This window comes from Onychostoma macrolepis, chromosome 25, assembly GCF_012432095.1.
Source record: "Onychostoma macrolepis isolate SWU-2019 chromosome 25, ASM1243209v1, whole genome shotgun sequence".
In the NCBI taxonomy this organism is placed as follows: Eukaryota; Metazoa; Chordata; class Actinopteri; order Cypriniformes; family Cyprinidae; genus Onychostoma; species Onychostoma macrolepis.
In genome coordinates, this window is record NC_081179.1 from 16,384,214 (window position 1) to 16,456,302 (window position 72,089).

The 72,089-nt window shown below is 35.3% G+C and overlaps 3 protein-coding genes across 7 annotated transcripts; 2 read left to right on the forward strand and 1 right to left on the reverse strand.

Moving 5' to 3' along the window:
• Window positions 1-6,026: 6,026 nt before the first annotated feature.
• LOC131533912 (beta-1,3-galactosyl-O-glycosyl-glycoprotein beta-1,6-N-acetylglucosaminyltransferase 3-like) lies at window positions 6,027-8,044 on the forward strand. 2 transcript variants are annotated; one of them, XM_058766399.1, is made up of 2 exons: window positions 6,027-6,230; window positions 6,338-8,044. In XM_058766399.1, exon 2 carries the CDS (start codon window positions 6,442-6,444, stop codon window positions 7,552-7,554), a length of 1,113 nt encoding a protein of 370 aa, XP_058622382.1. In that variant the 5' UTR covers window positions 6,027-6,230; window positions 6,338-6,441; the 3' UTR covers window positions 7,555-8,044. The 2 variants fall into 2 exon arrangements, with proteins under 2 accessions (XP_058622382.1, XP_058622381.1); XM_058766398.1 differs by having other exon boundaries at window positions 6,027-8,044.
• A 7,817-nt stretch (window positions 8,045-15,861) lies between these two features.
• On the forward strand, window positions 15,862-20,715 carry LOC131534231 (beta-1,3-galactosyl-O-glycosyl-glycoprotein beta-1,6-N-acetylglucosaminyltransferase 3-like). Its single transcript, XM_058766980.1, has one exon. It carries the CDS (start codon window positions 19,172-19,174, stop codon window positions 20,468-20,470), a length of 1,299 nt encoding a protein of 432 aa, XP_058622963.1. The 5' UTR covers window positions 15,862-19,171; the 3' UTR covers window positions 20,471-20,715.
• Window positions 20,716-20,911: 196 nt separating this feature from the next.
• Window positions 20,912-39,278, reverse strand: bnip2 (BCL2 interacting protein 2). Of its 4 annotated transcripts, none has more exons than XM_058766977.1 (12): window positions 39,136-39,278; window positions 38,382-39,051; window positions 34,706-34,801; window positions 33,645-33,712; window positions 33,364-33,549; window positions 31,010-31,192; window positions 30,404-30,506; window positions 28,840-28,971; window positions 23,911-23,997; window positions 23,711-23,809; window positions 23,395-23,430; window positions 20,914-21,861 (listed from the first exon to the last, which is right to left on the reverse strand). In XM_058766977.1, exons 2-12 carry the CDS (start codon window positions 38,738-38,740, stop codon window positions 21,804-21,806), a joined length of 1,407 nt encoding a protein of 468 aa, XP_058622960.1. In that variant the 5' UTR covers window positions 38,741-39,051; window positions 39,136-39,278; the 3' UTR covers window positions 20,914-21,803. The 4 variants fall into 4 exon arrangements, 3 of the variants coding, with proteins under 3 accessions (XP_058622960.1, XP_058622962.1, XP_058622961.1); XM_058766979.1 differs by adding an exon at window positions 22,431-22,482 and having other exon boundaries at window positions 38,382-39,263; XR_009269323.1 differs by having other exon boundaries at window positions 20,912-21,861; window positions 22,431-23,430; window positions 38,382-39,263.
• Between the last annotated feature and the right edge of the window lie 32,811 nt (window positions 39,279-72,089).

Genomic DNA, 72,089 nt, shown 5'->3' on the forward strand with positions numbered 1-72,089 from the left:
ACCAATGGCTTGACACAAACCGTGCGAGGCAGAACCTTTCAGTCCTCTGGCACACCGCCTGTTTTATTATATAGCCACCTATCAAAATTTGTGTGGCAAAGCCGCGCGACGCACTGCAGCGCGGGAAAATGTATTGTAGTGAAGCGCAGACCAGTATCAATGTATGTGAACGTACACAGAGTCATAACTTTTGTTTTAGACAATACGCTACGTTTTGGACAATGGAGGAACCTAAATAATATGACAGATATGACAAGATATGACTTTGTGTAATTTACCTTCACATCACATCTATTAGCTATTTTTCTATTTTGAGTTTTATTCACAGAGCACTTTATAGCAAATCATATTGTTATCCCACTGGCATGGGACTATTTGTTCCTCCATGGTGCTGTTTTAGTGAAATGTGAATTTGACGTCATGATTTGAAGGTGAACTCGGTGCTCACACCTCATGTTTGCGGCTAAATGCAAATTATCATAATTGACGGACAGCTATGCCCTGAAAAGACATCAGCACTCCGGCTGTTGATGTTAATAACGTGTTTTAATGTCGGTAATAATTTCACCACCATCAACGCATCTAATATTCTCTCTGAGTTTCCATGTTCCCTTACTAAAATTAGCCATGGTTTTAACACGAATAAATACATTTATAGTGGTCTGCGCTAATACAATCTCCGCGCTGCAGTGCGTTGTATGGGAAGCCAAACAACCAAAAAATTGAATTTGAAAATCTGGAATCTGATGGTGCAAAAAAAAAAAAAAAAAAAATCTAAATATTGAGAAAATCGCTTTTGTCCAAATGAAGTTCTTAGCATATATTACTAATCAAAATTAAGTTTTGATTTATTTGGGGATTTACAAAATATCTTCATGGATGATCTTTACTTACAGTAATATCCTAATGATTTTTGGAATAAAAGAAAAATTGACAATTTTGACCCATACAATGTTGGCTATTGCTGCAAACATACCCTTGCTTTTTGTGGTCCAGGAATTTTTTATTTTATTTTATTTTATTTTTTGGTCTCTAAAGACCAGGGAACATCCAAGGTAATGTTCTTTAACTTTAACAGTGCAATTTTATATAATGGCTACGTTTGTCAGGCTTTTCTACGCTACATATTAAATAAATAAATAAATAAAATTTAATTAATTGATTTAAAACAAACTCTTTTCAAAATTGTAAATTGTATGTAAATTCAATATGATGTATTTTGAATTTTGCACTGCATTTATTTTAGGGTTATTAACTTAATACTGATCTTCATTATGTTAACGTGCAGGGAAAATACGAACTTCTTATGTTCGCGCTGCGCTGTCAGTTCGGTGGCGCTTAGCAAACACGTCCTCCCTGCGCTGTAGAGTCGGTCGTGCCGCCGGTCCATTGAGCCTATGACAGGACAGCGCGGCGCAAACTCTTTAATATCGCACTGTTTCTCCCACTTTTGGGTTGTTTGGCTTCCCATACGTTGCGCAGTTTTGCCACACAGATTTTAATAGGTGCCCTACTAAAAAAACAAAAACAATAGAAGCCCATTAGAAACCATCACAGAAATTCCAGTGGTTTACATTAAAATACCATTATGAACCATTAGCTTTTTCCAGTAAAACCATTACAAAATTCCTTTTTGTAGTGTGTTTTGGGCATTTTCAATAGGATTTAACATCCCACCAATAGAATCTATCACATACCAGTAGACACCACTATAGTTTCCATTAACACCAATACAATTCCCATCATAACCATTAAATCCATTACATTTTCTATTGTGTTTTGGGCAGGGTTCTATTGTTTTTTCAGCAGGGTGGTTAGCTATAATAAATCAGGCGGCCGTGCCAAAGATGTAGGCTAGTAGGTAGTTGTGTGTGCAGGTACGAATTAAATTAATATTTATGAGATTTCAGGGTAGGTTGCAGAATTTAAGCCTACACAAAAGAAATCTCTGTCTAGGCTCTGCCTCGGTATTGTTTGTGTCAAGCCATTCCTTAATCTGGCTGTTTGTTGAAGAGAAAGAGATCAAATGTAGTAGAAATTAACACATTAAGCAATCTCTACTAAACATTATCACTGCATGCAATATTTCGTCTGATTACTTCAAATAACTAATTATATTTAGTAATGGCGACGTGTTTTACAAAAACAAGAAAGAATAATTAAAGACAGCTAAAAGCGTTTATTTAAAACAAAATCCGGGTGTAGATAAATGTGCGCTGCATCCAATAGTTTGTGCAGAGAGCTAAAGCGCGGGACATGGAGGCACCAGGGCAATCAATTGCATTTGTTTTCCAATGGAAACACCTTACGCCGTAATTTTTGCTCATAAAGGTAAGCGTAATACATCATTCGGAACTGTAAAAGGTCTACTTTTATTTGTGTGCACTCACAACAATGATGCGCTTTCTGCCGTATCTTCTTGAACAGAAGCGCTTCACAAAAATGAACCAATACATTTTTGTGAAGCGCTCCTGTTCAAGACCAGACGGCAGAAAGCGCATCATTGTTTTCTTAAAAGCACGACGTTTTGTTGATATTGTGAGTGCACACAAATAAAACCCTTTTAGACCTTTTACAGTTCCGAATGATGCATTACTCTTACCTTTATGAGCAAAAAATTACGGCGTAAATTGTTTCCATTGAAAAAAATGCAATTAATTGCCCTGGTGCCTCCATGTCCTGCGCTTTAGCTTCCACTCTCCACACAAACTATTGGATATAGCGCACATTTATCTAGGTTTAACGTTTAAACATTGTTGTATGCTTGAACTGTTTCAGTATGCTATCTATAGATTTTATTTTAGGCAAGTCGTGATGATTTGAGAAGGCTAAATTGATCCAACATAGGCTATGATCAGCCTGCCGGTCTGCCGCTTAGTCGTTACTTTAAGAAAGAAACAAAAAATATTTAACGAAAAAAAAAAAAAATGCTCCAAACGTTTTTCTAAATTAATTTAGCCTAATAAAAAAACGAAACGAAATATAATCACTTTGCCATTACATACAAAACTGAACTATTTTAATAGCTGAAACAGTATTATAATCTGATTTGGGAGAAGGGGGAAAAAAGACAACGATTTCAGATTTTCAAATGATTTCAGAAGCACCCTCAGTGATTTGATTCAGGAACCAGGCCTGCCTGTATCTGGAGATGATTATAACTTTATATATTTCTATATTTACCCCATATATTAAACCGTGTGTAGCGTTCTAACACGATATAGCCTACTGTACTTTGAGCAACCATGCATGGTCCTCTCCGATACCGTGATGGGTCTAGTTCTCAACTGAACGTGTAGGAGAAGCATTACTAAATTTAGCCAAAGAAAAACTGTTAAAATCTAAATTTTCTATATTAATTTGTGCATTTTTCAAATGTTTATTAAAAGTGCAAAAATTAATAAAAAATAAAAAAATCTGAAAAGAAGTCAATATTTTACTTTTTCGGGTAACATTTTGTGTGTACGGTTCTAATTTCAGTTTTGGTTTTCAGCATAGCATTTAAAAATACAATAACCGTTCTTTTTTCATTTTTTTGGTCCGGGTTAAAAAACGAAAAACGAATGGACGCGAAAGTACACGGACCATTTACAATGCAAAATTTCGAACGCATAAAGTATTTTCTAGAATTAATATTTGAAATATTTTTAAATATACAAATAAGAAATGTTGTGGAAAATGCAATGATAGTTTTAAATATGAAACTAAACCAGTAGGTGGTATCAAATGACTGTTTGAATGAGTGAGTCTTTTAGTCCTTCATCCAACAGATTCGTTCAAACGGCTGAATCATTCAGAAACGAGGCCAGTGATTACGGTCTTTATGAATGGGTTACTGAATCATTGACTCACTTGATTCGTTCAAAAATGTGGATTCATTCAGTAATGAAACAACGCTGTGTTGCTCGGAGACACAAAACAGTTCTGCTGTGGCTTTAATTGGAACTATTTTCATCAGTGAAATTGAGCAAAAACAGTCAATATTGTGCCTAAACTATAAGTCACGTAATTTTAACTTCTTGTTTATTGAACTACTATTGTATAAAATCACATTGCAATCATGTTAAAACATTTTGCTTGTGCAATGTTGCGTAGCCTACCTAAATCATATAGCCTATTATACATTTCTTTTTTCTTTTTCTTTTTACTACTGCAGTATCTATAAGTTTCTATGAGTGTTGCGCTCATTTGTTTTGATTTCTGCACGAGTCTCTCTCACACACTTATGCTGCGCAAGCCTCATCTGGTACGACATAAATAATACATTATCAATCGCCGTAAGTGTGGTCAAAACAGACTGGCTCGGAACCGGCAGACTGACCGGCCAGTCACCGGTCCGGGCCGATCATGCGGAAAATCGGCTATTTCCGGTCCCTGGCCGGCAGTGGCGGTTTTAGGCATGGGCGAACGGGGCAGCCGCCCTGGGCGGCATTTTTTCATGACACGTGGGGGGCGGCACAAGCACTTGGAAAAAAAAAAAAATCATCTGCGACGCTAAGCGGTTTTCTATTATCTATCATATTATCTATCATATAACTGTGCGGGGAATTGGCAAATTGGCGCCCCTGCTTGTTGAGAAGGTACCGAGCACAGAAGCTGTGTGAGAAGTGGAAAGGGGAGGGGGGCGCGGCCGCGGGGGACAGTTCACCTCTCTCAAATTAGTGGGCCAAGTGGGCTAAAGTCAGTCACACCCAGGGGCGCGGGAAGTGTTTTTTTCATGTGGGCAACTGTTTAATTGTTGGGAATATAGAAAAAATAAAAAATCGGAGTGTCTATTTAAGTGCAAATAGCTATGTTGCTGGCAGAGGCTATTTACATTAACTCCACCCACAAATGTATGATTGGGATAGTCAAATATGCAAAAGACGGTTATTAGCTGTCAGATTCAGTGGTGCAGATGGTAAAATTTGCGTTACACTTCTTTCGACACGATCGACCAGGGTTCGAATCTGCCTTTTGGCGAACTTTTTTTCTCCCTTTTTAAATTTCAAATCACATCACATCAGAAAAGCATTTATTTTTTTTAATAAAAATGAAGGAAATAATCAAAGAGTTGAACATAAAGTATCGGGTAGGGTTAGGGTAGGTGTAGAGAGGGCTTTTGTCCCAATAAGGTGGCATCCATTTAATAATTAGAAATAAAATTAAAAAATTACACTCAATAAGTTATTGCATACTATTTTATAATGTATTACAATAATTATATTTTTGCAATAAGTAATGTTTTTCTCTAATAATGTTTTTCGCCATGTTTTTATTTTATTTTAACATAGAATAAATAGAATCTAAAGCTATCTGCACTGTGTAAATAACATATCACTAAAGAATACTGCTATTTTCACTTTGTGGTTTAGTCTTGACTTCTGGTCGTGAGTGACAGTGTTGGGGGATGGGAAATCTGTTGATTGTCGAGTGCCAAATAAACACAGAGTGTTTATTATGCATATAGAGTATATTTATTTAAGTTCTGATAACTTATACTGTTTTGTGCAGAATTGTGTTTTTCATGTTGAAGGATTTGTGCAATTGAGAAATATAAGCTTGTCTTACACTTATATTGTTATAGTAAAACTGTTTGTGCAAATTTTCTTTAGCAAAAAAACCTAAAAAAAAAAAAAATTCTCGAAGGGGGGGGGATGGATGGGTGCTCAGAGGGGGTCTCGCCCGGGGAGTAATTCAATGTAGAACCGCCACTGCTGGCCGGTAGATCGGTGCATCTCTAGTTAACACATACTTTAAAGGGATAGTTCACTCAATAAGTGAACTAAAAGTATTTCATTTTTGAAATACCATTCATTTGTGAACTATCCCTTTAAATGAAACCATGCATTGTGCGAAAACAGCTACAGATATGGTAATCAAAAGATCAAATTTAACCACCTTGCTCAAAGAGGCCACCCTTAGTTTGAAAATCCATGACATGATATTTGTTACTTTAAATCTTTCTTAAAGTTTTTTTTTTTTTTTGTCCAAAACATCTCTGGTATACAAAGCTCACAAACTGTTTTATTTATTGAATGCTCTTACATGGTAGACAATCACACCCTCCAGGAAGATGCCACACCTCTCCTGTGCAATAATTATTATGCATTTTTGTAGAGGTCAGCCCTTCCCCTTAATATGATTTGCTATCTTTCAGTTCCTGCTACACGCTTCTGGTATGTGAACAAGAGAGGCTGTTTCATACCTCACCGACACAGGTTTCCTTTCCTGGTACTTGTTTCTGGCAGGTTATAAACTTAACTCATCATGGGATTTAATAATCAGAGGAATATGACAACAATATCTATCCTTTCTGTGATGGTAACCATGTCTGTTCTTTTGCTGAATTATCCAGGACAAAGGACAAATTGCCCTCACAAGAAAGAGTCGGTCTTGAATCACTTACTAAAGCAGAATGTTGGAGAACTACAGGCTTGTTCTGCTATTATTCAAGGAGACATGGATGGAGTGGACAAAGATGCTTTCAGGAAGCTCCTGGTCTCTAAAAAAAGAAAAACTTTGCTCTCTGAGTCATTCTACCTCAACGCAACCAAGGATTGTCCATCCTACATCCGAGACAGAGGATTTCTAACCATTTCTCTCAGTGAAGAGGAAAAAGATTTCCCCATTGCTTACTCCATGGTGGTCCATGAGAAGATCGAGATGTTTGAAAGGCTCCTGCAAGCCATTTACACTCCTCACAATGTCTACTGTGTTCACATGGACCAGAAGTCTCCTGAGATCTTTAAAGAAGCAGTAAGGTCCATTACGTCCTGCCTGACCAATGTGTTTGTTGCCAGCAAACTGGAGCATGTGATCTACGCCTCCTGGTCTCGAGTTCAAGCGGACATCAACTGCATGCAGGATCTGCTCAAGTCACCTGTCCAGTGGAAGTATCTGCTCAACACCTGTGGCACTGATTTCCCCATTAAAACCAATGCAGAAATGGTCCAGTCTCTAAAATACCTGAATGGAAAGAACAGTTTGGAGTCTGAGACCGTACAGTCCAAAAACGGCCGCTGGCAATATCATCATGATGTTACGAACGTTGTGACTCGGACAGATGTTAAAAAGTCACCTCCACCAATAAAGACCCCCATGTTCTCAGGAAATGCTTACTTTGTGGTTTCAAGAGAGTTTGTGGAGCACATCTTCAAAAGTAAAGAGATTCAAAACTTCATGGAATGGGAGAAAGACACGTACAGTCCAGATGAGCACATGTGGGCTACATTACAGCGGATGCCTTCAGTTCCAGGATCCAATCCTCCAAACATCAAGTATGAACAATCGGACATGAATTCAATTGCTCGTCTGGTGAAGTGGAGCTACCATGAAGGAGATATAAAGAGTGGGGCTCCCTACCCACCATGCACTGGTTTGCACAGACGGGCAGTGTGTGTCTATGGAGCTGGGGACTTGAAATGGATTGTGAGGCAACACCATCTTTTGGCAAACAAGTTTGACCCAGAAGTAGACGATGTAGCAATCAAATGCATGGAAGCCTTTTTAAGGTACAAAGCTATTTATGGTCGATCATTACTAACAGTTCAAAAATCGGACATTGTTTTATGATGCTATCTGTATATTTTTGTAAATAATGTATCATTCTTTATTATTGATAAAAAAATATATTGATATAATATATATTTTATGTATAGTCTATTGAAATACTTATATTTGTTAATGTTTTATTTAATATAAACTTCCTATGCAGGTCTTTTTTTTTTTTTTTTTTAGGATGTTGCAAATTGTTAAATAAAATTAATGAATTTTACAAAGTATTTGTACACTTCAGAGAAGCTCTCTTTTTGCTACGCATAATATTTCATATAAACCAACACATTTGCTAATAACTTTAAAGAAAAATGAACATCAACAGATCATTAGTCAGTCAGTCTACCGACAATAAAGATCATGTTAAAAAACATAATGAATTTACAGAAAATATTATTTGTCATGAGTTGTCAGTGCATGATATTGTACTCTGACATATAACAAGTAATTTACATTTATGTAAAAAATTTATCACAGAAATGTGTCTATAAATAAACAGGATATGGTTATAAACTGGGATATATGCAGAATGTGTGGTTAAAGTATAATCACAAGGATGAGTCAACACGCTAACAGACTCTTGTATACCTGCATATCATGTCTGAAAACACAAGTAACTTTTGCTGTAATAAACAGCTTGAAAGTTTGAAAATTGTCATAGTGTGGCTTATGAAAAAGGAGGTTTTTAAAAACAACGAATGTGACAATAGATAACTATGTTTATATGCCCATTATATGTGCTAATCACTTTCACACTGTTGCTGAAGATATGTTACTTTGAACAATCTTCATATTACATTCCTGCAAAGATGACAAAACATCTCAAAATTACAGTTCTGCTGCAAAATATAAGGGCAGTTGTGTTTTAGACCATACAAGTTACTCTTCACTCTGAAATGCCATCAGACGCAGACTAAACTTCTGCAGTACAAAAGAAAGAGGGTTTTGAGGTTGTTTGGGTGTGGCATGTGAACTTCATCAGTGACCGATTTAAAGATTGTCATCTGAGGCACCCTTAGTGACTAACTGTTAATACTGTAATCACAAAGGAGACTTCCTTAAATATCACTACGAAAACAATGACAAAATTAATAGACTATTAAGGAAATATCCTTTAACAATCTTAATATTTTCCATAGACTAATTTTAGAACACTTTAATTTTACATTCACCACATCCGTATCCTAATATACACTACTGATCTGTAATGTTTGTAAATGAGCTATTTATGAAAGCTGTCATGAAGGACTGCCATATTTTTAAGAAAGAATTATATGAAATTCTCAATGCATATGGAATTATTAAAATGAACATGAAAGTGAATATATGCAGAGGAGTATAGTGTAAGAAATCTTCAAAAAGGAAACAAATAGCAGTACAAAAGTATTCTGTGGAGACCTAATATAGAAACAGAGACAAGAACTTGCAAGCCATTTGATAAAATATCTTCCTGTTCAAACCACAGAACAGCAAAGTTCAACAGTACGGCACAGTGCACAAAGTTAATGAACACTGAACCTAACTGGGATACTGAAATTCCACTTGTTAGCAGGTGAACAGATTGTCTAAAACAATAACATAAAGAGGTCAAATGTTAATTTACTATCACCCAGAAATCACCTTCTTGTAGATACCTTAACTACACTCAACTCTTTCACTTTTTCTACTGACAGCCATTCAAGTAACTGTGTATTCTGAATGGTTTCTTTTACAAACAACATATGAATCAATAAATGTTTATTATATTATGATTATTTAATATATTATAGTAGATGTTTTAGCAGTGCCCAATTTTGTTTTGAGAGATCTTAAAAGTATGAAATGGACCAGTCTGCTGCCTTTCATGCCAAGGATCTTTGTTAGATAAGGTACTGTTTTTTGGCTCCATCAGCCTATTAGTATCACCATCACATGATTGATCAGACAATACATCCCAAGTGATAGTATCAAAAACAGTTGTTTTACAGGGATCTGTGCTAACCGAGCAAACACAACGGAGATGAATGCTAACTTCAGTGTGTTTAAGTACAGTAGCCTAAGCCTGTTTGACAAGCTGATGTCATGGTGCCCTCTACTGAAGACTAGTTTAAATAAAGTCTGACTAGTACTGTATGAGAAATAGTGGCATGTAGAACAAACTCTACTACAGAATGGCTTCACGTCGAATATAATATTGACCAAACTTCATGTGGAATCAAAGCGCCTGTAACTTCTTTTAACAGCAATGACATTAACCAAACCAGTGGCAATTTTAGGCAATTTGCATATAGGGTGGTATACTAAACTTACCGCAGTATTCCACTGCATTGCATTTATGGGTATAATATTTGAGTTCTAAATAAGCCAAGTCTTCCTGATCTCTCTCTGACACACACACACCTGTTTACTGTACATACAAAGTTTCACTGTTTGCATTTTTAGTACAAACCTCTATGCTCAAGTACAAACAGAAACATTTCACCAGAAAACAACATGACTTTAAATTTACTTCTCTGCATTTCTATCCTTCTCTCTGCTGACTCATGTCTTCTTCTGCTGCATGCTCTCTCTGTCCCTGTGACAATCATATAGAAATATGTATGTTAACTTAGAAATCTTAACATAATTTCTTTTTTTAACTTACCAGACACTTTATCCAAACCAACTCTGTTCTCTTTCTCACCTAGATCATGATCTTGCCTTTTCTAATGTGCTCTGCCTTGACTTCACTCTCTTTTTGCACTGACTTTTCTGAGAAACCAAAAAAAAAAAAAGATTTCTAGTTCACTTGACTGTGAAAGACAATCTCTTGTTGAGTGTCAGTAACGTCAGAACATTTATCTGTTTATTCTTCGAAAAATGCAATGTCTGCAATCAATGTTGGGAACACAGTAGTACTGTGTGTGTGAGGCTGTCCATGTTCTATTCTCACCTGACTGCTGCTCATTTGCAGACCTACTCCCATGTGACATGAAATAAATGTTGTATATCCATCTACAAAGACATATAAATATCAGAATTTTGATCATCATGTTATCTAATTCATTTTAGCTTCATAAACAATACAGTTGGTTCTACATTAATTCAATTGATTTTTTTTAAATATTATTCCACATAGCTATTAGCGTATTCATTCAAATTCACTATAGATAAACCTTGTTTTAATGTAATTTTCTAGGTGCATATTTTGGATTTTTTTAGGCTGAGGTTCTAAGTTTTTAAATGATACCATATATGTGTAGTTCACTTTTCCACGATTTATGAATTTTTTACAATAACTTTATGATGCAAATTTGTCCAGAGCTCAAGAGGATAAAGAAGTTGTCCCGGCTATAATCGCATGTGAGGCTCCTGCAGGTGGTGGATCGTTTATAGCCTTTTCTCACAGCAGCTAGAATAATTAAATGTATCATTTTGATGGCGGATAGTAATCCAGAAAGGATTATGTGTTTATGAAACACATGTGACTGAAATTAAATTACATTAGTTTTAAATGTACTTCTGATTGCAGATAGAGCTGGGATTACACCAGGGGCGGATCTACCTAAGAAAAAGCTGTGCCACCCCAGAATTATCACAGAATAAAATATAAATGTAAGCAGTGGTTCATGTGCTACTATTCAGCCGCAGCGATGACAGCGTAACGTAATGGCAAAAAAAAAAAAAAACAAGTCTTTCACTAAACTGTGCACGATTGTTGCACGCGCACGCAGCGCGCCCATGTAGTCAGCTTCATTAACAAATGACTCTTTTGAACTTTTTGAGTCAAAAACACAAAGCGCAGCCTATTCACTAATGAATTGTTTTTACATTTGTTCGTGAATCAGATACTGCTTCTCGGTTTATTAAGAAGTCCTCTGAGAAATCTAATCCCGTCCGGATATGTCTGATTCATCTCGTAATTGTTTGGTGAACCGATTCTCTGACCACTCGCTCCACTTTCATCAGATATAGAGCCCTTTCGCCATATCGGACGAAACAATAACATGAAATCAATAAGAAGATGCCGATCACGAAAACTAATAGCAGAGTTAGGTAAGAATCTTATATTGCAGTTTTCTCGATTGTTAACATAATAACTGATTTTAGTTGGCATTTTGCAATGTCCCTGAGCAACAAAATGTGCATAGTGTCTGTGATTTTTGGCAACAATGTTAGCATTTACTTGTGTTCCTTTCTTATAAAAAATATTTTTCTAAAAAAAATGCAAAATATTTGATTAAAAAAACAGACTGTAAAGTTATGTCTCTCAGTCTGAACTCAACCCCGTCACACTAACCATTCTTCGCCCATAATAATTTAGTCTCCACTCATATGTGACTTCATCCAGGTCTCTTTAATAGTGGTGCAGAAAATGGTTAGAGGTATCATACTTTTTATTCATATTTTTGAGGCATGTTATGGTCAGGAAGGGTACTGTCAAGCTTAACAACTCAACCCCGTCATATAAAATTAAGATGGAAAATTATTACTTTTTCAACATTTTATTTTCATAGGTAAGTATATACAATGTGTTTATTTTATTGCTGCCATATATGGTCTACTCTCCTATGCTACATGAGCAGCAGTGGCCACAACTCCGTCACACTCAACCCCATCACAAATATATGTATTTCTCATTGTTACAGGGTTGTAAACTTGTGACAGGGTTGAGTTATTTGCTTCATTTATTAATAATTTTAATGAAAAAATATAAAATAGTTATGGTTTCAGTAAATATATATACTCCAAAATCATGACAACTCATATTTTTGTTTTAAATAGAATTTTTGACATAATTTGTCCACTTAAACGTGGACAAGTATCATACATCAGAAATTGTGCCCACATTTGCAGCAGAAAGACAATGTTGGCCATGCAGATATGTAGACCCAGAAACAAGGGGACAATATGAGAGAGAAAGAAAACTAAACATTTTAATTTAAGGCAATGTATCCCTTCAAATGTGTTACAGTCTTCAACCCCATCAGAAAAATATAGGGAAGACAATTAAGAACAAAAGTATTTCTTGCTGATTACCATTTGACATGTTAAGGGCTAAAACAATAAAATTGTGGTTTTAGTTAAAATTTTAATTAAAAATATTTTTTACAAAAATAAAGAGACTGTAGACAAACAATTTGTGTATTTTTAGCTTCAGTCCTATAAAAATGTGAAAATTATGATAAATGTTACATTTGTTAACATTACATTTTTATCAGGGACACAAGAGCAGTAGGTAGATGTTTGTTTTATAACGATTTCTGTGTAATATGCTTTTTAAACCAATCCAATTTTGTCCGTTACGGGGTTGAGAAAAAAAAAAAAGCTGGAAAAAAACTCAAATTGATTAAAGGTCTTTAATGCATGAGGTGGGAAAATATGATATTTTGAATATGATATATTAAAATATGATTAATATTTTTTGGAGGTTTGATATGTGCCTAATGATGTGGGGTATTTAGAAGTTGAAAAACATGTATATTCCAAGTTAAAATGTTACCGAATCCTAGGAATGACCCTCCTGTCATTGATCAGAAGGTCTGTTCCTATTTTTTTATTTATTTATTTTTAAGTAGGAGCACTAGTGCTCCTGAAAACAAATGTAAGCATAGAGTCCTCAAGAAACGTTTTTGCAACGTAATATGTGCAAATTCACACACAACGTATCTTTAATTTGGCCAGAATTGCAGGTGCTTGTCTAAATATACAAGAAAGTTTAGAGAAAATATTAAATACGTTGTTAATAAATGTTATCATAGATTATAAAGTGTTTTATAATTAAATACATCCGAAAGGTCATCTAAAATTATTATTATTAAAATTATCTATCAGTTAGATGTTCTAGATGTTTGCTAAAGTGTTGCTAATTGGTTGCTAGGATATTCTGGGTGGTTGCTAGGCTCTTGCTATGCAGTTACTGGGTTGTTGCTAGACTACTGATAGTGTGTTCTGGGTGATTACAGACGTTCCCACCTCTGGTAATAACAGAAAATCAAACATTGTTTTCAAAACTGATCCAGTTTCAATGCTTTGATATTATTGTATTTCTTTCTAATGTTAGGAAATTCAAAAGTGTTACTCTTAAACTTGCTCTAAAACGTGATTTATACCATCTAAGTAGTCTATGTAATATTAATAGAACCGCATGTCTTCTTTAGTGATACAAGCTCAGAAACATTTATAACTTGAAGTTTTTTATATTATGTATTGACTTGGTGCCATGATGGATATTGAAATGTTATTTATTTTTCATTTCAAACAATATAGATGATTACTTAATGGTAATGCAATATTTATGAACACAACTGTGCATGTCAGACAATAAATCCCCCAAAACTATGCATGGGGGCTTGCTTTGGTGTTGCCACCCCTCATAGACACCATGCCACCCCTTTGCCACCCTAAAAAAATATTTTCTAGATCTGGATTACACAAGATTTGTATTTTAAAGACAACCAGTTCGAAGGGTGCATAGTTTGCTTTTTGAGTTAAAATAATTTCTTCATTTGAAATTCGAATGGTATGAAAATCAGATATTAGACTGTGCAGAAATTGAAAGCTACACGCTAAAACACACTATACTCATAGTCACGCAATGCTGATGTTGTTAACATTAATATTTTGAGAATAAAGTATAACAATAATACTTGGCACGGTTTGATGTGATATGAGCTAACCAATCTTTAGATTAAATCACCATTGGTAGCTCAATTTATTGTAATGCTTTTTTTCTCAGCTGGTCAGAACAAACGTGGCAGATTTGTTACTTACTTGTTCAGATGACAATATATGGTAAAAATTCTTATTTGGGTCATATATTCCAAGACGTAGGCAAGAATCAGTGATTGCGAAGTACAGTAAATATCCACACCGGTACGGTGACTGACATCTACACATTCACCTCAAAACATTATATTCATCCGCGCTGGAGCCGTGCCGGAGCACAACCCAAGGAAGATGATTCCGCGCACAGCTGCAATTGCAGGTTTTCAAACAGAGGTAAACAGAGAAAAAGAGGCAAAACTTACGGATTGCAGCTTTAAAGTTACATTTTCAAATGAAAACAGCTATTCGTATTCAGCTATTCAAAAGCAGCACATGAAAATGGAAATTTTCATTTTCAAATGAAAATTCAGCTATTCAATAGCAGCCACCTGTTATACAGTGGGGCAAAAAAGTATTTAGTCAGCCACCAATTGTGCAAGTTCTCCCACTTAAAAAGATGAGAGAGGCCTGTCATTTTCATCATAGGTATACCTCAACTATGAGAGACAAAATGAGAAATAAAATCCAGAAAATCACATTGTAGGATTTTTAAAGAATTTATTTGCAAATTATGGTGGAAAATAAGTATTTGGTCAATAACAAAATTTCATCTCAATAATTTGTTATATACCCTTTGTTGGACAAAGGTCAAACGTTTTCTGTAAGTCTTCACAAGGTTTTCACACACTGTTGCTGGTATTTTGGCCCATTCCTCCATGCAGATCTCCTCTAGAGCAGTAATGTTTTGGGGCTGTCGCTGTGCAACACAGACTTTCAACTCCCTCCAAAGATTTTCGATGGGGTTGAGATCTGGAGACTGGCTGGGCCACTCCAGGACCTTGAAATGCTTCTTACGAAGCCACTCCTTCGTTGCCCAGGCGGTGTGTTTGGGATCATTGTCATGCTGAAAGACCCAGCCACGTTTCATCTTCAATGCCCTTGCTGATGGAAGGAGGTTTTCACTCAAAATCTCACGATACATGGCCCCATTCATTCTTTCGTTTACGGATCAGTCGTCCTGGTCCCTTTGCAGAAAAACAGCCCCAAAGCATGATGTTTCCACCCCATGCTTCACAGTAGGTATGGTGTTCTTTGGATGCAACTCAGCATTCTTTCTCCTCCAAACACGACAAGTTGAGTTTTTACCAAAAGTTCTATTTTGGTTTCATCTGACCATATGACATTCTCCCAATCCTCTTCTGGATCATCCAAATGCTCTCTAGCAAACTTCAGACGGGCCGGACATGTACTGGCTTAAGCAGGGGACACGTCTGGCACTGCAGGATTTGAGGCCTTTGTTACTTTGGTCCCAGCTCTCTGCAGGTCATTCACTAGGTCCCCGTGTGGTTCTGGGATTTTTGCTCACAGTTCTTGTGATCATTTTGACCCCACGGGTGAGATCTTGCGTGGAGCCCCAGATCGAGGGAGATTATCAGTGGTCTTGTATGTCTTCCATTTTCTAATAATTGCTCCCACAGTTGATTTCTTCACACCAAGCTGCTTACCTATTGCAGATTCAGTCTTCCCAGCCTGGTGCAGGTCTACAATTTTGTTTCTGGTGTCCTTTGACAGCTCTTTGGTCTTAGCCATGGTGGAGTTTGGAGTTGGACTGTTTGAGGTTGTGGACAGGTGTCTTTTATACTGATAACGAGTTCAAACAGATGCCATTAATACAGGTAACGAGTGGAGGACAGAGGAGCCTCTTAAAGAAGAAGTTACAGGTCTGTGAGAGCCAGAAATCTTGCTTGTTTGTAGGTGACCAAATACTTATTTTACCGAGGAATTTACCAATTAATTCTTTAAAAATCCTACAATGTGATTTTCTGGATTTTTTTTCTCATTTTGTCTCTCATAGTTGAGGTATACCTATGATGAAAATTACAGGCCTCTCTCATCTTTTTAAGTGGGAGAACTTGCACAATTGGTGGCTGACTAAATACTTTTTTGCCCCACTGTATGTGTCCCTGGACCACAAAACCAGTCATATGTCACACAGGTAGCAAATAGTGAGTTCCTCAAATGTGAATTAGGCCTATTTGTAAATTGACTGTTAAGATAAAACATTTTGCACAGTTTGCTATCTGTGACACCATTATAGCCACTGGATGCCTGTATATAGCTGTATGTAACAATCCCTAGTTGCTAAGAAATTGTCATCACACATAAATTAATTTTATTACATTTGGATTTGGATACATGTTTAGATATTATCAATGGCTGCTTTTTGACTTTATCTGTTTTTTGTTTTTTTTTTGTTCAATTGATTTGTTGTGTCAGTTATTGCATTATTATTTCAGTCAAACCTATAAAATCTTTTGTTACCCCAAATAGGCCTATAAAAACCTGATCAGTGACATAAAAGTAATCAGAATGCAGCTAGTAGTTCTTTTATTACTCATTGATGTGTGAACTTCACCTTTAAATAACGTGACGCTCTGCCCTCTATATGTATGACGCTTCTCCTTTTAAGCGCTGATGGAAGCGAATTATTATTATAATTTTTTTTTTTTTTGGAAGCGAATTAATTGATTCAGCATTTTGACACTTCCGTCAGGACGCGTTAAATTTGACAAAGCGGTTTAATAAAGTATGTATTGATTTGAAAAACAGCAATACGTACGTACCAATATCTACGTAATAAATACGTGCCAGGGTTCACATATTGAACCTGTGTTTTAGCGCCACTCAGTGAACATTTATATTTGAAACTGCGGCGAAACGTGCAGCAAGGTACGTAAAACGGTGTCGCACAAAAAGTGCGCAGAGGTACGTACCTTATTACAGAGTTTGGTGCCCTTTCCGGATACACAGTTAACTTGCAGAAAACTGAATTTATGCCATTATATGTCGACTGAGGTTTTATTAATAGTCTCCCTTTTAAAACTGTAAGTGGATTAAAATATCTTGGTATCATTGTCCATTATAAAAGTTTGTACGAAACAAACTACAAAGTCATGATAGATAAACTGAAGAAAAATATAGAGACTTGGCGAGTACTCCCTTGAACAGTGATTGGTCTTGTTCAAAATGGTTACTTTACCTAGATTTCTTTATTTGTTTCAAAACGTTCCTATCTTTTTAACCCAGTCATTCTTTAAAACTCTTGATACTGTGATCATGTCGTTTATCTGGGGATATAGAGCTCATCATATAGCCTATCTAAAGCGCATATTTGTAAAACAAAAGAGGTAGGAGGCCTAGGTCTTCCCTGTTTTCAGCATTACTACTGGGGCACTAATGTATTGGTGGATTGCATGCCCCGGGAAATCGAACGAGCTTGGCTGGATATTGAGCGGGATATACAGGAATCCTCCCTCCCTGCTTTACTTTTTGCAGAAAACAAACCTATCAGAACATTTTAGAAATGTAACCATATTGTTGTAAATTCTCTTAAGATTTGGTATCAGCTCAGGAAAATCTTTAAACTCCCTCAAAGTCGGATAGAACTTTTTTATCATGGAAAGAAAAAGGAGTTCTGAGATTTATATATAGACAATGTATTTGCTGCTTTTGCTCAGCTTAGACAAACATTTGGGCTACCTTCCTCTCATTGTTTCAGATATTTACAAGTACGGAATTATGTTAAAAGCAATATCTCTAATTTTGAAGTTTACAAGTCCCCTGAATATCTTTATTTATTTATGATCTCTGAACTCGACGGGTCTTGTTTCTAAATATGTTGAATATTTTAATGATTCTAGAACTCCTTCTACTCAAGGACTTGGGGATAGATATTTCAGAAGATAACTGGACTAATGCCCTCCAAGGTATTAGGTCTTGTTCCGTCAACTCTAATTTGCAGTTGATTCAGTATAAAGTTGTCCATAGATTGCACTACTCTCGTACCAAATTACATTCCATATATCCCTCTGTGTCATCTTTGTGTCTTAAATGCAAGTCTGATGAGGGTACATTGGCTCATTTTGTGTACATTTTGGACAGAAGTTTTTTTCTTTCTACTCAAAGGTACTTGAGATTGATTTTCCTCTTATGACCCTCTTATTGCAATATTAGGCTGGGCCCCCTTCTTAGAGAAGTAAATAGTTTAAATCAGATCCAAACAGTTCAATATGGCATGACCTTAGCAAAAAAGACAATTTTGTTGATGTGGAACAAAGAGTTTGCACCTAAATTTTAAACATGGCTCACAGAGCTCAGTAATGTGTTACATATGGAAAAAAAAAATGATTTGAGATTGCGGGTAAACCAAAGAGATTCATACAGATTTGGAAATCCTTCTTTGAATATTTGGAAGGTGTCCAATGATAACTGAATTTAACCTTTTTCTTTAAGTGGGGTGGTTAATTTGACAAAATAGCAGTGTGTAACAATTATATATTTCCACAATTGGGTATTTATTGATATAAGATGTTCCTTGTTTTTTTTTCAAATGACTATGTGTATATGTAGAGACGGCTGTAGGCTATGTGCTTTTGTATAGGTACACGAGTATGATGGCTGTATGTCTATGGAGGTGTATATATATATATTATATGTAGGTGTATGCATATCTGCATCAGTACATTGATTACAATGTCATTACAATTTTTAATTAAATTTTCTTTATTAATTTTTTCCCCCTTTGATTTGCTGGCATGGGGGTTGGGGGATTGTTCTCTGAAATGTGAAAAGCTTAAAATAAAACAAAAATAATAATAAAATACTTGTAAAAATGTTACAGTTTTTGTAGCCATAAATGTGTGTCTGTGCAGAAATTGACCTCATTTTGTTTTCGCTTCTATAGCCCAGGGAATTACCTTCCATTATCCCCACAGAAATTAATCCTTGGTAACCAGGGTTTTCTCCATGGGTGAGCGGTCCCTACCTTGCCTACTGTATACACCTGCTTTTGATAGTTACATCTGATACGGTGGCAGTAGTTTCTTGCAGGTCGGGTTTCAAACTGAAAATGGGATTTAATAAACCTAGGATTCTGAAAACAATTCCTATTCTTTCCTTTGGTACAACGCTGTCCATCATCCTACTGATCTATCCAAGGAAGAACTGCCCTTCTAAGGGGAAACTGGAATTGAATCACTTACTAAAGCAGAATGTTGGAGAACTACAGGCTTGTTCTGCTATTATCCAAGCAGACATGGATGGAGTGGACAAAGATGTTTTCAGGAAGCTCCTGGCTTCTAAAAAAAGAAAACTCCTGCTATCAGAGTCATTCTACCTCAACGCAACCAAGGATTGTCCATCCTACATCCGAGACAGAGGATTTCTAACCATTTCTCTCAGTAAAGAAGAAAAAGATTTCCCCATTGCTTACTCCATGGTGGTCCATGAGAAGATCGAGATGTTTGAAAGGCTCCTGCGAGCCATTTACACTCCTCACAATGTGTACTGTGTTCACATGGACCAGAAGTCTCCTGAGATCTTTAAAGAAGCAGTAAGGTCCATTACGTCCTGCCTGACCAATGTGTTTGTTGCCAGCAAACTGGAGCATGTGATCTACGCCTCCTGGTCTCGAGTTCAAGCGGACATCAACTGCATGCAGGATCTGCTCAAGTCACCTGTCCAGTGGAAGTATCTGCTCAACACCTGTGGCACTGATTTCCCCATTAAAACCAATGCAGAAATGGTCCAGTCTCTAAAATACCTGAATGGAAAGAACAGTTTGGAGTCTGAGACCGTACAGTCCAAAAACGGCCGCTGGCAATATCATCATGATGTTACGAACGTTGTGACTCGGACAGATGTTAAAAAGTCACCTCCACCAATAAAGACCCCCATGTTCTCAGGAAATGCTTACTTTGTGGTTTCAAGAGAGTTTGTGGAGCACATCTTCAAAAGTAAAGAGATTCAAAACTTCATGGAATGGGAGAAAGACACGTACAGTCCAGATGAGCACATGTGGGCTACATTACAGCGGATGCCTTCAGTTCCAGGATCCAATCCTCCAAACATCAAGTATGAACAATCGGACATGAATGCAATTGCTCGTCTGGTGAAGTGGAGCTACCATGAAGGAGAACTGAAGAATGGGGCTCCCTACACACCATGCACTGGTTTGCACAGACGGGCAGTGTGTGTCTATGGAGCTGGGGACTTGAAATGGATTGTGAGGCAACACCATCTTTTGGCAAACAAGTTTGACCCAGAAGTAGACGATGTAGCAATCAAATGCATGGAAGCCTTTTTAAGGTACAAAGCTATTTATGGTCGATCATTACTAACAGTTCAAAATTCTGACGTTATTTTATGATACTAGTAGTGATGTATTCTATAACGGTCTATGCATTTTTCTAAAAATTGTCAGTGTGAATGTCTTATTTATTTGGATAGAAATTCTGCCATTATTGTTTAGTTTTTATACTGGCATACTTATTGATAAGACGACATAAATGGATAAATACAACTAAAATATATATATATAAATATATGTAAATGTATACTTAAAACTTCCCTTTGTTTTACATTTTATTTTTTTGTAAAAGAAACATGTGGAATACGAGTATAATATGTGGAATAAGAGTTCATTTTTGTTCAAAAGGAGCTTAGTGGACATACACTGTTAAAAAAAAAAAAAAACACTTCATGTCCTGTTCTCTGTAAGGGAAATGAGTAAGGGAAATATTGAACTGTTGGGAGTATTGTAAAACATTCACGATGACAATGTGATTTTCGTGTGGAAGTTTACTTGCAAGAACATAACATACAAGAACCCCACCCTCCTAAACCATTAATGAAAGTGAACTGAAGAAATGTTACTGGGGCTATACATTTTTGCTTAATTCCTTTGTACATTTCTCCACGATCTCGAATCATACACCAAATCAGCAGTAAACAATACGTGATATAACTATGAGATGTCCAGTGAGCAGAAGACAAACAATGGCAAACTGTGGCCCTAAAAATAACATTTCAGTCATAAAAATATATTAATCTTTCTCCTTTATCGCCTTTTGATATAAATATAGATATTTAAATGTAACGCAGTACATGCATCGACTAGTTCGAAAAACGGAGTGCCTTAACTAAGAGCAAGATACAATTGGAACTAGAACATGTTGACAATATCTACTTATTGAAATGATACATATAAAAGGTTATTAAAATGTTTAACGCAGAAATCAGATGCCATCTGACAAGTGTTTGGCACACAAATGCGACAAGAAGGAAAAAAAGTCACATAGCGTAACAGGCAGTTGAAGCTTTAAAGGGACAGTTCACCCAAGACTAAACATTCTGTCATTATTTACTCGCCCGCACGTCGTTCCAAATCTGTATGACTGTTGCGTGGTGCACAAAAGAAGATGTTTAGCAGAATCTACAAGCTTTCAATGAAAGTGAAAGGGGACCACGGCTATCAAAAAGAGCAGCTTGGACATTCTGCTAAATGTCTCATTTTGTGTTCCACAGAAAATGTCATATGGATTTGCAATGACATGAGAGAAAGTAAATGGCAGAATTTTAATTTTGTGGTGAACTATTCCTTTAAAAGGCACTTTTCTGACATCAAGATCTTGAGTTCTCCAGTTAAAAGAAATCAAATACATTCTTTGATTCTTCCAGCTTCTCTCTTCAGCTCTTCTAACTCACTCTGGCACTGCAGCGGTGGCCATCTCCACCTTTCCACGCACGTCCTGGTCAATTCTAAGTTGGAAAAACAAATTATAACAGTATAAATGAAAATCAAATCCAACAACAGCCGTTTATACACAAATCAATACACAGACAACGTCACAAAAAGATCTCATGACTTTACACTCAAAGGTTACTAAAGACAACTTTTTGATTGAGGTTAAAAACATCGTTATACAAACACAACAAGCAAAAAGAATATTTAAATCAATTAATGTGGAACTTAAGTCAGTTGATTCTGTATTGTTTATTGTACAAACTGGCTGAAAAAACATTTAACTGAAGCTTGTGCACAAGGAAGCTGCTATACAGTTTCTAAGGCATTCTAAGTGTTTTATGTGTGGAAAACAGTGTAAACTGTAACGCTCCGTCTTGTCCTGTGTGTTCACCACTGTGAGGTTTACACAATGCATTTTGTCACGTGTAGGTCTTGAACATGCAGTGAGCAGTAAGAATGTGCATTGGCCAGGCATGCATTTGAAAAAAAAATAAAATAAAAAAAATAAAATGTAAACCACCCGTGACTTTACTGTTTACATCCTTCACCATAAAGTCTGTTTTACAAGCATGGTCATACATACCATATATACTAACATCGGCAGAACTGAGAGGACACAACGTCAGAATCTAAATCTGCGAGACGTTCATTTCAAACACAAACAAGTTAGCGCATTTGGCCAAAAACCTGAATGAAATTAATAACTGATTCAGATCTAGAGTAGCATCGCTGGCCTAATTTGGCAGACCCAAAATTCACTGCAGACTCAAAAATGTGAAGTAAAAGCAAGAGATTTATTGAATTAGAGTTAAATAAGTGTTCTAACAAAATTTTTTAAAAAGTATAATAATCTTTGTCTTTTTATACATTTACATATAAAATGTATACGTATTCAATATAATTTTGTAAATAAAGTGAATAACTTCTTACATTATCTTTTTTTCTTATTCATTTTACAACATACCTTGACAAGTCACTTTTTTCCTCAAATTAAATAAAATAATATCTAGTCCTTTGAACCCCAATGTACATTTTTATTTCAGTGTTTTTAGTTTTTTATAAAATGAAATGATTATTTATGTATTATTTTATTTATTTAATAAATAATAAAAACTTGAATGCATTTTAACTGCTTTGGATGGTTTGTATTTTTTTATGGTGAACACAGCAAGAAAACTGAAACTGCAATAGCAATAGGACAAAAACTACAGGAATTACTGCTTGCCTCAGTGGATTTAATAATAAAAGGTCAATGCTGAATTTCAGAGCAAGTCAACACGTCTGCTTTTGAATTAAGTGACAAATTGTGCTCAATTTAAAAGGTTAAAGTGCAAAACAGCTGCATTTACAACAAATGATTATAGTTAGATGGCACACAGAAGGAATTTAGCATCTTGATGACAATCAAGGAAGCAGCTCAAAAAGCAACTTCTGGTCCAGTGACCAAGTATAGGTGTAAAAGCCAAACGATTAATTGTTAGTGTCGTGCAATTCAGGCAAGGTCAACAGAGATACGACAGGGATCTCCGGAATGAAAATACAGATACCTTTTATGTTTTTTCCTATTTTTTTCTTCGTCAAACCTTAGAGGAAAGGCAGGAAGAAGGGTTAGGGCATAGAGAGTTTCTGAAGATACCACAGCCAACAGCAGCTAGTACTTGGGAGCAGATCAGACTTTCAGTAAAATAATTACAAAGCTGGAATACTGCTGAGAGAGCATAACAGTATGGAAACTTCAGTACGGAAGGTAATCATTTAACATAGCTTGTTGAAACTGTTTTAGAGTCATGAACGTACAGTAGAAACTTATCATTTCCTGCTTAAAGAATAGGAAGCAGTAGGGCATATTAAAGGGATACTTACTGTTTAATGCAGTCTGGTATGGAAACATACTCCATCGGGACAAGCTCAGCAAGGTCTGTCAGGCTGTACACATACTTGATTTTCTGGCTAAATTTTGAGCTGTAATTGGAAAGGTTCCATTGAATAATGCACTCATAAGGTCATTGTAGGACATCAGTTCATATTAAAATATATTTGAAGGAAACTAGATAGGGACTGACCTTATAAAAGGTTTTGTGAGGGCCAGGAGGGTGCGAATAAACCAGGACGGGTGCACTATTATCAAAGACTTCAAATTCTTCCTTAACCTGTATCAGAACAAATGTTGTGCAAACATAAATTTTGACTTTTTTTTAGGGTTCAGAGTTTGTATATATTAAAAGTTACTAAAAATAAATATTTCAGGGAGTCACGTGACGTGCTCATGAACCTAGCCGCACTTGAGTAGAGCTCTGTACGTTTGGCCCCTTTTTGCTGATTTTTTTTTCCGTTTTATTTTAAGATTTATTAATTAATAATACTTTCCCTGATGGCATACAATCGGAAACAGCAGGAGTTGTCTCCGTTGACTTCTCTGATTAAGAAGAAATCCAAGCCACCCTCCGCGAGCAATATGGTGGACAAGATGGCGAACACTGTTACACACTTTGAGGACATTCTAAGAACTGAGTTGACGGGTTCGCTTCTCACATGTCAAGTTGTTCAGTCGCTATGCTCTAAATTGGATCTTCTTACAGGGGAGATGAGAGAACAAAAAGTTGTCGCAAATCACAATAGACGAGTAGTTGCGCTCGAGCAACAGGTTGTGGACTTACAAGATCGCAATCTGCGTCTGGTCGGATTGCCTGAAGGTTCTGAAAAGGACGACCCTATGGGCTTTTTGAAAAGATCGCTACCGACGTGGTTCCCGTCTCTGGCGGGCAAAGAGATTGAAGTGGAGCGAGCGCATCTCGTGTACACAAGGCTCTCCTCAGATTGTGCTGAACCATGGGTTTTCATCTTTAAACTGTTATGGTACACGGACAGGGAGCTCATTCTGTGGGCCACTAGACTTCACGTCCTGGTGAAAACATCAGACGGAGCAACGCTGTCTTTCCAGATTTTTCTCCAGACACCGCAAAAATAAGTGTATTAGCGCCAATTAGGAAGGAAATGAGAGAAGTTGGCATCCAGAATTTTCTTCTTTATCCTGCAACGCTGAAGGTCATTCTCAATCAAGGTGAACCTAAAATGCTATACTATATCTGTTCCTTATCTCTGTCGGATCATAAAGGAAATTTGTGCAGATTATCTTTGATCCCTCGGGCATCTCGTGCCACTAGATGGCGATTTAACCCTAAACTGTTACAGGACGAAAACTTTTGCAGTCAATTCAGAAATAAATTTGCTGAGTTTATTGAAATTAACCAAGGTTCATTGGATGATCTGCGAACAATTTGGAATGCAGTTAAAGGATTTATAAGAAATAACTCAATTTCATGTGCCTCTTTCCTTCAGAAAAACCCACACAAAAGATAGTTGAACTGGAATCACAGCTCCAGAATCTGACAAGAGATAATCAATGTTGTTTCTCAGACAATACACTCAGTAAAATCATGGCGGTTCGGTCCGAACTCAATTCATTACTGAGATCCAGGGCAGAATTCCTGATTCAAAGATCCAGGCAGAATGACTATTTTCAAGGGAGTAGACCAAGCCACCTTTTAGCTCTAAGATTACGCAACAGTGAAAAGTTTGCTAATATTTCAGCAGTGAAATCCCAATCTGGGATAATATCCCAATAATATCGTCTTGCACTCTTTTTAGTCAAATCTCTATACTACTTCTGCTGATGGTGACCCTGACTCTTTTGCATCTTTTCTGTCCAAACCTTGATTTACCTAGGCTGTCAGATTCTGATTACCTGGCTGAACCGATCACTCTTCAGGAGCTGGAGTCAGCAATCTGATCTATGAACAAGGGGGAATCCCCAGGCATAGATGGTATTCCAATCGAATTGTATAATACTTTTTGGTCAGATTTAGGCCCCCTCATGTTAGATATGATACTGTTATTTCTCTCTTGTTAAAAAAAGATGAAGATCCGACATCCTGTTCTAGCTACCGGCCGACTGATGTTAAATTATACGCTAAAGTACTATCTCGTCTTCAGAGAAATTTATGAATAGGCTAGTTCATCATGACCAAACAGGATTAATTAAATCTCGCTCAGCTTCAGATAACTTGCACAGGTTATATCATATTATTAATTCAACGAATAATTCGTCCTCCCCTTGTGCAGTATTATCTCTAGTTGCAATGAAAGTTTTCGACCAGCTAGAATGGAACGATTTATGGGCGGTTCTACAGCATCTGGGTCTAGGATCGCGTTTCATAAATATGATAAGTTCTGTACGCCTATCCAGCAGCCACTGTTCTCACAGGTGCTGTTCGCTCTAACCCATTCTTTATACATCGAGGTACTCGTCAGGGTTGCCCGCTTTCTCCTCTGTTATTTGCCCTATCCTTGGAACCCTTAGCTCAAGAGGTCTGACAATCTGAAACTATTCATCCCATAAATATACGGAACACCCATAATCATATTTCTTTGTTTGCTGACGATATCTTATTGTTTTTGGAGAAGCCGTCACATTCTATTCCTCATGTGTTGAATTTATTTGACCATTTTGGATCTCTCTCGGAGTTTAAAATTAATTGGAGTAAGTCATGTCTACTTCCCCTCAATTCTAAAATTGATTCCATGTCCCTTTCTATATCTATTCCATTGGTTCAAAACTTGAAGTACTTGGGGATAGATGTTTTTCCTTCCCTGCAGGAAACAGTCTCAAAAAACTATAATAGTATTCTAGCCAAAGTATCCTCAGATTTGGAAAATTGGTCTCGTCTTCCTACTTCTTTTCAGGCTCGTATATCGGTTATTAAAATGAATGTCCTCCCACGTATTCATTTCTTTTCTTCCATGGTTCCTCTCGCTCCACCGGTTGGCTACTCGAACAAATTTGATGCATGTGTTTCACGGTATATATGGGATGGGAAACATCCTCGTATTAAACTGACTACCTTACAATGACGTAGATTACATGGAGGTCTTTCTTTCCCTAATTTCAGACTGTATGCTCAAGCCTTTTCCCTCTGCCCTTTATCAGTTTGGTTTGATCCTGACGCTTTTGTGTCTTGGAGAGCAATTGAGGAATCTATTGTTTATCCGTATAAATTGAAGCATCTAGTTTTTTTTGCCTACGGGCGTATGGGGTGCCTTCGAACTCTCAACTGCCTGTTCACCCTTTGCACAAACTAATCCTTCCTTCTGAGGAATCTCCCTCCTCTGCTTCAGTCATCTATCTCTTTCTTCTTGAGGATTCATACAAACCTTTATCTATTACAACTGTTTGGGCTAAGGATCTTAATGAGGATGTGCATGTTTTAATTTCGGCTCAGGTATGGGGTATGTTTAAATTGTCTTCTAAAAACCCTAATCACCAAATGATTAATTGGAAATTGCTGCCAAAATACCCCTCTTGGAAAGTAACTTTAACAATGATTAATCTATAGTGAATTTATACACTGGAGTACAGATGCACCGATCGACAGGACATTTTTTGTTTCATTTTAGAGCATCTTCTGATCCGTGCTTGCACACAAACTTCACTTCAATCACTTTCTCAAATGTCATTTGTGTGGAAATATTACGTTATTATAATTTGTCTGTAAACGACCATTAACAGAGGCCAGAGACGATGAAGACGGACACAAATAGGATAAAATACTGTAGCACTAGAAGGCAGAACCAGATCTCGGTTCACGATGCGTGGAATATAGGAAGAAAATCCAAATATTGAATTTTATATGAACGCGTTTCTGAGGGGAACTGACTGTTTTCAGAAATGGCGTTTTCTTTTCATCTTGTCTCCGTATACTGGTGTTAATATACGCACTGCACAGAGCTGCTGTGTTTACAGCGGTAACCAAGGAAATGCTGTATCACTGTTCCAAGAGCGCCGCCTGCTGTCAGAGAGTGAAATTGCGTCTCATTCAGCCCCGTTTAGTGCCGATGATTATGTAACGTTAGCATAATTAAGCTAAATACGGGTCGTTCTGTTTTTGCTTCAGATTTTGAAATTATACAGTCTAATATAAATCAAACATTGCATTTTTTTTTTTATGTGGATTAATCCATGATTAAAATGCAGGGGCTGCCTCTAATTTCAAATTGCTATGAAAAATCAAGGTGCAACACAGAGTGAAGAATATTCAAGTGTTATTTTGATTGTTGATTTTTTTATTTCTGTACTTGAACATCTACAAACATAAAAACCTAAAGTATCATTTCAATTCTATCTTTGTGCTATAGGCCTGTGTTTATTTGTGCTACTACTTGTAATTTGTTCATTTGTTCTCATTTACTGGCCGTCACTTGTCTTTAATAATGTTTAAACTTTATATTTATGTATTTTTTGGCTAGTGGTTTTTGCTGTGGTATTGAAATTGGAATAGAGAATTGTAAAATTTAATTGATATCTAAAATATTGGTGTCATATAAGCTTATTTATTAGAATACAAGATAACATTGTTTTTGATCTATGATAACAGTGACTATTTTATTTTTTTGTGGCAGGGCAAGTAAAGATTTGTACCACGGTAGAAAAAATCCTTAGCGTTGATCCCTGTTGTGTCATTTTTCTAAAATCTTTGTAAAAATTATTTTGTTATTTATTTATTAATACAGTTAATTTATTTGTATTATTTATTTTATTTATTTTTTAAGTCTACTGGGGGTGGGGTTCTAAATTTGCACAGCTGCTTTTTGTATTATACTACTGTTCCCAGAAGAATATTTAATAAACAGTTGTTAACAAAAAATAGATAAATAAATATTTCAATTAATACTATTTACATAGAACATTGTATTGATTTTTAAAAATACTACAAAAAACAGAATTATATTATGCATTTTTATTAATCATATTACTTCTTTTTTTTTTTTTTTCTACGTTACAGGTAGTTTAACAGCTGTTGACTTGAAATTGCCTTTCTGGGTTATTTGGGGTTGGAACGAAATTAAGTTGAAGATAAAGACAGAATGAGCAATTTAAAGGGACAGTTCACCCAAAATTTAACTGTGTTAGTAAATGTTGGCAATGAGATTCTCACCTTCGATCTATTTGCTGATAGCATTTTCTGAGCCAGCCCACACTGGGCATCTTTCGGCGTGAAGTGGCTCCATTCAGGTATACAATCATATAGTTCTCAGCTACAAGAAGCTCTAGAGTTCCTATGACATACCTGAATGACACACAAAATATTAGTTGCAAAACAAGTGAGGACTTAAGGTGTGGGCACATTTGAGAAATTTGGATAAAATTTTGGGGGAAAAATTCCCTTGTCTATTGTCAGTAGTGCAATAGCTTTCAAACCAAGCAGCTTTTTGTTGGCATTGAATCCACGTAACCCGTAGTTAAATCTGTGAGAGGAAATCTTTCACTTCACACAAAATTCCACATTCTTGTCGAAATTACTGGATTTCACCCATGAAAAAAAATAAAATAAAAATCACCAAACAATGGTAAATGTGACCACTAGACATGCTAGTTAAAGTTATAGTTCACCCAAAAAAAGTAAATTACCCCATGATTTACTCACCTTCAAGCCATCCTAAGTGTATATGACTTTCTTTCAGACGAATACAATCAGAGTTGTATTAAAAAAATATCCTAGCTCTTCCAAGCTTTATAATGGCAGTGAATGGTGGTTGAGATTTTGAAGCAAAATAAAGTGCATCCATCCATCACTAAAAGTGCTCAACATGGCTCTAGGGGTTAATAAAGGCCTTCTGAATCGAATAGAAAGACATAGGTATAGAGTAAGCTCCCCATCGATTCGCTTCAGAGGTCATTTACATCTAGAATGTCTTGAGGGGGAGTAAATCATGGGGTAATTTTCATTTTTGGGTGAACTATCCCTTTAAATCAACAGAAAATGCATAATGAAAATAAAATTATTGCAAAAGAAAAATGCCTATATTTAATTGTGAAAAAAAAAAAAAAAGTATTCTGTGACCGTGACACAAGAATTGTGATATTTTCTTGAGGTTTTTTTTTTTTTTGAGACTTTGTGATACCTATTTTTTACAAAATGGATTGAAAATGGTGGAGTTACTGGCCGTTACATCATGTTATATGGAACATCTTATTTTAGTTGATGGAAACATCATCATAGTTGATGAGAAAGTACAAAATGATTAATTTCTTCAGTATTTTATTGACTAGATTGATCTAAAAATGTACACAAGTTTTCATCAGTCCAAATGGAAAAACTGTTTACAAATTATGTTGGAAGCAATTAGAAGCAAAACAAATTTGCCTTAATTTCATCAGTGCTCTCTGTGCAATAATTTGCAGACTATTATGCAATGGATTGCAATGTAAAAATGTAACTGCAATGTAAAAATTTTTAAAAGTTGTAAATTAACATTACTGGAGTACATTTTACAAGCAAATACTAATACTTACAAATTTCATATTTAAGTCAATGTGTTACTTGATGTTTCTTTGTAATTAGTTGAGGGATTTACTATCAATTTCTAAAAGAAAATTGTTTCTACACCAATTTTTTCCAGTGTGGTCGCTTTACAGATGTCTCTTACTGTTTTAAAGGGATCTTGACCAGAATAAGCCATGTGAAACAAAACGGTTGAAAACGGCCATTTAAAACTTACTTGAAAAGATTGTCCATGATATATCTGTAATTTGGTTGATTGCTCTCAGGCATAAAGCAAACAGCAAAGACGATAATGGCATTCAGTCCATCGCCATAGTAACCTGTGAAAAGGGGAACCATGTTTGAAAGTGGCTACTGGCAAACGTTTGAACATTAGTTTGCGTTTTTACAGCAATTACACAAGTTGACAGATCCAATCCATCTGAATCAACAGCTCAGTCGGTGTAATTGTTCATTATATAACAGCATGCAAAAGAGGCATTTCGAATGAAAGCGACAGCTGTTAGATGGCAAAAGGGAGGGGGAGGAAGTGGAAAAGGAGGAAAGACAGATGGTCGCAGGCTCTTCTGACTGAGAGATGATCTGGAAAAGGTCTATGGCGTTATAATGACAATAAATGTCGCAGTAATGCTCAAACATCAGCAGCACCGTTTTGAGAGTGAGAATGCAGCTAAACACCATAAAACAGCTCTGAATGTTTTCAGTTTCATTCACTGACAATTTCGACCATAGACAATTTCACTTCCTGAATGGTGCAAACAGAAAATGTCCTTGTATAGATAACAGATAGGACACATTGGCATGGAGAGGTGCGGTCACTGACCTCCATGGCTGATAACCCTCTTGTAAGGCTCAATGGCCTTCATGTCCACCCGGTGCTCCTGTTCTCCGATGCGGAAGACTCTCCAGCGACGGCCCTCCTCCCGTTCCTCTGTGCTCGTGAACTCCCGCACCGACTCCACTCCTTTACGCAGCAGGTCTGCGTTTTTGGGTTTTGGGAGGTCATCTGACAAGAGAAATAAAGGGTTTATTTGACTTAATATTTGTTATTTTTGAATGTATGTGCGCCGTTTACTTTTAGTGTTCGGTTCAGTGACTGTTTGTGCATTTGATCAGGAATGATGCTTTGCTGATTCAGATCAATAAATAAAACTAAATGAATAAATTACACTTGGCCTGTGGTTTTTTGATTTAGCAAAACCAAATATAAACCTCGTAGGAGCGCAAAACAAGGTACAAACTCTGCGTATAGGTTTCTGTGTGCCAAAACAAATATTTGAGTATTAAACAAAATATTTGCAAAAAAAATATTTTAAAAAGGAGTACACTTTATAATGCGTACATATCTATGATAAGTCCTATATCGAAGCGAGTGTTGAGCACAAAAAGTGTTGATTTTTGGCTAAAAATCCCAGGTTGATCAATTTTTTTCCTTCAATGAGACAATCGCATACTCCATTAGAGGACCAAAACTGCAGATTCAAGGTAATATTCATGTTTTTTTTTTGTTTGTTTTTTAAATTGAAGTATGAATGAAACTACAAGTATTTTTTGGTGTGTGTGCAGTGCATTTTCTTCTTATTTTATTATTATTATTTTTTTTAATTATAACTATGTAGCTGTTAGCATAGCAACATGCTAATATAAGAGAAATCCACTGGGAAGGTAACTTCTTGAGCTCTTCAGATTAGTCACTTCAAATTTGATTGGTATAATGACTTTGAAGGAAGCTGCCTATGTAGACAGTAGGTAACACAGCAGACAGCAAGGCAGCTAGCTAGGTTTTGGAACAGAGCTAATGCTAATACAACAGTACCTACATTCATGCTAGTTTTCAATACAGACTTGGTAAGATTTTAACAGCTCATTATGGATACATCTGTTATAAGATGTAATAACCCTTGTGAAAAGTGCACTTAATTATACTGAATGTGCATTTGTAGAGTACTTTAAAACTTTAAAATGTGTTTTTAAAAACTGTACTTGCAGATAACACATTTATGAAATAAAAAGTCAACTCCCTTAAGAAAATTAACTATGGTTGCACTATAAATAAAACCATAAAACATTGTTAATATAGTTTAACTATGATGACTACAAATTGACCTTGGCTTTGTTACACTTAAGCATAGTTTAACCATTGTATCTATGGTTATACAAATGGTAATCAATCAATGTCAAAAAAAAAATAATAATAAAATAAAAATTAATTCGTCATGAAGTACAATTTTAATGTGTAGACTAACATACTAGAGCACATGTAAAGTACTTGATTACAATTGTAACTATAGTTAAGGTTAAAACATTTTAAATAATAAATTGCAGTTATCATATCATTACATTAGACAAACACGTCTCAAAAGAAATTACATTAAAGTATAGCCCTATTTTTGTTTTCCATACATGCTTGTCAGTACTTTCAGCAGAACAAGCAAGTAATAATGAAATTACATATAAAGATGTGCTAAATTCCTACTGAAGTAGGTCAAATAAACAAATAAATAATAATTCTGTACTAGGTATGCTTTTTAAACAAATGTTAAAATGCAATTCATTTTCAGAATGGAAGGCTGCTTTTGCCTTTAAATTCAAAGTGATTCATTTCCAACGTTGAAAAAAAAAAAAAAAAAAAAAAAAAAGATCAGGACACCAAACTGAGGCTGATTAATATAATCAGATCTGATGAGATTCAAGGAAAAACCATGCACAAATCAAAATCCAACCATCAACATTCTCCACACAAAAACAATGGATAACATCTGATTTGTAGCGCCGTATCATACCACACCAAAGGGTGATATAACACAAAGAAAATGAAATCAATGCTGTAGGATTTGATCAGGGAGTAAAACATCCAGTCAGGTAACCTTACCACAAACCACAGGCCAGCGGCCTGTCGCAAACCAATGAGAAGAAACAATCCTTCCAGGAAAGAGAGAAGAGAGCAGCAGGACAGAAAAACAAAACAAGAACACATAATACTGTTTAACTAAGAGTTATTACACAAAGCCGGTCCATGAAAAGATCTCTGTAATGTTAGTGAGTAAAGAACATTTCTACAGGATCAGAAAGACATGAGTTTGAATGGCTGCAAAATGACTAATAAAGCAGATTAGTTGCCGTTAGAATTATGTAATGTTAAACAATTAACATTTAAAGGTTAAACCACAGTCATACCTTCCCACTCAAACTCGTTGCTGTTGTCTGAAGGGGTGTCTATATCGTCCAGGTCCAGTTCTGTGCTCTCATCCAGCTCATCTGACAGGACTGAACCCTCACTGTGGTCTAGGTTTAGGCTGATGTCCGGAGCCAAAAGCTTCTTTTTGGTTTTCTTTGCACTGTTAAGTCCATAAGACTGTGAAGCTGCAATTAAAAAAAAAAAAAAAAGAGCAAGTAATAAACGTATAATTTTCTCTACATATTCCATATATTTGAGAATATCTATCATTAAGGTTTACCAGGTGCTCCTTCACCAGAAGTGTAAAGCTCCTCATCAAGATGCATATCTTCCTCTTCTGGGAGTGGCCTGCCAACCCAAATAAAACCCATTTGAGACTAATAATGTAATATAATTTAGAATCTGCTATCATTTAAACAAGGGCCAGTATTCACAAAACATATTAAGCCTAAAAATAGCTCATAACTTGCCGATTTAGGAGAAAATCTTAAAAATAATGGGTGTGTCGATCCTAAATTTAAGACTCCTACATTTTTGTACCAAGAGTATTTCACAAAGCATTTTTAGCGTTAAAACTATAGCTCCTAAATCTGTGAATCGTTAGGAGTAGGGAAGAGGACTCCTAAGTCACTAAGACCACAACACAAACTATCCTCCCTGCTGAAAAAACAAACAAACAAACAAAATTAATTTTGCTGTCAAACAATTAATCGCATCCAAAATAAAAGTTTGTTTACATACTATATCTATGTGTTCTGTGTTTATTATGTATACATAAATACACATACAGAATATATTTTGAAAATATTTACATATATACACATTTGTATATGTATATTATTTATAACTATATTTTAAAATATAAACATAGCATATTTTTAAATATATACATGCATGTGTTTGTATTTATATGAATATAATAAATAAACAGAACACATAAATATAGTATGTAAACAAAAACTTTTATTTTGGATGCAATTAATCGTTTGACAGCACTAGTATACCCAACGCCCTCTTCTGGAGACGTGGCGGGAATATGCAGTTCATTTGCATTTAAAGTGATAGACAGCAAAACAGCTCTTTTTAGACACCCCCAAAAATGACATTTTCCAGATGTTATAATAAATGATCTGTGGGGTATTTTGATCTGAACTTCACAGACACATTCTGGGGACACCCAAGACCAATATTACATCTTGTAAAAAGGGGCATAATAGGTGCCCTTTAATGACCCCAACCTTTTGAATGGTAGTGCATTTTGCGATATATATATATCTTGAATTTTTATTTTTTTTGATCATACTACCCACCACTATCATATACACATGTATAACAGCCTACCTGGGGAAGTCCTCATCTTGCCACTCCTCCTTTAGCTCCACCCCTTCCATTCTCAGCCGCGCCTCTGTCGTAGCAACTGACTCCTGGTGCTCAAAACTGAAGGATAAAAATAAAGAATGAACCCATTTTGCAGCCGTTTTAGTTTTAAAACAGCCCTAGTTCATAGCATGTTATCCACTCACTAAAAAAACCAATATGTCCGAGTTGAAAGAGTCCAGAGGTCCAAATCTGATACTGGCTGATAGTCATTCATCACAGAGCTACAAACTGCTGTAGTAACTGAGAAATAGCTTCAGACTGCCTAATACGACCACTGCACATTAAGACGCAGGATATCACAGCTTATGACATAAGAAAAAAAAAATCCATATGGGCCTTTTTGGTGAGTTAATCTCCAATACAAAGGCATGTAAGCTCCTGAGGACTTCATACACACTGAATTCTGTTACATACGAGATAAACCCTTTTACAAATGGAAGTAGGCGAGAAAGTTTCACCTTCTTTGGGAAAAGATTTGGGTGGTGACTCTAGAAAGGCCTGAAATTCTTGGAGTGTGTTCAAAGTTCAAAGTTTTCACAAAGAACAAACCCACTCTAATTTCTTGGAAACGGAGCAGATTAGGATGCTCTTCTTGCTAGAACTAAAGTCATTTCACAGAGAGATCACTGCTTCTCAAGACCAAATACATTTTTTTTTTTTTTTTAATTACTAAACACTAGATCCAATGTTTGAATAGATCTATAATTTAGAATGTAACCAGACAGCACAGACAACAGAAAAACAAAATTCATCCTTATGAGCTATGTTCAGACTGGAATACTAGCACACTGCTTCGTGTGCAAAAATGATAAAACAGTATGCAGTACGCAATTTCAAACAGTAAAAAGGCCAGTGATCTCCTTGAAAATAAAAAGAGTCAAATTTTCAGTAAAATTTTCCTTTTCTACGGGGGTTTTCAACCCTGTTTCCCACGTGTCTAAATAGTTTAAAACCCTGATTTGGATAATATTGCAATAAACATTAAATGAACAAAGTTAAACAGAACAATACACAAACAATTTAAATGAAAAAACTCAAATTAAAATAAATAAAATTTGCAACAGGGTTGCAAATGGGATTAGCTAATTTGGGAGCAAATGTTTGAAGCAGTGCTATTTTAGTATTATTAATATACTATTTCAGCTTTTAATTTAATTTTTGTTTCAGTGTTTTATTTTAATTGATATCTTATTGTCATTTTTATGAAAATGTTCTAGTGTTGATTTAATTTTTTTCTATTATATTTAATTTTTATTTTTTTTTAGTTTTCTACTAATTGGTATTCTACTAAGTGCACTCAACGGCATACTGCATATTTTGGTAAATGCATATTCCATGCATTCAGAAAATATGTATACTACACATGCATACTGCAAAAAATAGAAGCATACATGTAAATTATTGTGAACATAGTCAAAGGCCTTCCATCGCATTCAATCAAGTTTATAAGAAAAACTGGTTTTCATCATCTAAAAATATCTCGTGTTCCCATCAACCTGTTATTTGCGTGTGCTTTGTGTGTGTACAGGCTGTTATGTCGTCTGATTTAAATGAATGAGGCTCAGCAAAGGAGTCATTCATCCACCAGCTGTTTAGCAATTTCAAAGAGAGGCTGGCGCTCAGATGTGAGACACTGGTTAACTGTGGAAGGGAGCTAATTGCCATGCCATCCATGTGGTATCCGTCATACTCCTCCAGGGGGAAATCTGCCGCTCTTTATGCCACCCTCCCTACACGAGATCGGCAACACTTCGCACTGTCATGTCATGGGACACAACACTGCATGTTTGCTCATGTCTCACTGCTAAAGTATTACATAAATGAACACAAAATAAGATCTTTTGAAGGATGTTTTAACTGTTTTTGCCCATACAATGAAAGTCAGTGGGGTCCAAAACAACTTTAGACTCCACTGACTTTCACTGTATGAACATAAACAACAATTTTCATTCTTGGGTGACATATTTCTAATATTTTGAATGAGATTTTCAGCAAAGGATTAAAACCCTTAAACCTGTCATTATAAAGCAGAATCATAGACCTAGACTCTGATTAATGCAGTTAATAAAGTGGCACACAGAGATATTTTTAATTTTTTTTACAGTAACTAGGTACACACCTGAGACTAAGCACATGACTGAATAGACTGTACACACCTAGAGACTGTTATGAATGTATCACCTACAGGCGTATGTTTTGCATGCCACCACACCCTACAGTGACAATAACAGCTCACAAACAAAAGGTGCTTCATGAATAGGGTGTCAAATAAAGTCTCCTTCCATGGGGGTTTCAACCCTGTTAGCACCATTTGGTATGTGCCTAAAACACACTTAATTTGGGTGAATTTGTAATTTTCCAGCAATAAACATTAGATTAATATTAAAATTAAACCGAATAAATTATCAAAACGTGTTATTTTAGGATCATTTACATAATTTATTATAGCATTTATCAAGATTGCAAAAGTAGCTTTTATTATTTTTAAGTTTGTCGTGTTGTATGCTTTTGTCACTTTCATTAGTTTGATTCAAATATTTCTATTTAGCGTTATTTTTAGTTTTTGTAAATTTAGAACTTAGTTCATTTGTCAAGAAAACATTTCTAATTTTAGGTTTCTAAATTTAAGTTTTTAAGCTAATATTTATATTTTAGTTTATTTCAGCTTTATGAAAATTGTTTTGGTTTTAGTTAAAATAGCTCAGCAGAGCTTTTAACAATAAATACATATTCTTACAATAACTTTGGTAACAGGGTTGAACGGTTCAGTTTGAGTCAGTCAACAGTTTGCAAAAACTGAGAAAATTTTAAGATATTATTTGTCACCCCGTTACATGGTAGAAAGTGTCAAATTATTTTATTTCCAGTGTGTCAAAATTTTAAGGAATGTTTTTATAGGAGAAAAAAAGATACAGTAACAGGGTGGAGTAAAAATGTGGGACACTAAATACCACATTTCCAGTCATTAAAAAAACTATAATGAAATGAATGGCAAGTCAACAGATTATATCAAAATAATTATATTGTTGTATGATTTTAATTGTTGATGCAGTCAAAAGGGGGAATTACCTCTGAGGTAGAATTTGCCCAAATCAATAGTTTTCAGTTAAAAACATCTTATTAATGGATTTGTTTCTTACAAACATGCAGCTTTTCACTTCATAAGATGTTAATTGATGGACTGAAGTCGTGTGGATGTTTTTATTAGCCGTTTGGACTATCATTCTGACGGCACCCATTCACAGCAAAGGATGTGCAAGTGATGCAATGCTAAATTTCTCCAAAACTGTAACAGATGAAGAATCAAACTCAATTACATCTTGAATAACCTGAGAATGAGTATGTTTTCAGCAAATGTTTTAAAATATGTTGCCTGGACTATTCCTTTAAGAAGAGACGCAAACATTTTATTTATTTAAAGTTAGTTATTTTCTTGCCGTTAAATAATAGTTAATAAGATTCACAGTTCATCAAAACTTCTCCCAACAAAATCATGGGATTTGCTCAAATAGTCACCAAAAGGAGACCAAAGCGCAGTCAACTGTATTTAAGGAACGTGCAAGTGACAGTCCTAAAACATAGTGTCCTGCCTACCTAGGCAGCATTTGTTTTGAGACACAGACAGTGTTCCCATTACCTTCCATTGTGCTCAGCTGCTGAAGAGAGTGTTTGGGGCGCGCGCACAGGAGTTGAAGTCCTCACGCCTTGTTTTTGTCTATTGTCTGGAGTCGCTGCTTCCTGCGGCGGATCTCCTGCTCGGACCGGACCGGCTCCATTCTCCAGCGAATTCCCTGTTATGGGGTCCTGAGGTAGTTCTTCCTCAGAGTAAACCGATGAGGATGATGATAACGATAATGGGCTACTTATATTTCTGTTTTCTTGCGTCTCAGATGTCCGGCTGGGTGTGTCTGATTCGGGATTACTTTTGTTAGCGTTCAGATCACTCGAGTCTCTCTGGTTTGAGATTTCTTCAGTCGCTATTACATCTGTAGCCATGATCGATGCCGGCTGATGTGTGATCGATTATGATCGATCAGCAAAAAATGCAAGAAAAACAATCCTTTGCACGAAAAACAAACTGTAATATTCAAACAATAACGACTTCACATAGTCTTCGATATATCCGATTACTATTAATACTGATAACGGACTGTGTTTTTTAAAATAAGAGCATTTATGTGGCTATCAAGTATGTTGCAAAACAGTCTTGCCCTTTTAAGTGAAGTCCCCGATGAGTGTGTGTTTAGTGGGCCAGCAGTGCGCAGTCAGTCCCTTTCCTCTCCTGCTTCCTTCCTACAGCAAGACCGCTGAGAGTTTAACACACAGAACGGTGAGATATTGGTGTCGATCATAGCAAAGCACAAGGAAATAACATTTAAAATGGTCTATACCGGTCTAGAGGACAGTTTTAATAGCTGACAAACTCCGCAGACCCATCTCATCTGTTTAACCGGCCGTCATTCTTCTTTTGGAAGTGTCGGGTAAGTTAAGGTGAAGTCTGGCTCAATAACACACACAACTTCCGGTCACAATGTTGAGCTTATTCACAGTATTCACAATAAAAGTCTTCCGGATTGTTTATTAAAAGTCACGAATGAGCTCAGAAATGCCTGTAAAGAAGTATATAATCTGTGGTTGATTTAATGTCAGGTTAATAGTAAAATTAAAAGTACAATAATAAGAACGTATTTATTACTTTAGATTTATTTTAAGTGGAAATGTTTTATTGGGTGTTTGTGAGATTTTAACAGGGTTAACTAAAACCTAAATCTTACCCCCAAAAAACCCACATTACTTGAAATAAAATAAATGTTAACTGAAATAAAATACTAAAAGAGAATACACTTATTTATTTCAGCTAGTTCATGGGGCAACATTTCTCATTTTCATTTATTTATTTATCTTGATGTAGCCTACTTAAATAACTAAAACTGAAATAAAAATGAAGAAAAACAATACAGACGTTTTAAAATAATAATAAAAATAACAATCCCCACCACCACCACCAGACTCTGACTTTCAATCTTAAACTATGAAAAACCGCCTTGAAATTACGAAATATTAGGCCTACGTTTAAAACTAGCATCAAATAAACAAATGAATAACCCATCATAAAAATATGAATTATTGCATGTTTAAAACTGTGATGATCTAATCAAAGAAAAATGGCAGTGACTTAATTCTTCTGTGATGCATGTTATGCCCACTGTTGCATAATTATTGTTAGCAGACAAATGAAATAGTTTTTTAAGGAAACATTAATATATGCAACCGACAGTATATATACATATATATATATATATATATATATATATGTGTGTGTGTGTGTGTGTGTGTGTGTGATTCTGACCTAACTAGTCGAATGAATAGATTTAATAACGGCTGTCAAGTGTTGATCCATTCAATAGTTGTACACTAGGTGGCGACAGAACACTATATTAAATGAGCTCTTGCTGTAATTAATTTCTGAATAGAAGGACCTCCCAAATAATTGAAGATTAGTACATTGAAATCACGATGAGTAACATGATTCTTTTTTTTTAGTTTAATGTTTATATATATATATATATATATATATATATTCCAAAATATAGTAGTATATGGGAGCTTAGTAAAAAATTAAAACATAAATATATATATATATATTCCAAAATATAGTAGTATATGGGAGTTTAGTAAAAATTAAAACATAAAAAATTCCCCACAATTTAATATTTATAAGACTGTATTTACTTGATTACTACTTGATTTTGATTACTACAATACATCTGCTTAGTGCTTATAATAAGTTATTGATGTTAGTGATGCAGAATGCAAATCTGAGATGTCTAAAGCCGAGACATTTTATGTCAGTCTGTAGATAGATAGATAGATGAATAGAAAGAAAGATTTCAGTTCACTAACAGTAATTAGTCAAATTTTGTGATTTGAAAAGCAAAGCTAACTTAATGCGATGCATATAATTATAACATAATATGAAACCTCTAAAATGTTTACAGATTTTCAGTCTTAAAAAAATGCAATGAAAAAAGAGAGTTATACATAATAAAGCAGGCAGTTCTTCAGGCTATGTTGCTGTAGGCTTAAATTTTAACACACTGGTTTAAAAATATGCTGTTCAGAGAGTGAGATAAAAATCTCTGAAATGATTTTGAAATGTCAAAATGTTTAATATGAAGATATTTTGTCAAGAATATTTTCAAAATCTCAAATAAAAGCCACTGAAAATGTGCATTTTAAAAACGAGCAATTATGAGCAAACACCTACAATACAAAGACTTTTATTATAACCTATAATGGTGTAAATCGTTTATTAATAATTACAAATGGCACAGGTGTAGAAATATATTCGTTTTTAGTCTTATTTTAAACAATTAGATAAAACAATCAAAATTCCCCCAGGAAGTGATTCGTTTAATGATGAAGTCCTTGATTTATTAGTCTTGTCTTATTATCAAATGAGGTTACTTCATACTGCATGATGAGAACGAGCAATTAGCGTATGCAAATGAGAGAGGACCCTGAGCTTTCGCAAATTTTGTGACAGAACAAAGAAAATGTACAGAGCTTATAGGTTTGTGCATACCTCTAAAATCCGAAATGCATTGTAAAATGCAAAGATGTTTTCATAAATTGCACTGATTTCAGTGCAGCATCACATTAATCCGGATATGAATACAGTATGTCTGATTGCTTCTGGCTATAGGAGACTGATAAATGTGAACTGCCCCATAATACCATAGATATCTAGATGTGTGCTCAGGATCATTGAGTATAATCACTAATTAACATACTGCTATTTGCTCTGTCTGATCGAACGGCCTCATTAAGTAACAGATAATCCCACAATATTCAAAGTTTACAGTACCTTTTTGTTTCTGCTTGCTGAGATGTTTGCCGAGGCTCCGTTCAGTCGTTATACACAAATAAAGACCAGATGCTGACTTTGATGTGCTCAGAATCTGGACATACTGGATTTCTCATTAACTAGAGTAAATTTGCTTAATATCTCATTAAATAGGTTGTTTTATACTTTTTCCTCCTTTCTAATTATTAAATGTTTGTTGTCTGATAAAAAATGTATTTTTGACTGAGATGTGTTTGTGCCTTCTAAAAAAGATGGTGTGACAGGAGTAAAAACAGTGCGGCGACTCAAAGGAAGAATAAAATATTGATTTGCTTGTATGCAAATGAGCTCAAATACACTCGTTCCTCACAAATAACCTCCTCAAACATTTGGAAACCTGTGTGTGATCAGGAGTGTGTTCAACGGGATTTGATTCGGTTGACATCCGGGCTGAGTCCCTTTCTCTCCGTCGGTGTTGTGAATGTTTCAAAAGCAAACTTTCTTTTTCCTGAGTCGGAGCGCCGAGATGTTTGATGTTTTCCTCTTGTGGAGCGTGGCGAGATGAAGTGAGTTCTTAATTTATGAGGACATAACAAGGAAGCTATTAAGCAAACATATTTCCCTGCTTCGGCTGGCATGAAAGAGCTACTCAGGGCGAGAAACCCAGCGCTTCGGTTTCCAGAAATGATAATTGCCTAAATGTTTACAAGTTAGCGAGAGTTTAAGACGGTTGCACTAACAAAGCATCATTCAAGATGACCGCATAGAAAGGTAACAAAATTGGTGTAATACCAAGAGGCAGCGATGATATTGCTGGATTGAGCATCCAATTTCCACAAGTGGGGCAGTGGGAAGTATTTAGGCTAGTTGAAGTACACGTCTTAATGAGAAAAGACAAAAAAGAATTCGTGTGCATGATTTATGCAGTCTGTTTCTAGGAGCGCATGCATAATTATTTATGATTGCTGAGCCCGAGAAAGACGCGCGTGGAAAAAGAGAAGCTGGTAAAAAATTCAAAAGCAGAAGAAGTTAAATGAATATTTAAGGGACGATGAAATATTTAGGGGAAACAAATGAGAAAAACATTTAAAACAGCATGATAAATAATAGTGGGAGTTGTCGGGTGGGCTGCCACGAGGCCTTAAACATCCGCGTGGTGTCTGATCCCGGCCTCGGCAATTTGTTTTCCATATGCCGGTCGTTACGGGGGCACGGTCAGAATGCGTGGGCTGGCACGTTGCAGGGGAATATTAGCTTTCTGTTGAGAGCGGTTGGATGGATGCCACGGGCTAGTCACGATTTAATGTGTCGACCGGTCTGGTACAAGTGGAGGGCAGGACGCTGGCATTGACGAGAGCGAGAGATGATGGTTTACACCTCTGCCTGAAGAGGACAAATAAAAACCAGGAGTTCAGGATTCAATTCACTTGTTAAAAGGAGCACGCAACATTTGAATGCTTTGACAGATTTTAAGCAGAATCAGTGTAAGAATTCATATTTTTTGGCAAAGGCCCCAGATTTTGCATTGAAAATCACAATTCCGCTGTTTATCATACAAACACTTTTTAATACATATCAAATAATAAGCAAAATTATTAACATGATGCATGCTGAATTGGGAAAATGAACTTTTTTGTTGTATTTAATTTTTTTTTTTTTGAAGAAGAAGAAGTCATGTCATTTGCAAAGAAAAACAATGCGAGGAAGCATTTTTTGTGGCTTTTTTTCCGTTGTTTTAAGTTAATAAGCATATTTTCCTAATATGCATGATTACACAATTTGTATTAATTGTATTAAAAAGTAATGTTCTCCCTTCTCTAAACAGAACAGACCTTTGACCCAATTTTAGGGTGCAAACCACTGTTATATACACTGAAAAAAATGATGTAGAATTTTAAAATATTGGAATATTATCTTCCTGTAAAACATGTGCCAATAAACTTGTTTTATATGCTCAGAACAATATACTGTATGAAAATACGATGTATTTAACATACAATACACAATATTGTGAGGAGTCCAGAATACATAGATGGAATCAAAAATAAATAAGTTAATTTAATACAATTCAGTTTTTCAATTTGGACTAAATTGAGCATTTCTAGTATTTAATAAACATAGCACATCTATTTTGTGTATATAACAAATAAACATATTTTCTCATTCTTTTAACTGATTGATGTGGCACCATATTATATATCCTATAATACAAGATATTGGCTCGGCAATCAAATTTTACAGATCTATAAATATTTTTTATGTTGACTTTTTCTCTTTAGAGAGAGTTCACTGGATTCAAAGTACATCATTTGAATAGCTGTTTTTGAGTTTTTATTTTCTGGCAACACTCATTGGCCTCTTGTTTAATTTCCATTTTTCCAGATCTGAAAATAATTAAATCAGCAAACAAATAATTAATAGAGTCAATGAGAACAATTAGTTCAAAGACGCCTTTGAGAATTGGCCATGCATAGTGAATTGGTTAATTATCATACTACAAAATAATTGAGTGGAGGAGCTCTCCGAGTGTGTGATTCTGCATTTGAGTCATATTGACTTCCTTTATGCAGCTTTTTTTGTCCTTTTTGAAGCTCCATCTAGTCCCCATCCAATTTGATTATGTGGAAAAGAGCAGCGTGAACATTTCTCACAACATCTCCATTTGTGTTCCACAGAAGAAATAAAGCCATACAGGTTTGGAACGACATAAATAATGATCGAATGTTCATTTTCAGTTGAAATATATTTTCTTTCAGATTGCATTCCAGAAGCAGAGAATAATTGTAATGCCTCTCTTTACAGGTCATCATCCTCAAAACCTGGATTGATTTTTTTTATTTACACTAATCATTGCATGTAACTGTCCTGCACTGGCCCTTGACAAAAGTAATGCAATGACACCCATGTTAAACTCTATTATAACACGTACTGAAGGTTGTGACACTAATCTCAGTGACCTACACGGCCCATACATCAGAGCGTGTCTCTCTGCTGACAGTGTGCTGTATCTGGGGGCCCGTGCTGCCGGTGGGGCCACGAGGCAGAGCAATCGGAGCCGTCGCTGTAACCCTGTCCGCGGTTAAAGATCATTACCCCCGTGACTGATGTGCAGGGCAGCCCAGAGTGAGCGCGTTTATTTCCCTACGCTGGGGTGGGCGTCTCGGCCCCATGAGGAGGACAGCCCTTCACGTTTTGTTAGCGTGGTCATGGTTCTCGCGTAAAATCGGGGCCCTCTAGCGCAAGTACAGCTCAGCTTATCCTCCATCCTTATTTCAGGAATCATCCGTCTGTGGATACTAGGCTTGATTTTCACAAAGAACAGATATGCTATCAGGTCATTATTGCAAAATCAAGTTTATTTTGTTATAATGACCAGCTGACTGTAGATTATTCTGCTTATTACAGCATTTTTCCAGTAACTGAATATATATATATATATACACTGTAAAAAGTGATAAGTTGACTTAACTTAAAAAAATTGAGGAAACCCGTTGCCTTAAAATTTTTAAGTAAATGATAATTTTAAAAAAATAAGTTATTTGAATTGCCAAGTTCACTTAACTTTTTTTTTTTTCTTTTAAATGATTATGTACTTAATAATTTTAAGGCAACGGGTTTCCTCAATGTTTTTAAGTTAAGTCAACTTTCACTTTTTACAGTGTGTGTGTATATATATATATATATATATATATACATACATACATACTTTGTGAATAACCAGATTTTATTTTAATATATATTTAGATATTTTAGATTAGATATTAAAAGTATTAGTAATTTTATAGTTGTTATTTATAATGTAGTTTAAAATTAGATAAAAATAATAAAAAAGACACTTATTTGTTCAGTTTATGGCAAGCGTGCTGCACATAAATTTTTTTTATTGGTTATAAAGTGAGTTCAGCTAATTAATTTTATAATGAATTTTATTATTAATGAATAAATTATTTCTCATAACAGAATCAAAATAGCATTAATACATGCCATCTTTATAAAGAATAGCTACATTTATTACACTTAATTTGGTAATCTATACTATTAACTGGATGATTAAACTGTTTTGACTGTAAATGAATTGCTAGGTGTTTATTTTATTATATTAAGAGTCACGTTCTGTGCTGTTCTACGGTGGCTGCCGAAGATCAAGTGTCTCACAACCCAGATTGTTTCGTTTTACCATAGCACTGAATCATACTGTAATTTACAGCCCAGGCTGGATATAAACCTTAAGTCAGATTTTACTACTAAGGTGAAGTGTGGCATTGCATGTTACAGTGTAGTATTTTCAGACAAGCTCATAAAGCAGAATAATAGTAGTGTTTGCATCATAAAGACGGCTGCGCACTGCCCAGATTTGCCGTCCAAAAACTTAATTTCACACATTCAGCATTTTATAAATGCACACTTTAATTCTTCCATTTATGGCCCCCTAATTAAAATCTCTTGCCCTGTGACCTGAGGGATCATTGTGAGTGATAATGAATGGGATCAGTGCAGAAGCCTGGGAAAGATGGCACCTCGACACATCTTCAAGGTTAAACTGATAGTGTATGGTCAGCATGGAGAACAATGGACTGTGTCTTGTACCTTATAAAGTGATAAATGATTGTTTCTAGCATTACAATAATTGCCATTATAATAGATGGGACAGTAAAGATATAACAACTAGCACTGCATCCCGAAAGCATAAATTTGTGGTTATAAAAACTTTCTTAAAAGTTCTTAAACAACAGTCTGCATTAAACCTTTATCATTATCTTTATATAATCGATTCATTGAACCATTCGGTTCAAAACCCTGATTCATTCTGGAACAAAGCAAGTGACTGTATCATGAATGAATCATTGAATCATTAATTTAACCAATTCAAAAGTACTGATTCATTCTGGAACAAAGCGAGTGACTTTATGTATGAACCATTGAATCATTAATTTAACCAATTAGTTCAAAAGTACAGATTACTGATTAAATGTTTATTGATTCAAATGCTCTGAATAACCTTTTTCATTTTCACTCTTTTGAACACACCAACACAATCCTCTTTGACAGTTATCGTCCATGGAATATTACCCTCATAATATTGATTCATCATAAATTGTAGTTATTTTAAGAGCTTGACATGGCAAATGCAAAGCGAAATTAAATATAAATATGAATATAAATACATAGGAAATGAACAAAGCCCCTACGAACAAGATTTGGAAAAAAACAAGAAAAAAAGCTCCGTTTGTTCCCATCAGCTCAGCGGTTTGTCTGTCTTTCAGAAACGCAACTCGGACGCGCGAGCTGTCAGTGCCTCCCGTTTGATGTTTCCTTGCTTTGACTTCAAAATTCTCAGGATATAAGCACGAGCTTTGTTTGAGCTGTGTGGGAAAGGCCTATTGACAACCATGGATCTATTGATCTGTAGCAGGGGACGGAATATGATGGTGTTGCAGCTAAACTTATAATTGCATTCGCTATCATAAATGTTTAACCGATTATCGGCGAATAAACAACACCAGCGAATCTGCAGTAACTACCTCGCTATCCTGGTTTTCCTGTCCCATAAAGAATTTAGCATCTCCCTCACAACCAACCAGAAGACTACAAAAATACTTCCCTCTTTCGTTCTTTAAAAGAAAAAAAAAAGAGGAAAAAGATGAAATATTTTCTCTGTGGTTACTGAGACCTCTCTGTATTTCAAGTGATACTGACCTAAAAAGGTTGATCAAAGCCTGTTGGAACTCTGCAGCCTGCAGCGAGCAATAAATTGGACCATTCGATGTTTTTGCACTGACAAATTATTCTCCTGAGTCCTAACATTCTTGGTAGCAACTCAATTAGCTGGAGACAGATGTAGCAAGTATTCAACATTTAATCTTTAATAGATTTTTCAATATTTTAACATTCCTAGCCCTAGTTAGAATGGAAATGCTCTATTTCATGAAAATAATAACTATTTGCTTATAATTCCCACATAAACGGTGAGTTTGCGCGGTGTACGTGACAGCATCCTATCTGCCCGAGACGCATCTCGCTCCGTTTAAATCCCCGTAGGCTATTCTGTCGTGTTGAAGTGGCTCACAGCATCTTTCCTTTTATGTGGCTGTTAAAAGACAATATTTCTCCTTTTTTGTGGAGGATAGACTTTCTCCAGACACCATTCCTCCTGCTTTAGGCACGGATGATCTGGGGGAAAAAAAACGAAAATTTGACTGAAAGATGGATGGAACAAACTGTACGACCTCTGAAAAGTCACATATTAACTCACATTTGCTGCACTCAGTTGACATGCGCACATTTAGCTTTTATTGATGTTATTTTTAGGAGTTTTCTATGCGTATACTCACAAAAGCAGCCATGCATTCATTGTTTTTATGTATTAAAGAAATAGTTCACATAAAAATGTAAATAATTTATTATTTACTCACCCTCATATAAATCCAAACTCGTATCCTTAATTAGGTTAGACGCCATATTGAATTTAACACAGATGAAAACGAGGCATGCGCTGTATAAAGGTCCTAGATCTTTTAATATTCACAACTCGCAACTTTCAAAAACGTTTTTTCAGAAGGACATGTTTATGTTTAACAACATACAATCCATTGAACACATTGTACTTCTATCCCTTGTTTTCACTCAATGGCACTACATTATGGAAGATTGTTTCCACCATTATAAACTTATATATAATATTTATGACTTTTTTTTTTTTTTTTCACAATTCTGAAAAAAAGTATGTAAACTTTGGAAAAAGTTTATAACTTGGAATTCTGAGTTTTTATCTCGCAATTCTGAGAAAAAAGAATTACGAAAAACAAAGTAAGATTTGAGAGATATAAAAGTCTCAATTATGAGAAATAAATGTGCAACTGCGAGAAATAAAGTCATAATTGTGAGATAAAAGATCACAATTACCTTTTATCTTTGCAATTTTCTGTGGCATAAACAAAAAGACAGAACTGAAAAAAAAAAAAAAAAAGAATTCCGAGATATAAACTTGGAATTCTGATTTATATCTTGCTATTAAAAAAGAATTCCAAAAAAATAAAGTAAGAATGTGAGATATAAACTTAGAACTAAGAGAAACAAAGTCAGAATTGCGAGATATAAACTCGCAAGAAAAAATAAAAAATAAAATTCCAAGAAAAAGACAGAGTTCTGAGTTAACATATTGCAATTCTGACTGTTTTTCTCAGAACTGCGAGTTTATCTTTCACAATTCTGAATTTATATCTTGCAATTCTGTCTTAACTGTGAGATATAAAGTCGCAAATGACCTTTTTTAACCTATAGTGGAATCAAGCTTCCATACTACCATTACTAAGCAAATTTAGCTCCCGAAATGACTCAAATGTACCATAAAACTGGTCTATACAACCTTGTGTGCTATTTTTCAACTCTTCCGAAGTCATTAGACTTTTAGGAACAGGCTGAAATTTCAGTTGTTATTAAATTTTAATCTCCCACTGGAACGACATGAGGGTAAATTATTATTTTTTTCCATTTTAAACAGATAATGGATTTTATGAGCCTGTCCATTGTCTTTGAATGGTTTGCTAGAGAGCGGTATCATGGGAAGACCCAAGTAGATGACATGCTCTCGCTGAATTATGGGGCCACAAAAATAATCACATCAAGATGTACGTGTCCGTATAACATATCTGCATTCACCCGCCCCATCGATCACTTCATCAAAGAGCCAAGGTTCTGGAGTGACAGGAATATGTGCTTAAACTCTCATTGTTTTGGAGAGGGCATGTCATATTAACCCTTGGAAATGAAGTTGTACCAGCGAGCTCGCAGACAGATTTTTAACGGTGACTGATCTAAGTGCTTTTTAAGCATCATTTATCACAAACGCCTGGACGGCCATGCAGGATGACATGAAGATGTAACTGATCTTCATAACTAGACAACTGGAGTGATTTGGTTTTGGCTAGTCTGACTGTCTTGTTAGGACAGTAGCACAATACAAGGCATTAATATTGATCTGAATAAATATTGCTAATTTAATTTGCTTAATAAACATGCATTACAAGGAATTCCATCAAATCATTAAAAGAAAATGTTTAAATAGTAAATCGTTTTAAATAACAAAACTAATATTAGTCTTAAATAATCATTTACATATAATTATATATTGTTTAAATATTAAATAATATTTTAAATACAAACAGTTTTAAATAAGAATAAATAGTATTTTGATTAAATATTTAAATTTGATTCTTAAATACTTTAAATAATGACTTTATTATTAAAATGCATTTTAAATAGTCATAGTTATTAATTACTACTATTAATAGTAATAATAATGATAGCATGACATAATAGTAGTTCATTATTAACTACTTATAGTAAATAATTTTATATAAAATATTTTTATTAATAATAATAATCATAATAAATATCCTACAGTGATTGCAAAATGTGCCTGTTTTTATTGCCTTGTGAATATGAATATGTTGGGGATTATCAATAAGAATCATTTTTATTGTAGCACCATTTAAGGGTATTAATGTTGATTTGAATAAACATTGTTAATATAACTTTAAATTATTATTTTTTAATAAACATGCTTTGCAAGGCATTCAATTAAATATTTTCAAGAAAAAATAGTGAATAATTAAATATAATTTACATAATATATATTGTTAAAATATGAAATAATATTTTAAATGTCAAACAATTTGAAATAATATTAATAATAGTATTTTGATGAATAGTATTATAGAATTGATGATAGTATTATAAAATAATTGTAATATTTAGAATAATGAATTAATTACTAAAATGTATTTTATAGTCAATAGTTTCAAGAAAATATTTTTACACAAACATTTGTATTAATGAATATCCTACAATTATTGCAAACTGTGCTTGTTTATGAATATGAATATTTAAATATTGAGTATTATCAATAAGCATAATTTTTATTGCATTGCTGGCTAATTATAAAGAATTATAAGCTGTCAGGAAACTAAAACACCAAACACAGGCACTGCTATTAATGTTCAATGTTGTGTTACAGATGAAAGCCTTGGTCTATATATGACAGTTTTTATTGACAGAACTTATATTTAATTACATTTTTAAATGAATTCTCACGGTTTATTTGCTTTAATGTTGATACATTTCAAAAGTAGAACCACCAATATTAATGTGAAACTGTGTGCTTCAGGCGTAACGTTAAATTTATTATCCATCAACATACATGTGTGGAAAAAAATTGGTTTTTAGGATCATGAAAGCACCGAAACAGTCGATTAAATTAGTGCAGCACACACAGGGACATAAATAACATATCATAGATTCTGAGTGAGTGAACCTTCCAGAAAAATAACAGCTCAAACAACCCATTTACCACCCTGAAACAACATAATAATCCCTCTGTCTCCGGGGTTAAGTGGAATGCCAATACAGTATTGACAAAATGTCAGTCTGCCTCACCAAGTCCTTGTTCACACACTGCTTTATATGAGGATACAGCCTGTGCAGATAGACACGCAAGTTTATCACTCAAGGTCAAGCCATCCAACGCCGTGACAGGCTTAAGTTTCATCGATTCATGCTTGATAGCTTTATACTGACTCTGAGACAATGGGGTGTCTTTGTTAGATTTGTTGTATGCGAGTCTATAACTGCTGAAGTCGTTCTTTAGAGGTACAGCAAAATGCTAATTCTCTTGCTGCCATTCGTTCTTAGCTTAACTCCAAGAATCACAGCATTTGGCAAACCAACAGTGACCTAAAGTTGACCTTTTCGTTGAAAGAGTGCCGTCATTGTTCCATTGTTCATTAAAAAACGGACCTTTCCCCAACTCTCAGAGGTAGCAGTGGAATTGCAAATCTCTCTATTTCTCTTCAGAGAGTGTCTGCCTGGCTTTAGCAAGCCGCTATCCATTGGTTTTAGAGCTGAATGCAGCTGTGAGTGGGAATTGGCAGCAGTATAACGGCTTTTATTGCTACACATTGGCTCAGTGGGTTCGAGACTACCACTGTGCATAATTAACTGCCAATGAAATGTTCCCTTGAGTCAATCTGTCTGCTTTATTAACAAAGTAATGTGGTTATGCTTTAATTGGCTCTTTTATTGTTAGCCAAATGAGATCAAATGATAGAACACATGGTTGCAAAGAGGAGACCATTAGTGGTCACAGGCTCTATAAGTGGATGTTAGGGGAGGTGTAATATCTCCATATCCTGCTTGTCATGATGGGTTTTTGTTTGTTTCCGTGGCTCTGGGTTGGTCGCTCAGAAGTGACATGTTTGGATACGGCTAGCAAACTATGGTTTGTTTTAAAGGAGTTTCTAGCATTTTTAATGTGAATATTTTAGAATTTTGACTTTTTAGCATTGTGTGAAGTTATAGATACTTACTAGATGTTAGTATAGCTGTTAGCATGTAGCTTAGCAAGCTATGTTACTTATGTTAGCAATAACAAAAGTATGTGGCTACTTTATTTCAGTGTATTTCTTTTAAGTTCTCCAGAAAGATTTTTTATATACTAGTCATTTTAAAGTAAAAAGTGATTATGACACGATTAAGTGGTTCAACCATAATGTTATGAAGCTACGAGAATACTTTTTGTGCACAAAAAAACAAAACAAAATAACGACACTATTCAACAATTTCTTCTCTTCCGTGTCAGTCTTTGACGCGCGTTCACGACAGTATTATGACATATGCATGTGATGCTGCTGACACAGGAGCTGCCGTTTTGACGTAGAACATGCATGCGCTGCGCCTTGTTTACAAGCAGAGGAAGATGTACGCTGTGCATAAAACAGTCTTCGTAAACATGTCTGAAGATTTCGACAGAGAGGATGACTTGCAAAGTTTTGCCCAGACTAACTTATTTGAACCAGAATATAAACAATGAACTAAGAGTGTCTTGTAGCTTCATTACGGTTGAACCACTGATGTCACATGGACTATGTGGGGTATGTATGTGGGGTAAGGTGGGGTATGTATTTTTCAAAAACGCTTTAGAAAACTGAGTCTGGCCCAGTACCAAAACAAACCTGTAGACAATCAGCAGTAAGGGGCATGTCTACTCATGATGCGAGGAGAGAGCGCTCAGTGCACATGATGGACATTAACTGCCGAGTGACGACAGAATGATAGAAATGGCAGATAAAAAACAAAAGTGGAAAATGTCTGTGGAACAAAAGAAGGCTTACACCGTGTGTACACCGGATGCCACACCACAACAGCTAAAGTCTGTCTACACTGGACACGACAAAGCAACCACTGAAATTTGTGTCAATATGTCATCAATAGAAAGCGGCAGCAGTGTACTGTCTGGGATTTGCCACTCGCATCGGGTGTAGACACGGTGTTACGATAAGGCAAGAAGTAGGACCCGTGTAAATATCGGATCAGCTTTCTAGCGCTGGAGAGAACTCAAGGAGCGGGAAGGCCTGCGATCAGACGCCGAGGTTGCTTTTTTTCTTCTCGTTAGGTGAGTAACATTGGTTTTGCTTTGTTTCACAGAACTAATTGTTGCCTGGGATGCGTACGTATGTGTGGGGTGGCGCTATCAAAATAGGGGCAAGACCCTTTTAGGGTAGGGGTGTGTTTGTTTTGGTAATTTCAAATATCAACATTGGCTACCAGAAATCACTTACCCCACCTTTAAGGATGTACTTACGACCTTTCTGGGTCTTGAACCTGTCAGTTACATTGCTGTTTATGCAAGGTCAGAAAGCTCTCGAACTTCATCAAAAATATCTTAATTTGTGTTCTGAAGACGAACGAAGGTCTTACGGGTTTGGAACGACATGAGAGTGAGTAATTCATGACAGAATTTTTATGTTTGTTTGAACTATCCCTTTATGGGAACGTTCCATTTTAGAATTTTGCAAACATGGGAACGCTACTTTTGAATGTTCTCTGAACGTTGTGAAAGAAATAATAAGATTTAACAAACGTTAGCCGAACGTCCAATTAAAATTTCTCAGAAAACAAAATGTTCCATCAACGATGTATAAATAACATTTTTGTGCCAACATTATGAGAACATTATTCAAGAACAGACAACTCCAAATGTACGTTCTATTAACATTACTGGAAGAACATTTGTTTGTAACTTTGAGATAACATTGTGAAAACAGTTGTTAGCTTGTTAGCTGGGTCAGCACTAGCGCAACCTAATGAGGTGCAAAGGATGTGTGTTAGGTCGGTGTTTAACATTTTTTACACAAAAATCCATACAATACACAAAATGCATATATACTAAACTTTACTGTCAACAAATTATGATCAAAACCATTTCACCACCATTATGCTTACAAATTTATGCTAAGAAGAAACTGTCAGTTATGACTTTGTGACATCCGAGTGCACACAAATGTTGTAAATGTGATCATTCCTCTGTGACTTGAAGGCAGCAGTTCTGCAAGGTAAAAGAACATCATCCCATAATTGATTGTATCGCTTCAAGGTCTTTTGTAAGCTAATTGAATCGAAAGGCAAACATATTACATCTTTGCTGCGACAACTTTGCTCAAGCGAGATTTAAAACTGACGTTTGCTGTAGTTGAAGGTTTCACCTGAGGCAGAACCAGCCCTCAGCTACAGAATAATGACTGTTATGTCACTGGGTGTCAGATTTAAGACTGATTAATCATATTTCATAGTGAACACTGGAGATTTCTGTTGTTATACTGATCGTCACAATCCAAGTAAGAGATAATTATCTTTTAAAAATGTGATCCTGTGATACGCATTCATATATTTTATGCAGAGAATGTTTGCCTTATGCCGCTTTTTTGATAGTTGTATAGATGCTACAGTGTGATGCTACAATTACTTTATATGGCTGAACAAAATATTACAAATTTAGATTAACTCATTAATATTAATTTTGTATGTATTTTGTAAATTTGCGATTTTTGGTCTCACTGGTGTCTCTGATGTGCTTTTTTGATCAGTTTTATTTTATTTGGCTTTGTAATTTTATTAACTGTGAGTAATTAGATTAATCAGCATATCATGGAATGAATTTGATTAAAATTCCATCAGTTCATTTTGATTAATTGTAAAATAGTACTACTAATAATAATATTTTGTGATTAATATTGCAAAAGTAATGCAACAAAACTTTTGCAACTTTTTTTCAACAAATATTAATTATATTAGTCTGGATTCCACAAACCTCGCCAACATATTTTCAATTTTTCATTTCTAGGGCTGCAAGGTTTTCTTTTTCTACAGAGTACAAAATATTTTGTGCATCTAACAATGAATTCTCATGCTTTGTATGTATTTCCTAGGCAAAAACCAAGTGTTCACAGCTAAATTCTGCTTGTGGGAAACATTTGATTCATAGTTATTCTGAAATATCTAGAGATGATGTACGTCATTTAACCTCAAATGTTCAATCTACAAATGAAAACATAGAGCATATTATTGTAATTTTGCATAGCATTATAGAAGCTTGCCCAAGTTCTTCATTCAAGTGTGTAGATCATTAGTATAATTTTATTTATTCCAAGTTTCTGGCCAAATTTGTAAGAACACCCAGTGGGAAAGAAAACCTGTTGTGAGCAGATAATTATTTACATCTTTCCTGTGGACAACATGTGCTTCACTTCCTGGCAACACATGTTCAGTCTGAAAATGTCACAGAAGTCTCGTGAATTAGATCTTGGCGTTTCGAAGGGCCAGTTTCACACCTGCCCAAACTACTGTTTGCAGATGGACGACGGCCAGATGAAATCAGCATTTGGCAAACAGCTCCAAAGAATTACCAAGGGGCGTCAACCATTCAAAAAAGTTGAAGAAGCAGAAAGGAGAAACCGATCTCATGAGAAATTGCAGCTGTTTTAAGAAGAAGAAATTTCGTATGAATTTATACACTGTTATTTGTATGAGAACATACACATTTTGGAAAAAAGTAAACATGAATCTAAGCATCAGGGTGCAGGCAGATCGTACAAAAACATATGAATGGGATCGCACAAATTCATGCGGATTACAACATGTCCAGAGTATTTGTTCCAACCAGTTATGATGGCAATACGCGACAAGCGACAGCTGATTTTATTCATTTATTTTTTTTATTATTTTAGAGTTTCTATTTCTGCAACGTCGTGGCTGGAACAACAATAAACTATAACAATGATGATCTCAGGTACTGATTATGTGCTTTATTTAAACATAAAAGTGTCTAATGTGAGTTTGAAAATCATTTTGCAAGAGCTTTATAACCATATGGAAAGCAACAATGGATAATTTATTTAAGATCTTGAAAATAAATTAAACTTGAAACACATGAACATTGAAACTGTGAACTTAATGTGAACAAGTGTATTCCAAGACAAAGAATGTATCAGTCACTCAGTATGTACTTTGAATAATGTTAAATGGTTTAATATTTATGGATTAGATTATGTACTTGTGCAGAGAGACTCCACCCACAAGCTCTTCTGATTGGCTGTCACTTTTTAATTAATTTTGTTGTGTCTTATAGCCGTGTCGTGTATTACTTGTCACTGGAATCTTAGGCGGTGTTTACACAACATCATTTTCAACTAAGACCAGAAAAAATTTTACGCATTTTGGCTGTTCATTTAACAACAGCATTTTGGGAGCATGGAAATGTAAACTGCTGAAAATGAGTTTCAAAGTACATGTTTTTGAAAATGATAGCATTATCGTCTTGAAACACAAATTTACGAAAAAACATGAAGTTATGAAAACGGTAACGTGCAATGCTATTTCACGACCAATCTAAGTGGCTAATTCATACAAATTCGTACAACCTCACTCGTACAATTTCTGTGAGGGGTAGGTTTACATTTTTTGTAAATAGTATGAATTTGTACGAGTGAGGTCATACAAATTTGTATGAATTAGCCACCTTGTAGAATGTGTTCGAATTGCTGTGAGATCGGGTTGGTAAATTAATGTGCATGCATATGTGTTCAGTCTATAGGCATGCGCAAGTTTCTTTACAAAGTGACATCGCCCACTACTGGCCTGGCATGCATAATACAGCGTTTTAGTAGTTTTCGCAGATGCATGTGCATGAGGATTGTTTTGACAATGCTGCTGCCTATATGCAAAACTTCTCAAAAATGCAAAGGATAAACTGTGTAAATTTACCTTTACTGCATCGCATCTGGTTAGGACACAATATCTGCCGCCAGTTCGCCAAAAAGTAAAATTGTTATAAATTACCATGAGATTGTGTTGGAAAGAACCGTGAAAACCTCTTCTGTCGCAATATCACCGGAGATGTTTTCTCCAAGCGTAGCTCGAAGAACACAACCAAAGGCCTGAACCGAGACTACAAGGACATCAAACACACCTTCAATGTCTTCAAGGGATTCCAGAGGCCCATTTCCTATCGCATTTCGTTGGCGTACGCTCTAAACAGCAGGCACGAATCAACAGAGAATTACCTGCAAAGTAGGTCTAAGTTCCTCTCCTCCCAAAAACTGCATCATTAGCATCCTGCCAGAGATGGATGGTGACTTTCTGCATCAGCTGTTGGCCGCCAGAGAGAGGGACCAGGGGGCTCGCTTTCCTCCGTTCCTTGGCCTGCACGCTGACCTGCCCCTGATTCTTATTTAACAGTCACGAGGCCACGACCTGAAATAAAGCAGAAAGAGAGACACAAACTAAAAAAAAAACGGACTTGGCAGTGGGACCGAAGTCCCATCGTCCCCAAAGAAATTAGAGGCAGTAATCATTCAGAGGCGGTTAAATGTTATGGATGCATACGGTTCCGTCCTCCATCCTGATTCTGCATACCTGCCTGCCTCGTGTCAGGACAAAAGGCCACGGTTGGAAGTGTCCAATTTTGCCATGCTTGACAGGTCAAAAGTGACGAATGGCAGCCGTTGCTGAAAGAAGGTTACGTTTAAACACAGTGCAAGGCAATGAGGGGGAATACTTCCCTGACAATGACTGCTAAATCATTGTCAGGGAAACTAATGATAAGGTATCATAAGACAACGGGATAGCATGACAGATCGGCCGCGATCTCACGCACCTTAATCACCCGCTGTCTGTTTCCCCCAGCATTCATCTTTATTTTGCATAGACATGCACATATTCTGCTGCTTCTTGAATGGATACATCAGCTTGTCAGCGCGAGTGTCACACAAAGCTTTATTTAAATTGTACATAGCAGGGTTCTTTGTTGTGGGCTGGGATGATGAATGGAATCAAATAATAATGACAAAGAATGTCTTGGCTGCCTTGAGCTCCTAGAGTGAGAGCCATAGAGCACCGCAAGACCAGCTAAATAAGCTCACAGTGAGGATATCTTTCAATTTTACCAGAAAATTTAGTTGGAAAACCATTATTTCAATATGTTAGCACTACTGACAATTTATAGTAATTCCTAAAAGCTGGGGATGTCAGTTTAACACATATTGTGTATAACTGATTAAATAAATAAATAAATAAATAAATAAAAACTGTGCAATTATCTTCCATAATTTTCAGCAAATATTTATTATATGATATTAACTGCGAGTAATTTAATTAATTAAGCAGCATATCATGTAATTCACTTGATTAAAATTTTAGGATTTTATTTTGAGTAATCGCAATAAATTTTTTTTTTTTTTATTATTGCATTTTTTTATTAATCTCTCTCTCTCTCACACACACACGTGTGTGCAACATGTGCAATTAAACTGATGATATGACATTAAATGAGTAATTTGATTAATAAAGCAGCATGTAATTATTTTTATTTAAAAAATGCATTTTGATTAATTGTAAAAAAAAAAAAACGGATTAATTCTAAAATAAATAAGTAATATAACAAAAAATATGTTAATAAATTCCATAATTTAGAAACTTTTTCAGAAAATATTAATTATATGACATTTATGACATTATGTGAGTAATTTGATTAATTAAGCAGCATGTCATGTAATTAATTTGAATAAAATTTCATAAATTTATTTTGATATGATTGTAAAAAATATTATTATGAAAAAAATGTGCACATTTAAATTCCATATGATGGGATTTTGGGGTGTTCGTCAGAAAATATTTATATATTGTAATTAATTCAGATAATTAAACAACAGATCTTGTAATTAAATTGATTTAAAAAATCTAATTAATTACAAGATCTGCTGTTCAATTAACTGAATTATTCACAATTAATCTCATATATAAATATTATATTTATTCATATATCAATTTATTTATTTATTCATTCATTCATTCATTTCTTTATTCGTTTATTTATGACAGATATTGTGCACTGGTATGCGATATTGTTACCAAATGGCTTTCATTAGGAACGAAACAACTCTCTTCTTCTTGTCTGCAACCAAACATCCTAGACCGCTGTTGTGCAAATCTGTCGCACCTGTTGTAGTAATTTCAAAAACACACAAGTGAGAAGAACAAACAGAAAATAAGCCATGTGATGGTGGCATCTTGACAAGTCTTTAAGTAATTCCTACAAGAACAAACACCCTGGGGCTGCCTGGCTTCATTACTTAAGTTGTTGAGAGGACAGCATCAAAGCACATTATGAGAGCGGCACAATTACTGCATGTGGGTGAGCGAAGCACTGCGATTCAAATTAATTCAAAATGTATTTTGTAAATGACAACAGAATTTTTATTTTACAGGTAACTATCCCTTTAAAGGTTTCAGTAAACCTGTTAAACCTCTGAGTATTTAACTTACACTTGTAACTTGAAATGTAACTTAGAATGTAACCCTTAAAATGTAACTTATAATTTAGAATGTTACCCTAACAGCTGAATAACAGCATTCTGAAAACACTACATCATTCAAACCACATAGCAATGGCTTAGCAACCATCCACAGCACCTTAACACCACCAAAACAACCTAATAACTGCATAGCAACATGCTAAACACTCAAAACATCTTAGCAACTACATTTCAATGCCTTGCCAATGACTCACAACACCCTAGATACCACATAGCAACACCATGGAAGTGACCGAAAACACCCTAGCAACCACCTAGCAACACAAAGAAGACCTTATCGACCACATACACCCTGTCAACTACTCACAACACCCTAGCAACCACATAGCAACACCCTGGCAACCATTGTTTTTTTATTAAAATATTTTTGGCAACCATCAAGAACATTCTAACAACTGCATAGCAACATTATTAAACAATCAGAACACCTTATCAACTGCATAGACCCTGGCAACAACTCACAACACCCTAGAAACGGCATACTAACATCCTAGTAACCACCCAGCATGACTTTAGTGACCATCTAGTACATCTCAATAATTGCAAAGCAACATATTAAATCACTCAGAACACCTTATAAACCACATACACACTGCCAATGTCTCACAACACCCAAGCAACTGCATAGCAACACCCTAGCAACCACCCAGCATGATTTCAGCAACTAACAGAACATCCTAACAACCCCAGGTTAAAAAATGTATGCTTTCATAATGTACTTAAAGTGTTCTATTTTTGTGCACTAAATTTGTACGTAATATACTAGAAATGATTCTTAGTACTTCTTAAGATAAACTTAAGATCAAGTGTACTCAGCTGTGCTATTTTGGGACACCATAAGTATGAACTAAATGTGCTTTTAACATACTATCTGTATTTTTTTTTTTTTTTTTAAGTATTTATTTACCACTTGTAGTACACTTGAAAATTAGTGCGTGAAAATATGGCACTTCAAGTATGTTATGGAAGTGTACTTTTTTTAACCTGGGACTGCACAGCAACATGATATAACACTCAGAACACCTTATCAACTGCATAGACCCTGCCAATGACTCACAACACCATAGAAACTGTATAGCAACACCCTGGCAACCACCAAATCACCATACCATCCACCCAGCATAACTACAGTAGCAACTATCTACTACATCTTAATAACTGCATATTAAAACACTCAAAAGACCTTATCAACCACATACACCCAGCCAGAAAATCGCAACACCCTAGCAACTGCATAACAACACCCTGGCAACCACCAGGATGCTTTAAGCAATCATATAGAACATTCTAACAACTATATAGCAACATGCTAAAACACTAAAAACACCTTATTGACCACATACACCCTGCCAACAACTCATTAACATCCTAGCAACCACATTGCAATACCCTAGCAAACACCCAGCATGACTTCAGCAACCATTTGAACAGCCTAACAACTGCAAAGCACTACAACATTCAGAATAGCTTATTGACCACATACACCCTGACAACGACTCACAACATGAATGAATGAATGAGGCATTTATATTACAACACCCTAGCAACCCCATAGCAATACCCTAGCAACCATATAGAACATCATAACAACTGCATAGCAACATGTTAAAACGCTCAAAACACCTTATCAATTACAAAGACCCTGCCCATAACTCACAAAACCCTATAAACTGCATAGCAACACCCTAGCAACCACTCAGCATGACTTCAGCAACCATTTGAATATCCTAACAACTGCAAAGCGTGATACTACAACATTCAGAACAAGTTATCGACTACATACACCCTGTCAACAACTCGCAACACCTTATCAACCACATAGAACATCCTAACAACTGCGTAGCATATGCTGTTTTTTTACAACAGGGTTATCAACCACACACACCCTGGCAACAACTCATAACACCCTAGCAACCGCATAACAACAACCTAGCAACCATGTAGAACACCCTAACAACTGCATAGCAACATGCTAAAAAACTCAGAACCCCTTATCAACTACTAAGACCCTGGCAACAACTCAACACCATAGCAAAATTTGCATAGTAACATGTTAAAAACACTCAAAACACCTTAGCAACAGCTCAGCAACGTGGCAACGCCACTTTTTCTCAGTAAGATGTAGTTTTGTTTAATAACACTGCTTTCTGTTTCTCCACAGTGCAAACTCCTCCTCATTAGTAACAGACAACCTCCACCTGGCTCTAGGTTATGTGGACACCGAGCGTCCAGGCATCTCAAGGACGTATCACTCTCCCAGATTAAACAATATTCACTCTCTGTCAAACACTCCATTCCCAAAACTGCCACGCTGGAGGAAAATGAGCCCCCGCTCTGCCCCCTCTCCATGCTCGACAGAGAGAGAGAGTGGGGGAGATCGCTTTGGCCTGAAGGAAAGACCAGATAGTGAAATAATCTTTAATCTCTGTCCCTTCCAGGCACCGGCAACACCTGTTATCCTTCATGGCGTCGTGCGAGAGGGCAGCGCTCAGCCTCGTTTTAAAGCTGGTAATTATTGTACTAATTATTCACATAGGTGCTGGGTGATTACGGACGTTCAGGTGAATGCACGTCCCGCGCAGTGCCAGATGAGACCGGCACGTGGTTGCTCCAATCCCTCGTTTCCCTTCCAGATATTTGACCTCTTGCGTTGTTTGCAATCTGCACTCGGGGAGCAGAATAACAGGCAGAAACTTTTAATTGCTGGGAAACACTGCTCAAAGACACAAGCTTTAGCCATCTGTTAACTGTTTAGATAGATTATTTTTTTCTCTCTCCGCGTCTGAACGGAAAGAGGATGTGTTGTTTTTGCAAAAAACAAAAGAGGAGCAGAGGGTTGCAACTGTTTTTCCTTCGCTAACAGATGCTCTCTGCGCAGGAAACAACACTTATTTGGATTACAAATGCAAGGAGTTGTTTGTGGAGTTGTTCATGTTAGAAAAGCGAAATCTTTGGAAAATCAAATGTAATGTGAGTGCTACGTTGCACTCTGAAAGTGCACGCCTTCCATCATCTCATTAATATTCTATGAATCAAATGATTATTTTTGTGTTTTAAAGACTGTATATTTAATTAGGGCCTGGAGGGAATATGGTGCCTTTAAGCCAGATTTATCTGTCCTCAGACTGAATTTAATTCAATTAATGGTGAGAGACCATAGTTATAGATTTCTTGGTCTCCCTCTCTTTGTTGATAGCGACACCGTTTTCATGAATTTTTCATTCTCTGGCGCCAGTTTTGAGGCAATTAACTAGCTATTGCAAATTTTATTCCACTTCTGTCTCAAAAAAAAAAAAAGAGAAAAGAATCCCTTTTAACCTGGAAAACTATCCAGTGCTCATTATTGAGGGAGAAATTGGGCTTTCTGTCATCATTTGCTCACTCTCATGTTGATCCAAAATGGTATGACTTTCTTTTCTTTTGTGGAACACAAAATGAGAAGTTTAGAAAAATGTCCGGGCTGCTCTTTTCCATACAATGATAGTGGATGGTAACTATAGCTAAGAGGGTCAATGATGAGGAAAAGGAAAAATCTGTTTGAAACGTGGATGCCAGGTTATTAGAAATGTATTAATGCTGGTTTAAACTTTTCTAGAAAAAAATAATAATAATTTAATGACTTAAAATGTCATGTAGTGAAACACTGAAGGAAGAAGTAACAACATATTTTTCTTACACCTTATCATCAATTATTAATTCATGAAAATCATTATATATTGGGAGAGTCGCACACATGACATTTCACAACCTAAACTAATCTTGTCTGTCATAAAAACATCAAGTTATATTTTATTCTAGGAAGCTTACTAACTTTCCGACAGTCATGAGGTTCTTTCTGCATGTTGGTTGCACCACATTACTTTATATATATATATATATATATATATATATATATATATATATATATATATATATATACAGTATATATATATATTAATAGGCAGTTTTGGTAAATACCATAGTTTTTTAATTTTTTTATAAATAATAAATTATTATACAAAACTACTTAAGAGTCTATTTTTAAGAATGTTTTTAATTTAATGAGGCTTTTTTCTTCCTGACATTAAAAAATAATAAAATACTCAGGAAAAATTTTATTCAGAGAAAAAAAACATACTTGCTTTGAATACAAAATATTTCGAGCTTCTTAACTAGCACTACAGATTACAAATCTGTTCAAACAGAAGTGCAGTAGCCTACTAACTAGGACACAACTCTCAAAATGATATCTATGATATTATTGGAGTCATACAGTATAACAGAAATCACTGGCAAGTTCTTAATCCACGTAATGCCATTTACAGCATTTTCCATAAGTCTCAAGATTGCCAGTTGGCTATTACATGAAACAAATCAGAGGAATTTAATGACCACTTTGAGCTGCTACTGTAAGTGTTTGAGCAACATACGGCAGATCAAAGGTTAAGTGAGAATGAAAGCGGCACATTTATCCCTTTAAGACTGTTTGGTGAAAATTGCTTCGTTTGACGCCGTTAATGTCCTTCCTCCTTTATCACTCAGATTGCCTGACTTATAAATATGAATGTCTGCTCTGCTCGGCCCGCCTCAAATCCCCGGTGGTCACTCTGTCTACTCACACGGCATATGATGAAGCATTCAAACACGGGGGGACGTAAGTGACAATGACACTACAAAGCTCAACGATGAAGCCAGACAGGATCTCATTACGGCACAGGACTGTTAATGATAAACTATCGCAGGTCAGTTGGGAAAACATGCGTGGGTCAATGACATGACACTCATTTTATTTGTCAAATCTATTAATTTATATATATATATATATATAACAAACATTAAATTGCAATTCATGCATACAATGACTTGAATACACCTTTTCTATGATGAGCATGTTTTTAATTTCTAAAATTAATTTAGATTTTTTGAGGGCATGAAATAAAAATGCCAGGATGATATAATGAAGAAAAAGCTTAATATTTTATTATATATATATATATATATATATATATATATATATATATATATATATATTTTTTTTTTTTTTTAAATCCTGCTTCACTGCTTATTAATTTTAAAACCTTTTGTTCACCGAATCAAAGTCATGATGAAATATGCAGACCCTCATGACTGTGCGTCAAGATCACTAAGTCTTTTAAAAGTCAACTTACAGGTCAAGTTGCAAAATGTCATGTGGTGCGACTCCCCAAATATGTAATGGGTTATATGAATTACATTTTTTTTTTAAATTGCATTTATATCTTAATAATTTATATTTTAAAAATTCATTTAATTTTAATGTATAATTATTAAAATGTAAATGTCATGTGGTATGACTTTACAAATATGTAAAGGTATTTATGATTTAATAATTCACAATATAAGAAAAAAAACTTTTTACTTTAGAAAATATATTTGAAAACATTTTTGAAAATAATTATTAGGACGTGTACATTCATGCATTTTGGGTGTAAGGAAAATATGTTATCATTTTTTGGTTGCACCACATGACATTTTTCATTAAATTGAAACTTTTCTAGAAATTATGTTTAATAGTCCTTTGTGATGTTTTTTTGCCCTTTTAGGTGCCATAAACTGTCATCAGAAAATTACCTCCATGAAGATTCTTCAAAAGTTCTCCTTTTGTCTTCCACAAAACACACACATATTTAGAACGACTTTCTATCAACACAACAGTCATTTGTATTGACATGGGAAATGTCTTTTTATTATAACCATCCGCAACCTTTTCTGTTTGATGTCCGTCTTTGTCCCTTTGGTCTGTTTGTATGACAGCGACCACATGTCTTAATACACAGGGCCGGAGATCTCAGGCCCAAATACCTAAATTACTCTGTGTTACACCAAACCTGTCCAAAGATCTCCTTCCATCATTCAAGTGTAGAAATGTATCCCCCTCTCTGGCCTTTTCCCACTTTTCATCCTCTGTTTCTTTCTCTCAGGTCCCAAATCCACGGCGGTATTAGGTGAAACAGATTGCTCAGTGTGAATTTAAACCCACAGCCCACCTCGAGGAGAGCCAAGTCCAATGACAAACATAATTCTTCAAAGAAGTTTGGAAAGACTCGGCCAGGAAAATGGAGTTTGGTGACGGGGTGTCTCGAAAAGGTCAAGATTTGCTGTTTGCAAGCCTAGCTCAAACATAAATGCTCCGTAATACCAGTTCGGGTGATTGCTTTACTCTCTAGACAATGTCAATTTTGTGGAAGGAGTTGCAGATTAAGTCGCCAGCGTGTCAAGGGCCCTCGTGGGTGCCGGTGTCTAGTCTCGGAAACAGGTCCTAAAGCCCATGCCTATTACCGCAGCCACCCACAGGACAGATGTTTAAAGCTTAGGGGCGCAATGGAGAATAATAGCACATTAGATTCTTAATGTCTCCGCTGATGCCGCGCTCATGCGGGAGGAAAATCTCTGGTGGTCCAAACACCTTGCCCCTTTTTTTCCTCATCCCTCCCTGTATTTTTCTTAGCTCCATCCAGATTCGGTCGCTCTATCTCTCCTCATGCCACTTGAGCGATGAATCCTACCCCGGAGCAAGGCGCCACACACACCATTCATCAAGATATGACCCGCTCGGAGGATACAATGGGCTAATGAACTCATTAAAATGTGTGCGTGTGTCGGAGCGAGTGGGCGGATGTGGACGTTTGCGCGAGTGTGCATCTGCCTTGTGGGTTTAATGTATATGTTTGTGTAAAAGGGAAAGAGGGAAAAATGGCCCGCCGATGTAAAACCATTAGCCCCACCTCACAGTTCAGATTGCAAGCATTTATCTTCACAGATATGATGGCTGTTTAAAGCTGTGATGTATATCTGCTGTGTGCCGTATTCAAAGGCCAGGAAAACTGACTATGATGAAAAATTATTACAGATGCAGATCCATCATTTCAGAATTGCCCCCGTCGTAGGCGAGTACGACACATACTGTACAGGAAAAGCTTTTAGTCCTGTGTTTGTCTTGATTATGAGCTTCACTTATGGAAGTGACATAATATTTTTAGATAATAATTATTAGCTATAAGCAACATGGGTGACAAGTAGCTTTCTATCAGTCAGATATTGATTTGTCACTTATTAAATGAGAAAAATATTTTCTTAACCACATATTGTCACTATTAACCACAAAATCAAATGAAAATTGGGAAAAAAAGAAATTATATTTAAAATAATTCTAATTTTAATTTGTATTACTTTTTATATTATATTACAAAAATAAATAACTGTACAATCATAATAATTGAATATGTAGAGTCTACTTATATTCATTAAATACAAATACACCCTACATTATATATAATTTTTTTTGTACAGAGCAAAGTAATATAATAGTATGATAATTAAAAAAAAATTAAATATTAAGATATATTATGAATTTAAAAGAAAGAAAAAAGAAAAATATTTTTGTGAAATTTGTCAAAAAAAAATATTACGTTATGTATTTAATGAATTTAATAAATGTCATTTTTTGCAGGCTTAAAAATTTATTAATTAAGTCTGCAAGGTTTACCCTACTTTAATGCGAAAATAAATTACAGTACAGTAAAATCATATGAAACATATGAGCGTGTAGGGTGTATTGGTATTTATACAATTTTATAAATGAATTTTTGTTGACTTAAAAAACTGAAATTAAGAAAAATTACAAAAAGAAAACTCAAATGTAAAATAGCATTGGAGCACTAAAAATAGGGTGAATCTTAATCAAAACTGTTATATTGTAAAAATAAAAATAAAAAACTCTTTCAAACTATTTAAAAAATAGGCTTAATTAAAAAAATGTCTTAATTTAAATATTATTATTATTATTAAATATTTTAAAATTTAAATGATTTTGCAAAATTGCAAAAACAAAAGTTTTGCAACCCTACTTTAATGCAGAAATAAATGACACTAAAATCATAATCATTAATTAACATGTAGGGTATATTTGTATTTAATGAATTTAATAAATGTCATTTTTTGCAGGCTTAAAAAAAATTAAATTAAGTCTGAAAATAAAAATAACACATTACAGTAATGAAAAATTGGTGGTTTAAATGATCTTAATGGTAAGATTATTATTAGGAATATTACAATTATTATAATTATGTCAGAGCAAAACATTTTAACAATATAAAACTAGGCTTAATTTTCTTTATGCAAAATATTATGCGAACTATATATTCCACATTTTGGGACGAAATGGGCATTTTCCTGCCAAACTTGACCCTGCCACTGTGATCAGTGCAAATCAGACTTTAGCGTGTAAACATGACTTGCTCCATGCTGGGCTGTGAACACTGTTATATTACAATCTCATGTCTACATGTGTAAGGTAGAATCAGTCCCCCACCCCCTCCTTCAGAGACCCCCAACATCCCTCCTACCCCATCCGGGGCTGGAGGTACACCTTCATGAGAAGAGACCGGGGGTAATTCAGTCCGTAGGCTTAATTAATCTTGTGTCTGATTTGATGAATGGCTCCCAAATAGTGCTGTAATGGTGTGATATCTCTCAGCTCGGAGGCTCTGCTGTTGACAGAGTCTGTGTGAAAGTCAAAACGGGGAGCGCTTCACTCTGGGCTTTGTTTGCAAAGTTCCTCTAGTCTGCAGTCGTAACACACACACACACACACTGCATACAGCGCCCATCTCACGCTGTGTTACTCAGTTTTGACAAAAAATGATTTGTTGTCTGTAAAGAAAAAGCGCAGCGCCTCAGGGGGTAAACACATTAGTGTGAGTAATCTAATGTTGATCTTTCTAATGAGAGGTGCTTAAATGATTTTAAACATACTACTCTAGTTACACATTTGGGACGCATTGAAGTTGACTTTACAATGTGTGTAAAGCCATCAGTATAGCAAGGTCATCATAATGGATGGTTGTTCTTTGGTTAATTACCTGTACAACGCACTAATTCCCTCAAAAGTGAATAATAGCATTTAGTGGATTGCTTCTGAAGTGTGTTTGGAGGCTGTTTACGGGATTCGGCACAAGAAAAAAACAACAGACTCAATGCTCAGTTTGGTTTACAGTCATATATTTAAAATGGAAGTCTATATGGTAAGTGTTTCATTCTTCTGTTAAAAAATAAGTAAATAAACTCATTCAAAACCATGGCTTCTGTTTAAAATGCATCAACTTCTGGTTATGCGTTATGAACGCAAGTCCTCTTGGGTAGATTTGTCTTTGTACAAAGTTAGTAAACAATTTTATGATAATAGTTTTGATGTTATAGTGTTAAAGTTGTCTTGCTATACTTTTGAAACGGCAATGCTTTGCCACATAGACTTCTATTGTAAAAGCATTACTGTAAACTAGATTACTGTAAACTGTATTTATATAACATTACCTTGTTATATAAATGAAAAATAGCTATATAAATACAAATCTATCTTGCATTAATATTAATACATGAATGTATTTTCCAATAATATTTATTTATTAAAAAAATTTTGTTTTATAAAAAATGCAAACACACACACAATATTATAATATACATTAAATATATACAGTGTTCAATTTGGTACCGAAGTACTGTGCATCTCTATTGTAAATGTTTTTTTGTTTTTTTTAAGGAAACTTTAGAAAGCTTTGCCATTGCTTTCTATAAGCATGTCACAAATGCCGCCACTAAAGTTTAAGCGTAGAACATTCCCAGTTAATTTTGGTTTGTATTTCAAAACAAACACATCTTCTTGTTAAATTTACTCGTAGTATCTTACAATTCAAATAACCATAAACACTCCTTTCATTTGTCATTTGTTGGGACGTCTCTGAGGAATAGTCACGAAGAAAGAGACACAAACAATAACAATTATGCGACTTAAATTCTAAAACTCACACATGCATTATTAATCCCCCCCTAAAATACTTTTTCTGCCGAATTATTGACAATCTGTTGTGCTGAATGAGGGATGGGAATATCCCTGACACTGACAGTTGTTGGTTTGGGATAATAAAGTAAAACCCACCTCTTTAATCTTTAATAGACCCTCACTAATCCCCTAGTTTAACTGGCAGACCCTAAGGGAACGTTAGCGCTGTCTGTGCTATGGTGCAATAGAGAGGCAACGCACGCCTTTGATCCGTCCAATGTGATGCTAATTTCAGTCAAATTTCAGCATATGGAAATTTATACTCCTTTTGTATGCGTAAGATGGAGGGTGTGTGTGCGCTTGGGTTTTTCTCGCTGGCATTATCCGATTTTGCCGTGCCAAATATCACATCTCGCTAACCTGTTAGCCTGGTCCGCAAAAGCCGTAGCTGTTTTAAAGGTTAAGGCCATCAGTACGGCTTAAAGTGTGTGCTTTTTCTGCCCACGTCTGATGATTGAAGGATCAAACTATCAGGCTAGAAATCGTAAAGATTAGAAATTGCCACAGATGTTAAGTTAGCATGGCTAGCGCGTAGGAGCTAACGAGGGATGGCAGATGGGCTGGATGTGTTGAGACGGGTGATTGGAGGGGTAGGTGATGAGATTCAGAAGCCTCGGCCGGCCCGTGGACTTGATTAAACTAATCTCATCTCTATCAAAGCGTCGCGGGGCGAGCGGACCTGCCATTATTCATGGGCCTGGGGTAATTACAGGCAGGCGGTGCTTTGGGATCTAAGCTCTCGTACCTTCAGGCTAGCAGGGCCTTTGCTTACTCTGTGCAACGCTTTTAGGGTGGGCCTCTTCCGTACACTGGCCCAATGGGTAGGACCATAGTGGGACCCCCTTTTTTTCAAATTTGGCATTGATTTGAAATTTTATTGAAAATAATAACCCTAACCCTACTGAAAAACAATATAGTTGTCATACACTACCGTTCAAAAGTATGAAAGAAAGATTTTTCTTTGTTTTTGAAAGAAGTTTGAATTTAACAGAAATATTGTGAAATATGATTACATTTTAAAATAACTGTTTTCTATTTAAATATATTTAAAAATGTAATTTATTCCTGTGATGCAAAGCTGAATTTTCAGCATCACTACTCAAGTCACATGATCCTTCAGAAATCATTCTAATATGCTGATTTGCAGCTCAAGAAACATTTATTATTATCATCAATGTTGAAAAGAGTTAATATTTTTGTGGAAATTGTGATTTTTTTTGTCTTTCAAGATTCTTTGATGAATGGAAAGTGTGAACAAACAGCATTTATTTGAAATAGAAATGTGTCATACTGTCAGTTTTAATGCATCCTTGCTAAATAAATATATTCATTTCTTGCAAAAAACAAACTAACAAACTTACTGACCATACATTTGAAAAGTAAAATACATTCATAACAAGTAATTTACTATGAATCTCTAAAATTGCATCCAAATATGATTGTTCTTACAGTACCATAGTATATTTTTGTATTCATATGTGTCATAACTATAAGGGGCTAGTTGTCACACGTTTACTCTAATATTTAATATTTTAGAAGGTAAGTTATAACAATAGGATCTTGCCATTAAACAGCCTATTAAAGGCTATTAAATTTGGTAAAACAGTTTTGACACACAACACACAGAATGAATAATAATTAATAAATAAATTTTAAAAACATGTGACAACTTGCCCCAATGAATATCTTCCTTAATTACAGCATACTGTTGCCATTTGTCTAAATGTACGTCAGTGTTGTTTTTAGTGAGCACTTCAACAGCTATAGCAGAAAAATGATGATAAACAAATATTTAAGAAAAAAATTAACAATTAACAAAATAATTAATTAATATAATTAATCATTTGGTTGACAAACGTTATCCTTATTTCTGACTGTTTTGAAGTAGATGTTTGTACCAACATTAAAATCACTGCAGATGACAACACACTTTTCAGTCTAAACCTTTAAATTGTAAATTTAGCAATTGAGGAAAACAATCAATGTAGTCATTTTAAGCTTTTATTTCACAAGCTCTTATATTTTTTAGATTATATTTAGTTTGTGAGTGTTGTTACCATAAAATGGGCCTTGATATAGAAAATGACATTTAGGTTGTTTTAAAGTGTGTATATTTTTGTCAAAGAACAAGAGATGGCTGGTGGACAATGACATTATGGGAGGAAGATGTCGACCGCACTAAACAAGAGCAGTTTGAACTTCCCTCAATTGTCCATCTGTCATGTATAGAAGACTCACACACATACACACACACACACACACACACACACACCGACAAATTCACTCACGCTTTGTGATGGATTAATCAAGATGAAGAGCCACTTGCCCTCTCTGCTTCATCTGACAGCGCTGTCTGTCATGTCAAAGCCGTTTATCTTGTCTTAAAAAAAAATCACAATGTAAAAACATTAGGAAATCCGCAGTTCGATTTTATTAGATAATACATTGAACAAATATGGTAAAAGTGGCTAGGCAGAGAAGATTTACGTGATGTGGGAGGATCTGAATTATTTACTGTGTTGTAGCCTCTGAGGACCACGAGAGATAATTTATCTGATAAAATAGCATGCATATTCATATGCCATAGTGTTTTTGAGGACAGAAGAAATTAGTTGTGTGTGTGTACTAGTATTAAAAGAAAAATAGGCAAAAATATAATTGATACTATATATGATATTTATACTATATATAATTTCAATATTATGTTAATAGGGAAAATAAAATAGGAAAAAAAATATATATATATTTTTTGATTGTAAGTAAAATGTTAATAAAACAATTATTTAATTTATAAAACTTAAAAGTATCCTAATTTATTCATTAAATAAACATAAAATTGATCCTGATTAAAGATGCTCATAATTATACTACTCGTAATGAATAATATTAATTTTAAAAGGTCTATACACTGTATATATAAGACCGTACACATCTTCA

What these genes read in the sequence shown, in the direction of transcription:
- bnip2 (XM_058766977.1), bottom strand. Translation starts at nt 38,740, where the DNA reads ATGGCTACAGATGTAATAGCGACTGAAGAAATCTCAAACCAGAGAGAC. An exon ending in GCAGCTGAGCACAATGGAAG is followed by an intron (nt 34,802 to 38,381) that starts GTAATGGGAACA and finishes TTTATCCTTCAG; the next exon opens with TTTTGAGCACCAGGAGTCAG. An exon ending in TATCAGCAAATAGATCGAAG is followed by an intron (nt 23,998 to 28,839) that starts GTGAGAATCTCA and finishes GTTCTGATACAG; the next exon opens with GTTAAGGAAGAATTTGAAGT.
- LOC131533912 (XM_058766398.1), top strand. Translation starts at nt 6,250, where the DNA reads ATGGGATTTAATAATCAGAGGAATATGACAACAATATCTATCCTTTCT.
- LOC131534231 (XM_058766980.1), top strand. Translation starts at nt 19,172, where the DNA reads ATGGGATTTAATAAACCTAGGATTCTGAAAACAATTCCTATTCTTTCC.